General features: G+C 42.7%; 1 protein-coding gene and 1 long non-coding RNA gene across 2 annotated transcripts in view; one reads left to right on the top strand and one right to left on the bottom strand.

The window, feature by feature from the left end:
• Positions 1-12,982: 12,982 nt before the first annotated feature.
• Positions 12,983-50,534, bottom strand: LOC119794408. The gene is made up of 3 exons (XR_005282214.1): positions 50,248-50,534; positions 42,677-42,726; positions 12,983-13,474 (listed from the first exon to the last, which is right to left on the bottom strand). It is a non-coding gene; the product is annotated as an uncharacterized LOC119794408 (long non-coding RNA).
• A 6,457-nt stretch (positions 50,535-56,991) lies between these two features.
• plcl1 (phospholipase C like 1) overlaps positions 56,992-72,089 on the top strand; it is a 210,316-nt gene continuing 195,218 nt past the window's right edge. Inside the window, exon 1 of the mRNA XM_038301953.1 lies at positions 56,992-57,668. Within this exon, the coding sequence (XP_038157881.1) occupies positions 57,483-57,668 (186 nt within the window). The 5' untranslated portion in view covers positions 56,992-57,482. The remainder of the gene's footprint in view (positions 57,669-72,089) is intronic.

Here is a 72,089-nt window from a genome sequence, read left to right as displayed (position 1 = left end):
CTTGGAAAGGTCTGAGCCTCTAGTTTCCAATGATGGAGGCCATTAGTGGGCGGGGCTAAAAATGAATACCTGCTGTTGCATTACTCCCACAGAATCACTCATTTCAGATGGGATTTTAAATCTCATTTTATTTGTTTACACAGCTATAAAACAAAAAATTAGTTGTGAAAAAATTATTTTGAAACATGTTTTAGAAATTTTAAAGCCCCATTTGAAAGGCGTGTGGATGAAGCACCATGTGACTGTTTTTTGGCCATTTCTATAAATCTGCCTGGGCTTAAGGGTTTAAACTCTTACTGCTTTTTTTGTGTGTGTTGGGTTTTTGTGTTGCTTTTATGTACAGCTGATTGGAAAAAAAAGTTTGTTGTTAAATGTGCTATATAAATTTGGTAGATTTTATTTTGGTTACTAGGTCTTTATTGTCTTCCCTGGTTTCAGGTTGCCTTTATAATTGCTTACAGTGTCAGAGGCTTAACATAAGAGTCAGTAGCCTCATCCTAACCTCCAAAGGATGATAATATTGTGGGTAAAACAGGTCAGCATTTTGTGTTTCTTTGGATTGATGGAAAGTGGTTTAATGACTGCCATGACAGACTGCTGTCATTCTGGCCCAGCACTCAGGCACAATGAAATCCCAGTACAACCAGTTTCCAGAACCTGCTCCACTTTAACACTTCTCCCAAGTAAAACAGAAAGTACTGCACACAGTGGTGAGAGTTCATGCACAGTTCAGCCTCTGTCCATTCTCTGACTGTAAGTTAACATGTTCAGATCAGCTTCGCCTGGATTTGATCACAGCTGACACTGAGGAGAAGCAGAAGGAAACCCCAGGATCTACTCAGCGCAGCCAGAGCTGAACCATTCCTTTCTGTGTGTCACATAAATATATTAACAGCTGGAATCATATAAAGAATTACAGCTGTGACCTACCAATCTTTATTGGAGAGGATAACTAACAGCAGTAGAAACCTGATTACTTACATAGTAAAGATATACAATAAACCAACATTTATTGTTCTTTCATTTTTCATAGTTTTTGTTGCTAATTTGAAAACAGCCAAATCAGCTGCTGTGTGAAAGCTGCAGACAGGTCATACGATGGATGAAATGCTGGGAGCAGCAGTGCACATCTACATGTTGACAGCTTCTGAACGCCAGTTTACGATAACCAGTTAATCTAATATGACCCCTGGAGTGGAAGTTCAGTCAGTATGGAGCGTCTTCATTTGATTTTTTAGTGGTTTGTTAAGCCAGGATTACTGGCAGAGATTTCTGGGGAGTTTCTAGTGAAGGAAGCGTTTTGCACCTTTAGTTCTCTGCAAACAGACATTGATTTACAGAAGCTCTATAAATCTGATTGTAAACCAAGAGAAGGAACTAAGTCCTGTAGGTTCACCAAGAACATTTCAGTTTTGGTTAATTTTAATGAATGATGCATTTTAGGCATGTTCCATACTAACTACTCACTCATCTATCAGTTCTGTTACGCTTTATTAAAGCGGTTCTCTAAGTTCCCCTACCTTCACCTTCTCTGCTGTCATAACAAACAAAAACAAAAAAACAGACCATAATCCTTCCAGTATTTTCTGCTCAACTGATCATAATTAAGTTAAAACACATTACTTATAGCATCTGTTATGATCTCTGAAAATATCCTAATTTTGCTCTTCCTGATCATTTTTATTTTTTAAAAGCTATTTAATAGGATGTATGAACTCATAAAACTGTCATCTCAAGGCACTTTCCAGTTCACCAGATCATCCAGTCAGATTGATTCAAAGTTTCTTTAAAACCAGCTGATTGCATCGACTCATTGTCTCTTCAGCAATCCCTCACACTAAGCATGCTTGTAGCGACAGTGGAGAGGAAAAACTCCCTTTGAACAGGAAGAAACCTCCAGCAGAACCAGGCTTGGTGTGAGCGGCCATCTGCTGAGGCTTATATGAATCATATAGTTTATACATGAAACAAGATAAAAACATCACATGTGAAAGACTGAAAGGAGTGAATTTGGTTTTAAAAAGATACACCAAAGACAACATTTATCATGAAAGAGAGCAGGTCCCATGAGATAGTTGTAGGTAAAGTAGCATTACCCACACGCAATGTGCCAGTCAGGACCAGCCGATTCTAATCATTGGTATCCAAAGTATGAAATTTAAAATCAATCAATCAATCAATCAATCATTCAATTTCTTTATTGTCAACTACAATTTGCATTGTAATCAAGTTTTCCGTTTGAGGACAAACCGTTCATCACATACATCACATACAAAGCTTCAATTAAAAAAAAATATTGAAGCTTTGAGGTGACAATTTCTAACCATTTAACATACCTATAGTAATTGGCTGCAGAATTATTTAGTATTATTGAACTGAAGTAGCACAATATGTATGAAAATTTTATGTTTGATGCAAAGTCACCTAAACTTCTTGAGTTCACCAGAATGAGGCACAATTTTTAAGTTAAGCAGCCAAAAATTAGGAGCAATTTTAAGTATTTGCAGATCAGACACTGGATTAAGAGTCAAACATTAGAGATATTTCCTAATAAACCAGAGGAAACCCTGCTTGAATCCTGTTTCTTAAATCCAGCACGTACCACTTCAAAATGACTTATTTCTTGTGTTTACAAAATAGTTTTTGACTATTCACCAGCATATGACAAGTACTCGAAAAAATTGAAATGGGAATTGGACTTAAACTGCGACTATGATGACAAAAGCTAGAGCAGATTACTAAACTCATCTCAGACAGTATTAATATCAACAAAACACAGCAAAATTCAATTTAATATTTTCTACCGCGTATATTATACCCCATATAGGTTGAATAAGGTAAATACCAGTATCACTGACAAATGCCAGAGGACGTCTGTAGGGGATCTTCTTCATATGTTTTAGAATTGTGTTCACTTGCAAACCAAATGGAACAATGTAATTATGATAACCTCAGCAGTTTGTGGGCTTTCTTTAGGTCCTGAACCCAAGATATGGGTTCTTGGAGATGTTATGTCCTTGAAATTAAATCCTTGTCAGAAATACTTTGTTTTGTTAGCATCATCTGCAGCGAAAAATGTTATACTTAAAAACTGGAAACTATGGAGCCTCCGAACAAGAAACATTAGATTGATGAACTGTACTGTTGCACCCAATGTGACCCCGTGTCCTCTATTGAGATTCACAGCCAGCTAAACTCTTTCCTGCATCACTTCCTCCAAGGAACAGGCGTGTGTTGTATTTGAACAGGATTTAATGCAAAAAAGTGTGAAACTGAAACGATACAGAATACATAAAAATATTACTACACAAACAAAACATCAGAATGAACAAAATAAACGTTTTCTTTGTGTAAAACATGCATTTAAATGGTAACTTAAACTTAGCTGTAGCATAACATCCACTCTAATCTACCTCCAGCGTATTAAAGCAAACAACATATCAAATGTCTTAAATTTACAAAAATAATCAGATATATAGTATCTAGCAACCATAAACAATTATGTCTCTTACTCATATTGCCACTCAAAGGGATGGAAAGGAGCGGATGGATGCAGATGAAATCCAAACCATACTCATGCCTGACTCATGGCAGTAACTTCCTGTAACACACCTTCTACTCATCCACTGGCTCAACCTAGCGAACTGTGCAAACATGCGCCCCCTAAGGGCCTGGAGAAACAACAACATAAAAAAAAGAGCTCCAGCACACTCCCCGCCTGGCATTATTTTAAGAATGCCAATATAAACTAATCTCTTGAAGATAAAAGCAGAATACAGTCTGAAATAGGTCTAAGGAAAGTCTTAGCAGTCTTGCCACGGGCAACTTTCACTTCCATCTTCCTAACAACTCCGTCTTTGCTTGGAAGGGTCTTCGTGATGACTCCCATAAGCCATTCATTTCTTTTTAGTTGCTTGTCCTTCAGAAGGACAATGTCTCCTTCTTTTATATTTGGTTTGTTGCGCTGCCATTTTTGACGACTTTGGAGCTTGTGGAGGTATTCTTTCTGCCATCTGGTCCAGAATGTGTCAGCGAGGGCTTGAACTCTTTTCCATTGATTTTTGTACATGCCGGCTTTTTTGAAGTCCCCAGGTGGAGTTTGGATTGGGTTAAACTTCTGGGTAAGCAGAGCTGAGGGTGTTAGGATTAAAGGGGCTTCCGGGTCGGAGGAAACAGGTACCAAGGGCCTTGCATTGATAATAGCCATGACCTCAGCCATCAATGTCACCAGGACCTCATGAGTTAAGTAGGGTTTCCTGCTTGTAGGAGCATTGAGTCTAGGATGCGTCGGGAGATACCTATCATACGCTCCCAGGTGCCTCCCATATGAGATGAGTGGGGCGCATTGAACACCCAAGAACACCTTTGTTTGCGCAGGTAGTCGTCCAGAGTGGTTTCTTTGGGGTTTGGAGGATCTAGCCTCAACTCCTTTGAGGCACCAATGAAGTTTGTTCCGCAGTCTGATCTAAGCTGTTTAGCAGGGCCTCTGATTGCAAAAAATCTACGAAGGGCATTAATGAAACTGGACGAGCTCAGAGCTTCAATCACTTCAATATGGACGGCCCTTGTACACATGCAAGTAAACAGGACTGCCCATCTCTTACTGTTAGCTTGACCGCCTTTAGTGCGGCGTGTTGAAACCTCCCATGGTCCAAATACATCAAGGCCAACATAAGAAAAAGGAGGATCAATTTGTAAGCGTTCGGCAGGCAAATCTGCCATAATTTGCTGCTCTGTCCTACCTCGAAGCTTTCGGCAGGTGACACATTTGTGGATTACACTGCCTATGGATCTCTTAGCTCCAACTATCCATAGTCCACTTGCTCTCACAGCTCCCTCAGTGAAGTGTCTCCCTTGGTGCTGGACAGTTTCATGGTGATGTCGAATGAGAAGCGTACCAGTGTGATGCTTTCCTGGTATCAGAAGAGGGTTGGTTTCATAACTTGGCAAGTTGGACTCTGTTAGTCGCCCTCCTACTCGCAGTAAGTTTTTGTCATCGATGATTGGATTAAGTTTGTGAAGGGAACTGCTGTGTGGTATGGCTCGTTTTGCCATGATGCATTTTATCTCCTCTGTATAGACTTCTTGCTGGACACATCTGATGATTACGTGTTCTGCTTGAGTTAAAGCTTCATCTGTGAGGCTTGCTTTACACATGTGCCAGCCGCTGCAGCTGCTACCATCTTTGGACTTGTAGCTGTGTGCAATGTGTTTGAGGTAGGCCACTGCTTTTATGAGGGAAGTCCACTTTGAGAACCGCTCAAAGCGAAATGAACCTAAGCCACCTGGAGCAGTTGTGGTCTTAAGCACAGTTACATTGTGTCTGATTTCAGCATCTGATTCTGGATCAACAAGTTCAAATGGACCTTTTTCTGGAAAGAGGCTCTCGTGGTTGAGAAGAAATGTTGGGCCATACAACCATGAAGTACTAGCAAGTTTCTCTGCAGCTACAGACCGAGAGCCATGATCAGCAGGGTTATGCTCTGTTTGGACATATCTCCATTGATCTGGTAGTGAAGACTGCTTGATCCTCTGTACACGATTGTTCACGTATACATGAAACCTTCTGTTTTGATTGTTGATGTATCCTAAAACTACTTTACTGTCAGTGTAAAATGTTGTTCTGTCAATCTTGTTATTCAGTTCTTCTGTGAGGAGCTCCGACATCTCCACAGCTAGTACTGCAGCACAAAGCTCGAGTCGAGGAACTGTGAGCTCTGGAGTGGGAGCAAATTTGGCCTTACCCATGACGAATCCAACTTCAATGTGTCCATTTTCATGTGTGACCTTCAGTTAAGCTACCGCAGCAATGGCTTTCACTGAAGCATCTGAAAAAACACAAAGTTCGACGAAAATGGCTTGTGAGATGGAGAACATGACATAGGTACGAGGAATGTGTAAACTTGTGAGACTCTGTAATGAGTCGCGCCATCTTCTCCAGTTGTCATACATGTCTTGAGGTAAGGGACTGTCCCAATCAGGGTTGCTGCTAGAGAGCTCTCTGAGAAGAAGCCGGCCTTTGATTGTAATAGGCGCAAGCAAACCAAGAGGATCAAACAAGCTGTTTATTGTAGAAAGCACACCACGTCGAGTGTAGGGCTTCTGCTCTTGGGGAACATGGAATGTAAATGTGTCTGATGTAGGGTTCCAACTCACCCCTAAGCTGCGTTGGACCGGAATTTCATCAGTTGTCAAATCCAGATCTTTGATATCTTTGGCCCTATCCTCAGGGGGGAATGCATTTACCACTTGCACTCTGTTGGAAGCAATCTTATGAAGACGCAGATTAGAGAGGGCAAGCATTTTCTGAGCTCTTTGTAGGACATCAATGGCTTCAGCTTCAGTTGGGAAAGACTTTAAAGCATCATCGACGTAGAAATCTTGCTCTATGAAGTTCCGTGCATCGGTTCCATATTCGTTTTCTGCTTCCCTTGCTGCCATCCTAAGCCCATAGATTGCCACTGCTGGGGAGGGGCTGTTACCGAAGACATGCACCCTCATCCGGTAATCCACTACTGCTTTGGTAAGGTCATTATCTTCATACCACAGGAAGCGAAGGTAATCTCTGTGATCTTCCTGGACTACAAAGCAGTAGAACATTTGTTCGATGTCAGCTGTGATGGCGACCGGTTCTCTCCTGAAGCGAAGCAGCACACCTAAAAGTGTGTTGTTTAGGTCTGGGCCAGAAAGCAGTATGTCGTTGAGGGACACTCCATCGAACCGTGCACTTGAATCAAACACGACGCGTATCTTCCCTGGCTTTTGCGGATGGTATACACCAAATATTGGGAGATACCAGGTTTCTTTGTCTTTGTTGCGTCGTGGTGCAAGCTCTGCATGTTGGTTGACTAACATTTTCTGCATGAATTCAACAAAGTGTGCTTGCATTTCGGGTTTCTTGTCAAGCGTACGTCGTAGGGACATGAGGCGCTGGTGGGCGTATGACCGATTGTCAGGGAGTTTGCGTCTGGGAGTTCGAAATGGGAGTGGTGCCACCCAGCTGTTAGTTTCGTCTTTGAAGAATCCTTCCATCTTCTCCAGAAAGATCCTGTCTTCTGCAGAATGAGATAGCTGATTGTCTTTTTTGGTACGACAAAACACAGTCTCTCCTAAATTCTCAGCTGTGGGCCTTTAATGTAAATAACTGGATGGCAGTTGGTGGGGAATGGCTTTGGCTTGGCTCAGACTGAAGTCCTCCTTTACACTGAAGTGATTATCACAGGGAGTGAGATAGCTTGGACGACCATTGTCCAATATGTGTGTTTTCAGAGCATTCACTTCATCTGGCTTGTGAGCTTTGCCAAGACACATATCACCAATGATAACCCAGCCCAGGTCCAGCTTCTGTGCGAAGGGGTCATTGTGTTTGCCATTAATTTGATCCCTCACTTTGTGAACTCTCAGAAGATTTCGTCCAATCAGTAACAGTATATCTGCACTTGGATCAGGAGGTGGGATTTCAGCAGCTATTGCTTTCAGGTGGCGGTGGTGTGAAGCAGCTTCTGCAGTGGGTATCTCTTCCCTATTGTTGGGGATGGCATTGCACTCTATCAGTGTAGGGAGAGGAAAACGAATTTTTCCATCTAACGACTGGACCATGTAGTCACATGCCCTTCTACCAGTCACTTGTGTTACACCACTGCACGTTTTCAGTGTGTATGGTTCACTTTGGCTTTTTATACCAAATATATTGAAAAACTCAGTCTTAGCAAGCGATTGGTTACTTTGATCATCAATTATTGCATACATTCGTTTGATGTTGTCTCGCTGACCTTTGGGATAGACTTGTACCAACCAAATCTTTGAACAGGATTTTCCTGTAAATGCATTTCCACATACCTCTGTACATGTTGCAGTAACTTCTGAGTCTGTTGGATTTGCTTGCTCCCCGCCCTGCTTCTTAGGGGATAAGGGAGGCTTAAACATTTGTGGTGCTGGGCCAGGGTGAAGAGCTGCCAGATGTTTCTCACTGTTGCACTCTTCGCACATAATTGTAGTATTACAGTCTCTGGCTTGGTGGTTGGTAGAGGCAAGGCAGCGGTAGCAGATGTTATTATCTTTCAGCAGCTTTTTCCTGTCTTCAAGTAGCATCATTCGGAAACCCCTGCATCTTCTAAGTGAGTGTGGTTTGTGATGAATGGGACATTGTTTTTGAATGTCTTCACCTGTTTCTCTTGTCTTCGATCCTTCTGATGATATGTTTGTCTTGTGCACTGTGACTGATGGCTTTTGGCTGTAGTTACCAGTTAGTTTTCCTTTTCTGTAGCTGGAAGTGTTATTTGAATATGATAAAGTAGTTGTGTTGAATGTTGTAGTGAAGCTGGGGTCATTTCTTGCTTTGGCCTGGCCTTTCACAAAGTCAACGAAAACTGAGAAGGGTGGAAAGCTAACATTGTGGTCCTCTTTAAACTTTGATCCTACCATTGTCCATTTTTCTTGAAGATGAAATGGCAACTTCTCCACTATTGGGCCTACTCCTCTGCTAGTATCAAGGTAACTAAGCCCAGGTAAATAGCCATCTAGCTTTGCAGCTTGGAGTTCACACAATAGATCTGCCAGGTCACGTAGCTTGTGTGGTTCTTTGCTGGAGAGCTTTGGGAAGTTTTGTATTCTGACAAACAGAGAGTTTTCAATTGCTTCTGGTGAGCCGTAACACTCTTCCAGTCTCTGCCATATCATGTGCAAACCAGCAGGTGGATTTCCTTATGTTAACTGCTTTTAGTCTTTTAGCGTGTTCAGAAGACTCTGGGCCTAGCCATTTAATGAGTAGATTCATTTCTTCACTGGCTGTAAGACTGAGGTCCCTGATGGTATGCTCAAATGTGGCTTTCCAGCTGAGATAGTTTTCTGGCATGTCATCAAATTTAGATAGTCCTCCAGTTACTAGTTGACTTTTGGCTAAAAATCTGGCAAGATCACTTGTTGTGGTTTCAGCATTTTTATTTGGGCTTTGTTCCTGCTGTGGTTGTAATATGTTGTGGAGGGTTTTTGGAATTAGATCTGTTTTTGATGGTTGCCTGGCCCCATCCTGTGGCACTGACTGGTATTGCATTGGTTCTTGTTTGGGGACAAAAGGTGTATACACTATTGGCTGTTTACATCTTTCGTTCCGGTATGTCTCATAATCCCCTTGAAATGTCTCTTTATTGTCCCCAGCCAGGTCAGTGTAACTGTGTTTATTTATGTATTCACTCACCTTTTGTTCTGAAGTAGTTTGGAGAGGCAGAAATCTTAATTCTTCCTTTGAATCAGCTGTGTCAAACTGAGCTGCTGCTGACTCCATTACCTCAGCTTTAGCCGTGGCTGCGTCAGCTTCTTTTTGGAGATTGATTATGTCAAGAGTTGCTTCTAGACGGGCTTTTTCTACTTTGATCGTCATTTCCTGTTCAGCGTAGGCTAATCTGGCTTTCGCTGCTTGAGCTTCTGCTTGTGCTCGTGCTGCCGCCATGCTGGCTCGTGAGGATGCTGATGACCTACTGGAACGTGTTGCTTCTGATCTAACAGTAAATTTTCCTGAAGACTTTCCTGAGTGGGTTGACTTTGTTTCTTCATCATGTCGACCTTTAGCTTCTGATTTCTCCATGGTTGAGTAGTAAAGCGTCTGCTCGTAATCCCTTGCAGAGTGCTATGATTTCACTGTACTGTTGCACCCAATGTGACCCCGTGTCCTCTATTGAGATTCACAGCCAGCTAAACTCTTTCCTGCATCACTTCCTCCAAGGAACAGGCGTGTGTTGTATTTGAACAGGATTTAATGCAAAAAAGTGTGAAACTGAAACGATACAGAATACATAAAAATATTACTACACAAACAAAACATCAGAATGAACAAAATAAACGTTTTCTTTGTGTAAAACATGCATTTAAATGGTAACTTAAACTTAGCTGTAGCATAACATCCACTCTAATCTACCTCCAGCGTATTAAAGCAAACAACATATCAAATGTCTTAAATTTACAAAAATAATCAGATATATAGTATCTAGCAACCATAAACAATTATGTCTCTTACTCATATTGCCACTCAAAGGGATGGAAAGGAGCGGATGGATGCAGATGAAATCCAAACCATACTCATGCCTGACTCATGGCAGTAACTTCCTGTAACACACCTTCTACTCATCCACTGGCTCAACCTAGCGAACTGTGCAAACATGCGCCCCCTAAGGGCCTGGAGAAACAACAACATAAAAAAAAGAGCTCCAGCACATGAACTGTTGTCATACTGTACTCCTGATAAAATTCTCCATTCGGTACTTGGGACATTGGCTAAATTTGACCAGATACTTTATGTCAGGTCTAAGCACCTAAAACATCATACATATATATAAGGAAAGAAAGAAGGCACAGAGACAATTAATTTAGTTTTACTTGCGAAGAGAGTAGGAAGAGACTGCGGAGTTTAAAAATCTCCAACCCACTCTGCCGGTCTTCAGCTTTCTCCTCGCTATTTATTAAAGTAGGGGGGGGGTCCCTAGTTACACAAGCTGAGGTTGCACTAAAGGAATAGGAAACAAGAAATACAATTCAATTTGCAGCCTCAGTGAACAGGTCAATTTGCATTTAAATGTCTCGCGGTCAAATGGTCCGAGAACCTCCTGGTTTCGTTAAGCTTGAGCAATACTTCCTGATAGTTGACCTATACTGCTTGTGCAACACCTCTCTGGAACAGTGATATGTCACACATTATCAGAGGTGGAAAATATCTACTAAAATATCATACTCAAGTAAAAGTATCAATACTTGGATGAAATATTACTCAAGTACAAGTAAAATTACCAATCAGAAAAAATAGTCAATTAAAAGTATTAAGTAGCTAATTTAAAATGTATTTTAAGTAAAAGTTACTTAGTTACATTAAAAAAAAAACTGTTGAACGGGGCAGGGGATCTCTCCCATGTAGTGAAAATAGGACAAGGAGTCATAAATCCAAAACCGCGGGTTGCCGACCCCTGTGCTAGACAAAATTAGCAATGCCACGAAACAGGTTGTTTTGCTAATTGGCTATTAGTCATGAAAACTTTGTTTGAAGTACCAATGCACTAAATACTTACCAAAACATGCTTCCGCAGATCAGATGTGGAGTTATTGAATGCTGCCAGTTCACCTTTGGCAAACACATCTGGCATTGCATGATACTGTTGGCCCTCTTGAATTTAAATTGAAAAGCAGTCTTTCAAATGTGGCCCAGGATTTTCGTCGTTTTGGGCAGCAGAATTCGATGTTTCAGCGAGCATTTCTAGTGAAATGTTCTCTGAACCGTCGTCGCTCTCCTGATCCACCTCCATCTCGTTCCCAATTTCCTAAAGAAAGACTTGGCGCCTGGTAGCCTAGATCTACATGCTGATCACGTCACTCACTGTAGTGCTTCCGGGCCCGATTTTTTGTCTTCCTTTCGGTTTTCCAAAGTTTTTTTTTTACTCAGTAACGGATGGGATTTGTAATGTAACGAAATACAATACTTCACTCAAAACGTAATAGAGTAAAATTTAAATTACCGATTTTAAAAACTACTTGAAAAATACAAAATACACAAAAAACCTACTCAATACAGTAACTTGAGTAAATGTATTTCGTTACTTTCCACCTCTGCACATTATACATCATATGAACAAACAGTAAGCATCTTATACGTAATTATTCCAACACTTTACAAAAAAATAAAAATAAAAAAAGAAAGTTTTGAAAAATTCGGTATTCATTCAAGGACCAAGGACCCAGTCCAGGTAGACCGAGTCCTTGGAAGACGCAGCCCATAAATTCCAACGCAGCCACTATGTTGGCAGCTACTGCATATTTGCAACAATACAACTCAAATGGTTAATTAAATATCTGTGCTTCATTGCTTATACCTCCACTGAGCTACTCCTCTGATTTTGAGGACATTGCTGATGATTTTAGAGGCACTACACCACAGACAGGGTGGACACTTAGTAATCCCAAACATGTTGACTTCTGTCCTAACACTTTCTGAGCTGCTGTAAACATGCACAGATACAGGGGTTGATGTTGATTGGCCACCCAGGTGGTGGATCGCTTAAGCCTGTGCACCAGCTGAAAGTTTTCCTCCAGCTGTCTCTTTGTGTGATAGTGGAGTAAACAATGTAGTAACAAATATCTTTAACTTAATCAAACAAAACACCTAAGCAAAGTTTGAAGCTGCTGTTTGACCCGTCTGCTGACCAAAGCTCGGTGCCCCTGCCAATTTCCTGGGCTCAGACGTTCTCACAGAGCGGTGGCACTGTAGCACAGAGGCATGAGTTTCAGCACTGCTGAAATACTGTTTCTCTCTACTGATTTCCAGCATAGCAGCGACCCAACATCAGTTCTAAAGTAGACTGTCATTTACAGTTCTGTGAAAAAGTGTTGGTGCCCTTACAGATTCCTTATTGCTTTTTTGTCACGTTTAAGGTCTCAGAGGATCAAATTACTTTAACATTCGAAACAAAAAATCAACATATTAAAAGGGTGATTTTCATATTAATTATTTTCTTCTTTTATCTAATTCATTTTAATTAAACCACAATTTTGTTTTGTTTTTTATTAAGCTGAGATAAATACTACAGGCCAAACTGGCCCCTAATCATTACCTGACCTACAAATATTAAAGTCATAAATCGTAGAATGGCTGAAGCTCTCTTTAAGAAAACCCAACACACACAGGTGTTAAGATTAGACTATTACACAGAATAAACATAAACCTGTCCTTGGTGACAACTTTTCATCAAGGAGAGTTGCTTTCAGCTGTCCTAAAAGAGACTAGATGACTTCACCACCTAATTTAAATACCTATAGGAGAGAGGAATAACAATAAATTAGCCAGACACATTGTTACATGGTTCTGCCCTTTCTGGACTTCTTTGATTCTGTTTTTGTTTTCGTTTTGGGTTTTCAGCTTTGGGTTATATCCGTCTGTGTTTTCTAAGTCGTTGATTTAATTTCCATTTTGTGTCCTTCTAGCTATTTTCTTTTGTTTTTTAGTTCTTATGTATATCTTGGCTACTTATGTCATGTTCGGATTAATGTGTCTAACCCACATGCAGAACACTCGGAGGCAGATGAAAAAGTTCAAAGATTTATTAATAATAAATGTACAAAGTATGTTCAGATCCAAGAGGGGGCTTGACTGGTCATGAGTGGGTTCACTGCTGAGGAGGACAGAGGGATTAGTGGAGGTCCAGGTCCTTTTGCTGGTTGTGAGTGTTCAGGTCTGTACCTGTTCGGAAATGGAGCAGAGCTGCAGAGGGGGGGAACCTTGAGGGTCCAGAGGTTGTCGGCAGGCTGAGGGCAGAGGCGGAGGCAGAGCTTACTGAGTGCAGGCAGATCACTGATTGAGTTTTCCTTCCAGTAATCTTCTGAGAGCGGGCAGGCAGGTACTTGACTGAGGCTGCTCTCCAGAGTCCTACTGAGAACGATCAGACACATCACCGGCAGAGAAACTCTCCAGAGTTTGAGGTATTCAGGCAGGATCAACCTGGAAGGCAGAGAGGAGAAAAACGGGATCAGGTTTGGTTCACAGAAAGTCAGAGTTCACAGACAGGCAGGTTAGCTCAGGCTTGCTAACCATTACTGGTAAACACTCTGGCCCTGGAGTGAAGACCTCCGCCTCCTTAAGTACGGATCTCCTGATGAGCAGATGGGAGACAGGTGGGGCTGTAGGGAATTAATGTGCACCAATGATTAAAATATATACATGTCTTTCACATTGAATAAAGGTCTTGCTTTAAAAGTCTAAAAAAGTTTGGTATGCTGCAGAAAAGAGACAGAGGGTCTGGCATGCTGCTCAAAGTGCAACCTTAGATCAGAGCAAGTTGCTGCAGTAAGGGTTCTAAGTGCAACTTTAGATCAGAACAAGACAGTGAGTCTGGCAAGTCCCGCTAAAAGTGGCTTCTGCACTGAGGCTAAGTTAAGAGTGCACAGATGTCCAGCAAACAGACAGCCGAGCCCAAATAAGGCCTATGTATGTGACATATGCTTGAAGAATAGAAACACAGAAGGTTTAAGTACCAAGATTATGCCAACCATGTTTAATGTGAAATGCTATAATCATGAATCACTGAATGAAAACTTTGCTCTGCAATGATCACTGAATGAAAACTTTGCTCTGAAATAATAATGACTGGAATATGATGTGTTTTTGATTTAATGGCAACATATGTTATTATGACTTATAAGAGATATAATCATGACCTGTAATAAAGTGTTTTTTAATTAAATATATAAAAAATATGTTTTGGAAAGGACTTTCCTCCGGTAGGATAAAATTAATTAAACTTAACTGAAGAAAATGCATCTAAAATGATGAAAAGAAAGGAGGAGCTTGGGGGAGGATCCCCCAACAGCCTGAAATGTATAAAAGGGAAGCTGTTTAATTTTATGTTCAGTTGTTCTCCGGAGATCATCTCAGTGTGTATGCTCTGTGTTTTTCAATAAAACACTCTGGACCTGGAAGACCGCAACTTCTGCCTGTTTTCTTAGATTTCTGGTTGAAGACTTTTCTACCTTTTGAGAACTTTGAACTTTTATAAAACTTAGCTTCAATTTTTAAGTCGTTGGGAAGAGAACATCCACGACAATTGGCGAGCCAGCCAGGAGAAGAGCAAAAAAGGGGACGTCGGACGAGCTACAGGCACCAGCTGGAGGGCGTGGAACCCCAAAGGGCCCATACTTCACCATTAAAGGTGAGTCAATTCGTTATAATTTTCTAAATTAAGTGGGGAACCAACCTTCGGCGACTGCTTGTGGGGGTCAGACGTCACAAAGCTCTTCTAAAGAACCTAGTTTTCCAAATTTAATACAGTAATTTCCAAATTTGATAAGAATTTATGTGAGAACAAATAACGGCAGATAGAGCGGAGGAAAGGTCCAGGTATGTATGAGTATATGTGAATGCATGGTTTAAGTATTAATTGATGTTTATATTGATCTGTATTTGAACTGTTGAGTGTTGAAATAACTTTGTGAAAAAGTCAAGCTTAACAGATGTTGTTCTGAGTGGACAAGTGGTGAAGGGACAGAGTGGTCAAAGCGTTTTTGACAATAGTCGGTGGAAGCCACAGATCCGGAACATTATAGTACGTCTGTTACGTGAGGGTATTGGTGACCAATGTTGGGCAAGCTACTTGTCCAGTGTAGTGAGCTAAGCTATCAGCTACTCAACAATAAATTAAGCTTCACTACACAACAGCTACCACCTAAAGAATTATAGCAAGCTAAGTTACACTAATGTGTTAAAAGTAGCTTAACTACATCAGAAGCTACTTAACGTTGTACCAACCTAATGTCAATTCAAAATGAGTCTGACACACTAGTTAAAATATTTATTAAAGATCAGCCAATGACATATCACAGTGTAAACATTGCTTTATGATCAGCATATTAAAATAAAAACTAAACTAGTAAACAATCTGCTGTTATTAGAACCAAATTAAAGGTACTGTGTAGTGTTCTACACACCAAGACATGGCTATGAGTTTGCATTCAATGGACATCTCTAGGGAAAACAAAACCCTACAAAAGACCTCAATTAAACAGTTGATTCAAGTAACAAACAAAACTGTTTACAAAAGAAGGTGAAAAAATAAAGAAGCTATTTAAGAGATACATATATATATATATATGTCTCACCATTTAATTTAATTTCTACCTACATATTTATTCATTGTATTTTTGGAGGCAATTAATTGAATGCTTATTTATTTATTTATTGAGCATTTATTTATTTATGTATTTATTTTATATACGGTAGAGCTGTTCCTATATAAATAAAAACATCTTGTCTGTGCAAAGCCTAAAAACAGATTTACGTAAACATCCTGTCAGGTAAACTAGGCCATGAAAATACAATATCGAAGGTTCACTACTGCTCTCTAATTAGAGTATCTTAGTGGCACATAGATATGGGAGAATTATCCTGCCATAATGCAAGAGCACATCATTTCAATTTGAGAAAAGAATTTCATCTTCTTGCTCTCAAAACTTATAATGCTCACACTCAAAACATGCGCTCTCTCTCAAATATTTTCTCTTCTCTCTTTGTTTCTTCTCTCAGATTTAATCCTTCTTGCACAGATATTTTCTCCTCTCGCTTGCCTCCTTCTCTTCGCGCACAAACCGCGCTCTGTTACGCTCGCAAACCCGTAGGCTCTGCTTGCGGATTTGTTTTGCTCTCTCAGACTGCAGTTGGATCGTTGCCTAGCAACCTTTCCAGCCAATAGAACGACAGCCTCGGAAAGGGTGCGCTTGTTTAACTCTACTGAGTGTGCCTCTGCTACTACGCCACTTATAAGAGCGTCAGCTGAAACTGCTATTTACAGTAGCTTGTGGCTGATTGTTATTTCAAAATAGAAAACCTGGTTTCATTTCTAAGTTTTGCCCTGGATTTTGTAGCGTACTTGATCAAAACAATAACGTCGCTACAGGAAAGTTACTTGATAAATAAAGCAGCGACGCTACGGTCAAGCTATTGGAAAATGTAGTTAAACTAATAGCTTCGCTACATGTAGCGGCGCTACTGCCCATCACTGTTGGTGACTAGTGAGAGTTGGCATACTCCATGAAATAGCTTGTGTTGTGTATTAAGGTATTAAGAGTCTAAGCGATAGCCAGGCTAAGGGATAGCCAGAGTATTACCGATTAAGCAATAATCGGAGAATAGTACCGCTCGACCATCTGGAGGACGTCTATGCATTTCCAGTTATCTGGGTGCAGCCGGGGCAGCAGGGAAACAATTATATGCCACTGTGGGAAACAGTGAGGAAGAATAGAAGTGCACTGTAAAATATACAATCATTTGTTTTGTGTGTCTTTGTCTGTGTGAAGAGTGAAAGAGTTAAGTGACTAAGGGGAAGTAGGGGGTGGATGATATTAATAAATTATAACATTAATAAAGCTTAAATATATGATCATAATAAATAGAAATAATTATTGGAAAATATAGTTAAGAAGAATAACCTGAAAATTCATTAAGATTGGAAAATAGAATTGGCAACTGGAAAATACATGGTTAAAAGAATAAAAAGAAATTAACAAGGTCCCAACAAAAAAGTTATATAATAAATATTGGAATTATAAGTTATATCATATAAATTATAGAGTTACTATTAGGTACGAAAACACTATTATTTATAAAAAATAAAAAAAATTCTAAATTCAAATTGGAAAATTCTGAAAAGAAGAACAATTGGACAATAAGAAAATAATAAAAGACAAAACACAATCTGAATTGGAAAGAGCAGAGCAGGCTAAAGTAAAATTAAAATAAAATTATAAAGGTTGGTAAAAAAGCATATACCCTAAAGGTTGGGTGATCACTGATTGCCATGGGAGCCAATGGGAGCAAACAGTCTGCAGAATTGACGCCTGCCAAATTGGTTATAATGACACATCCTTCCAATAAACGCAAAATTCAAAAATGTATGACAGAATGGCACAAGATAACATCTGGAAAGAATCGCTGGCCTAAAGAGGGCAGCTTTGATCCTTCTTGCTGTGATGAAGTAGATGCCAAATTGCGGGAAAAGGATAAAAAGCGTGACCGATTGCATTTGCATAAAAAACAGAAGCATGCTGAACAGAGTGACATCTTGCGGTATTTTAAAATGGAACACCATAAGAATTCAACAGCCCCTGACTACATAGACCATAAGCCACCACCATATCACCCTAGTGCAGCAGGCAAGTACCCCGTAGTGATAGAGCCAGGCAGCAAGGGAAAGATTACAGGGCAACTTAAATTAGTGTTGGAAGAAGATGAGGAAGAAATAGAAAGAGAAATGAGCGACACACAGCAAGAAGAGCATGAAGACAGCAGTGAGAATGAGGAGATAAAAAGAACCCCAGAGTAAGGAAGATCATTGTCCGTACCCGATCCTCAGTACGGCGCAAACGCACACCACAGCGAAAAAGCCTCACAAGCCACTCAACACCCAGGACCAAGTTAGTCTTAGAAGAATCCGAACCACTAAAGAAACTAATAGACAAGGAGGTGATGGAACTAAGAGAGACACGATCACAACTCATCGAGAGAGAGTGGAAAGAAGCGCAAATGAGACAACAAAAAGAGTTAAAAGAGACAATAAAAAGACAAAAGGAGGAGAAGAAAAGGCAAGATGAAGAATCAGAAAAATTTAAAAGAATGGAAGAAGAGCAGCTTATAATAGCAGCCAAAAAGGATTGCCCAGACACACCATGTCCACAGACACAGTTCCTAATGGACAAAGCAAGTAAGGAGGAGGTGAGCACAATGGAGAGTGATGTAACAGATTGGGAAGACGTTGTGCCACAAGATGAAGGCCCAGATTTAATATCGCCAAAACATCCATTAAACAAGTGGTCCGAGGAAAGGAGCAGGCTGAAGGCAGGTGTAAAGGAGCCTCTCACAGCCGAGTGTGATGTGGATCTACAAATAGTACAAGGCAGCAAACACACCATGCAGACCAGGTCCAAAGCAAGAGAGCTAGAGCCAGAGCAAGAGCAAGATGAGGTCCACATGGCTCCCTTGCTGTCTAAAGGACCTCAGGAAGAAAGATATGTACCATGGTCATTTATGGACATGATAACACTGGCTGGAAGACTGACCCCATTGGCAGATGGTGCTGACAGGTGGATAGAAAAGCTGGAAGAAATCACTGGAGGCATCAACCTGGCTGCTGGAGACATCAAGGCACTGCTGATCAAAACAGCAGGACACTCAGCGGCCAGAGAGGTGTTTGACGAAGCTCAGCTTCCAGGGGTCATGATCTCACACCGGTATGACAAGATACCATTCAACAAAATAAGACCCAAGGTGTGGGCAGCCTTGAGAGACAAATACCCCACCTGCAGTGATCCAACTAAGCTGAGAGAAGAACGCCTGATGGAACGATGAGAGCCCAGCCCAGTTTCTGCACAGGTTCCAGCAGAAATGGAAAACAGAAACTGGAAGTGATGGGAAAGAACTGAAGACATCAGGCTCCCTGTTCAGAACCTACATCAGAGAGGCCATGCCCAAAGAAGTACAAGCCAAACTGAATGGTGTTGTGGGGCTCATGAAGATGGATTGGCCACTGTTCTCTGAGCATGTCATACATTATGTAAACATGTATAGGGGTGAAAAACGGGCCTTTGAGGAACAAAGTAAGGTGTTGGCCACCAGATTGACCCAGCTACAGATTGGGAATTGTCCAAAGCAAAAAGAAAAAGAAAAACCCTAAACCCCAAGCAGCGCTGACTGTGGAGCCCACCCAGCGGAGATGGAAACCAACTGAAAGGCAGTTGTGCAACCCCAGTGGGTCACCTGTCATCCCCCGCCCACACAGCAATCAATATCCAGCACCCCCAACCTTGGGAAAAGCCCTGCCACGCAGCCCCAAACCTTTAAACCACCCCCTCCTATTCTGTGATCTAACCAAGGAGGAGGTCCCCAACCACGGGTTCAGTAGAGGACGGGGGGGGGCCCCCCATGGGGGGGAAATGGAGGGGAACAAAGGAGCCCCAAAAGGGCCCCCTAAAGGGCCCAATCCCACAGATGCCCCGGGCAGGCCAGACATGGGACGCAGCGGGAAAATCCAATGCTGGGGATGGGACAAGTTGGACACATGCAAAAAAACTGCCCAAAAACCCCATGATGGGACCTCACCCCCACTGCTGGCCCAGCCACCTATGGAGCAGGACAAGAATTACTGAAATGGGGGCCCAGAAAAACCGGGGAGGGGCCTTCTACCGTTTTAAACCCCCAAAACGACCAAAAAACAGAACCCACCTTGTGTCATTTAATATACAGCCACATGCTTTATGTTGTACAGGACGGCCTACTCCTGAAGGGAAAAAAGGGGGAATTTTGGCCTGCCCCTTCAGCATCAAAGATTCAAACAGTGGGTTTCTTGGGAAAAACCCAAATTTATACCCATGACTGGCATTCCCTGTATGGGTGAAAAGATGTGTAGCCCCATATTTACTAGAAAATACCCAAATCTATTTAAATTTAAAACCAAAATAAATTTAAACCCTAATAAAAATTTTTTTTACTTTAACAACACAAAAATTAACCTAATATCCACAACCCAAAAACCCTCAACAACCAAAATCCAAAACCCTTTTTTCCAAAACCCAAAAAACATACAACTTCCTTCCTCCAACTAATAAACTAACCCCTCCATAAAACCTATAAAAATTAAAAAACCCTTTTCCCTTCTTAAACCATTTTTAACAAAACAACCCAAGACTATGAGGAAAGCCCCGGGGGTGAAAAATTAAACAAAAAGATGTATAAATTTTCCGGAATAAATGGAAAAATTTCACTTTCACTTTTTTCCTGTTTTCAACAAATTTTCCATACCCAAAACCCACATTTCCCATTTTTATCCGAAATTTTTTGGAAAACAGACTGGGCCCCCATGTTCGGCCAAGGGGTAGAGTGGATGTACACTGGGCTGATTATGAAAAAGTGGCCTTTTTAAAAAATTTCTATAAAAGTGGGGGTTTTGGCAAACCTTAAAAGTTTGGGGGAACAAATTTTATGGGGCAAAAAAAATATTTTTAAAAATTCCAGGCTATTCCAAAAAAACATTTTATTTTTTTAAAAAAAAATAAAACCCCCCCAAATTTCTATAAACCCCAAAAAAAATTTCCCTTTCAAGAATTTCCCCTTAACGGGGCAAAAAGGGGAAATTTAAAAAGGAAAAAACAGGGCGGGTTTGAAAAAAAAGACAACCCCGTAACACCCCAATTTTTATTTGGGGGAAGAAAGAATGAAAATTTTTGATCCCCATACCTTAAATTAATTAATCTATCGAGCAGAAAGAAGGGGTAGTACCAGACCCACCACACTCTGAGTAACTCCCCCCGGGTACAAAATGGTTTCCCGTTAGATCTGGTTCAGCTTCTTCAGTGAAAGGGCCCCCAAATTTCCCAATATTGTTTGCATTCAGTCAAAGGAAAACAATTACTTATTCTCGTTGCCACGGGGCTTCGAAACCACCATCAATTTTTCATCGGTTTTTTTCGGCAAATGTTAAATCATTTGACATACCATTTTCAATTTTAGGATTTGATACATTTTTATTTTTTGCTTCAAAAAGCGGTGAAGAGACCCCATCCATGTTGACTGCACGGGCGAGGGGGGACAAAAAGTGGTAAAAAAATTGCATTCTGCCAGCAAACAGTGGGTATCTCGGCGAAAATCAGGGGGGGACAAAAGGTGTATTGCGCCGCCCAACGGAACCCCAAACCAAATCCCCAAACCTAAAATGTTGGGAACATTTGTCTTTTCCTTATCGGTTACAGAACCGTGGGTGTATTATCCCATAAAAAAACTCCATGAAGCACAATTAAAGCTGGGGGGGGTCAAGGACCCGTTGTCAATTACAATGGACAGAGAAGCAGAAGGTTTCCACTGCTGAAACAAATCTCCAAACGCCCTGTTGGGCCAATCAGATTAGGCAAGCCATTCCATCTCTATGGGCTGAGCGAAAAGGGGTATGCGTTGCATTTATGAAACCCCCAAACTAAAACCCTTTTCTTATTACAAAAAATTTAGGGGTGTCGAAAAAGGGTTTCCTCCCTTTACCAGGGTTTGGAGCACAGCCTTGCAAAAAAAGGCCTCTTATTATAGGGGCCACCCTGTATTTTGATAACACATAATTTTTAATGCCGCAACCCCACGTTTGGTTACACAAGCTCGTCGAACGGGTTATGAAGTTCTGTTTTGGGCCCAGACTTAAAAAATACAACCTGTACCACGTTTAAAACCCCAGCCACAAAAGGGTATTGCCCAAAAGGGTGACCCCAAAGATTGTTAAAGGGAGGGACACCTCTGAAGGAAAGGGAAGCTTATAAACTCCAATCCCATCTACACGCTTTTTTGTAAGGGCTCCTTTTAAGAGGTTGACTGGGAACGGCTGGATATGGAATAGCCCCAACTCCCCCCGGGATGGGCCCTTTACCAAAGTACAATCAATGAGTTTAAATCAACCTTGCTCAGCCCGTTAGCAGAGTAAAAGCATTGACACAGAGAAATTTAGCTTCGGGGAAAAAGTAACAATCTATACTGCGTCCCTTGGTAGGGGGGGTTTGCCTTTCAATGTAGCATCGGGAAAAAAACGGGGTTTGTTAGAACAGATGGCCCCCCATAAAAATGGGCAAGCATTTTGGGGTTAATTTAAAGCTATAACGCCTTCATTACATTGTAAAATCACGTCATAAAAACAAAAAAGACCCCCTTGCCAAAAAACAATTTGGCAGATAAGCCCCAAAGGAACCCGGGCCCTGCAGTGCGGGGACCAATTTTTATATAGTATGTGAACCTGTTTTTAAACTTGCTTCGTTTTAAAGCCCAAAACAGGTCTCTGAAACGGGAAAAAAATCTTGGGTTGCAAAGGGGGCGTCACACATCAATCCCCATGATGGGGGGTGGCGGGGTTGTAGAGGGGGATTTTTTTTTTCCCTTTTTTCGTTACCCACCGCGATTAAAAAAATCATGGACCCGATCATTGTTCGCGAGCCCCAAATTTTCAAAGTTACAGGCGGGCTGGTGGTCACCCTTTTGACCCCTAGGTAGACAGAAGGGTGGCCCTTTTGCCCGCATTTTCCTAAGTTTTAATGGCGTAAAAAGTTCACTCACCCCCACCATATCCCCCTGCCCAAATCCCTTTTCCCCCATCTGATGGGTTTTGTTGACTGATAACTCTGTTCAGGGAAAAAGGAATGTTGGGGTTGTTGTCGGTTTGAGGGTGATAGAACATGCCCCATCTAAAAATACCAAAGCACGGAACGGTTTTTTTTGTAAAAATTTTTCCTAGATTTTTCATGTCTGCTTTATATCTGAAACGGGCCCCATTTTGTTTACAGGGATCCCCAAAAAGTTTAAACAGTTTGGGATAAAAAGAAGTTTGGTTTGTGTATCCCCCAGTCACCAAAGGGTCCGTTTGGGAAAGATAATGGGTACGAAAACAAAGATTGCTAAGATAATGCGACAGCAAAAAACCCTTTTACTTGGGGTTGACACTTGCCCTATTAATGGGAAAGGTTTCCCAAAAAAACCGCATAACCCATCTTACTCCCATGAAACTTACAGGTCGACCAAGCCCCTTTCCCCAAGGTTTGAACCCCCGCAGGGGGAGGGTTTCCCCCACAGCTGAGCGTGAACTGGGGGGGTTTCCCCCGATCCCTTTAAACATATTCACGACTTATATTTTCAACATGAAAGACCCCACCGTGACGAGACAACATCCCATACTCAAGACGTTAAGTTGGTACGTGTGTTCATACGATCTTTAGACGTCGTGGGAAAGCCCGTAGGGGAACCCCCTTTTAAATTTTGCTTTCCACACCCACTGCCCTGAAATTAAGGAAGCCCTTCTGGGTTTCCCCAAAACCCTTTTCAAGGGGATCGGCCTCCGACCCACCTGGACTTTATCAAACCGGGGCGGCTTGCGCTGCTGCAGGGGGCTTTTAAATTCCCTCCCAACACCCCCCCACAAGCTCAAAACTTGGATCAGATACTAATGCCCCCCCCGCCGTCCCCATCGCCCCCCAGAGGCGTTCAGAACCCTGGCGGGCCGGCGGTCTCCAAAGTCCAGGACCTGAGGATGATAGTGTTCTTTTTATGCCCCGATTCCCTCCTGACTCTGGTGGGAATGAGTGATCCTTTTTGCTCAAGCCTGATGGGGCTCCCCTGATCCATCCGTCGTTCAGGCCTTGGACGAACAGGTTTCTTCTGACCCACCAGATGCTGGTGGAGTCGTGTCCCCTTCACATCCCTCACCTGCACCTTCCCCTCTTATCCCCCTCCCTTTCTCCTTCCTCCTCCGAGGCAGATGGGCCGCCGATCCAATCGGTCCCGCCCACTCCATCGCCGTCTGGGCATTACCCGCATGCGTTTGACTTTGACTAATTGTCTTGTTTTGTTAACCCTTTGTGGGTTAACAAGGGGGGATCTAATTAAGGTTACTACTAACAACACACACCCACATTTAATGCGTCAAACACAAACATGCGCCTTAGCAATGGTAACACTAGCTACTAACCAAGGGGTAATCACTAATAATAATGGAGAGAGTATATCAATAATGTATGTGCAAAGTAAAGGATATAATTATGTAATTTCTGAAGAAATTTTAGGGAAGTCAATGGGAAAACATTGGCTTGGAATTCCACGGAGCGCGGACTGCCGTGGGGATGGGATGGTGATCATTGAGGTAAGATGCAAAATAGACATATGTCAGAACATATTAACAAAACAGGTAATGACAGTAGAAAGAGCGCATAGTGTGGTACAATTGGCAAAAAGAAGACAGGAGAGGGATCTAGATAAATTGAAAACGGCTTACTGGGAGAACAACATGTTCCAACAATGGATTCAGTACTCTGTCCAGACAATGTTCACAGCCAAAAAGCGCCCTAGAGATGATTGCATAGCCTGCTACAATGTTAAAAAATTACCAGCCCTTCAGATAATCCCCGCAAGTAGAATAGGGGATTGCCTAGATATAACAGAGTGCTTTGCTCACTGTGCCATGCAGATGGTCGGAGGTCTTGCAGCATTGTCAAAGGATCACACAATATGCCCTAGAGCGTTGACCACTTCAGTAAACGATGTAATGAGTACGTTCTCCCTTCCACCAGTTGTACAAAAACCGGCTAACCTGATTTTTCCGTTCTGTATAGCCCGTGGAAAAGAATTAGAAGAAGTGACTAAAAGGACCTCTGGCAAAATGTGGAGAGTAGATAGACTGGTGACATGTAGTAACAGAACATGGTTCCCACCAACTGAGGATGGAAATTCCACCCGTCACATTAAGTTTTGTAACACTAGTTTAAAAGCTACCATACGTTGTGAACAAGTAATACCAGATGGGGGTCATGTCATCTATGAGTTCCAACCTTCCAGCGTGTCGCAGTATCGAATACTGAGTATGGCAAAGGGATCTGCCCCTTTGGGTGACATTTTTTGGATGTGTCACAATGAGACGCAGATGTTCGCCACACTGTTCCCTCTGTGGGAAGGCATCTGTGCACCAGTAATGCTAACAGGACAACTAAAGTTAATAGTAGCGAACCCTGAAGGTGTTAAAGAAATATCTAACGAAATAACCAATCGTGCTAAGAGAAGTACTCCCGCTAAACACGAGTGGAAAGCATCAGATGAGGTATATCTTACCTGGGATCAGATCCCGTATGGGGTACCTGAAGATCAGATTGCTATAGGGAGTGATTGAATAGAAAGCGGAAGAGCGGCTGGTGCGGTACCAATTTGGGGAACTATTGTCAATGCACAGTACACAGCTCAGAATAGCAGATGGGTGAATCTCTTATGGTATAATCAACAAAGGTTTATCAATTTTACAATAAAGGGCATGGATCTGGTGAAGGAACAGTTGCATGCCACTTCGCTAATGGTCCTGCAAAACAGGTTCGTGCTAGAATCCCTTATGGCAGGGGATCAAGGGATATGTGATCATATAGGAGAAGATTGTTGTACTTTGATTCCAATGCATACAGATGTGAATGGCAGCCTTACAGGAGCCCTACAGGAAATGAAACGCATGAGGGATGAGCATATGCTACAATCTAATTGGAACACTCAATTGAAGGGATTTTGGGACTGGTTCAACAAGCTTGGATGGGGAAGGTATCTTAAGGCAATTGGGATGGCTCTAGGGATAATAATATTAATCATATTGATAGTTATTTGTTGCATCTTGCCCCTTATTCGAGGACTAGTCTCACGACTCATTGTAATTGTAACTGGACAGTTCCCAGTAGTGCAGATACAATTGGACCAAGGTATATAAAACATACTCATGATCTCCACCCACCCCATCAGGTACGTGCTCTTATTTACTAACAAAATTGTATATATGTATATTAACAGGCTTAACAACAACCTATATACTTATTCACGTAGATGTAGCAATTTGCATGTTGAATGATCTGTAGCTATAGGGGATAATATATCTTATGACGATGTCTAAATATGCCATACTATGTCCCCACAGGTAGATTATTGAACATGGCAGAGGCTTATTTCACTGTACATGACGAAAACCAAATGTCTTATTTCCCATCCGATGAGGCATGCCTAGCGTATAATGAAAGAAAAGACCAAGCTGCACTGGCGTCGTTAGGCCCATCACTAGGAGAAGCATGCCCATATGTCCCTCCCAGGCAGCCAGAAGGTCCTGTAGGGGAGCCAGGTGTCGCACCTCCAGGTTGGAACAGGCCTATGATGACGCCCAGAAGGCAGCCAGATGACCAACCGCCATCACCAACAGGGGAGCCACTGTCCAACCTGCCATCACCTGGGAACCTCAGGATCGATTTCGGCCCAAACAGCACCCCTGCCAGCCCAGAGAATCCGGAGGATCGACTACCTTCCCACCTCAGATGTCTTCAAGAGCGGCCGTCCACGTCAGGACTGCGGGCTGAGCAAATTGGAAAAGAGCATGCCTCTCTACCTCTTATTACAGGCTTCCTGGCTGAGCTGAACGAACCTGTTCCTGGGGCCCTGCAGATCGACACCAGCCCAAGCAACAACTTCACCGACCTCTCCAAACGGGTGGTGCATGAAGAAATCGTTGACTGGCCCCAGGAGATGCCAGGCACATCGGGCATGCAGCAGACACCCAACAAGACACAGCCTCCCCCTCCGTGCCCAAAAATCCCATGGAGGTACCAACAATTTGCAGGCATATCTTTCGGCACGGAGGAATATCAGCACCTCGCAGGGTTTTTTGCTCACCCAATGCATACCTATCGCTCTAGTTTCGATCTGACACCTGAGGTTGAATCCATGACCACAGCGGTATATTCAAAGATGATGAGAGGTCTGAAGTATGACACCTCACGCCGACTCATGGAAGCTATTCGCCGCAGATCATACAAAGCCAAGGCAAGAGGGAAGATGCAGCGTTTGACCCAAGCACATCAGGAGCTGAAAAATGAACTGGAGGAGGCACGAAAATCCATCATCGCCCTGCAAGGAAAGCTGCTGCAGTCGAGTGATCAGGGGCGCGTGGCTACTGCCACCACATTGCTGCAGCTGTCGGGGCCATGTAACTAATAATCTCAACGCCATATTGGATGTAAAGGACAATGCTGATTATTGGTGATTATGCATACCTATGTTAAAAAATATTGATATAATTGTATACTTTACGTGACAGTACAAGTACTGTGCAGGAGAGTGCCACAGGATTACTCTTAGGTTGGAGGTATTGAAGGTCCATTGACCATTAGAGGATGTGCTTTTCCTGGCCTGGCCCAGGAATGATGTAGGTTTTCTTGGTTTATTTAAGGGTGCTTGACTACACCCATGCGAAGGGGAATGCGGTGCCCTCGGAGCACAAGATGCTGCTTGAACATTGACATTTTCCTTTGCCGAAAAAACAAAGTTAGAAAATCTTTCTATAAAAAAAGTAAGCAACGAGGGAAAGATCCTCACAAGGGTGCCAAGAGGGAGATCCCTCTTTGACTAAGCTATCCTTATATACTCATGACCTCTATATTGGTCACTATAATCTTATGATGTAGGTTTGGTTTTACTTCTAGTTTGATGTGCATGATATATGAGCAGTAGTTACTTTTAACATTTTACACTTATGATATTTTGAGTAGACTCACGTAGTGTTGATCCTTTTAGGATCAAAGGGGGGAAAATGTAGGGAATTAATGTGCACCAATGATTAAAATATATACATGTCTTTCACAATGAATAAAGGTCTTGCTTTAAAAGTCTAAAAAAGTTTGGTATGCTGCAGAAAAGAGACAGAGGGTCTGGGATGCTGCTCAAAGTGCAACTTTAGATCAGAGCAAGATGCTGCTCTAAGGGTTCTAAGTGCAACTTTAGATCAGAACAAGACAGTGAGTCTGGCAAGTCCCGCTAAAAGTGGCTTCTGCACTGAGGCTAAGTTAAGAGTGCACAGATGTCCAGCAAACAGACAGCCGAGCCCAAATAAGGCCTATGTATGAGACATATGCTTGAAGAATAGAAACACAGAAGGTTTAAGTACCAAGATTATGCCAACCATGTTTAATGTGAAATGCTATAATCATGAATCACTGAATGAAAACTTTGCTCTGCAATGATCACTGAATGAAAACTTTGCTCTGAAATAATAATGACTGGAATATGATGTGTTTTTGATTTAATGGCAACATATGTTATTATGACTTATAAGAGATATAATCATGACCTGTAATAAAGTGTTTTTTAATTAAATATATAAAAAATATGTTTTGAAAAGGACTTTCCTCCGGTAGGATAAAATTAATTAAACTTAACTGAAGAAAATGCATCTAAAATGATGAAAAGAAAGGAGGAGCTTGGGGGAGGAGCCCCCACCAGCCTGAAATGTTTAAAAGGGAAGCTGTTTCATTGTATGTTCAGTTGTTCTCCGGAGATCATCTCAGTGTGTATGCTCTGTGTTTTTCAATAAAACACTCTGGACCTGGAAGACCGCAACTTCTGCCTGTTTTCTTAGATTGAAGATTAGCTTCAATTTTTAAGTCGTTGGGAAGAGAACATCCACGACAGTGCGGTCGGCTCATGCTCCAGGAGATCTCGTGCGCCCTCTGGTGGAGAAAGTGGACAAACCTCCAGATCCCAACAACTTACTGTTGCCCCCTTGTGCCAGTCTCCTTTCCCCTAACTCCCTTCTAGATCCTTCTGTCCTACCTGCTCTCAATTATTTGACTACTCCATTTATGAACAATAAATGGAAATGTTAATTCACTGTCTGGAAAGCTGTGCTAAACGAACAGACATCCACTTTCCTTTTCCTAGCTCCTTCCTTACTGCAAGCACTGGTTGAACAGCTCTTACCGTGGTGACCACTGATTCACTTCTTCTTTGGCTTAAGAGTCCTTCCTGATGTGAGGAAATTGGATGCAATGTCCATGAGTCAGACCCTTAGCAAAACCATAAACAGGATGCCTGCCCAGAGGACATTTAAAGGCTACATTTGGACTGCTTTAATGGACCAGAATTTATTCCTGCACTTGGACCATTTGTGCATGTGTGAATGCACTGTAGTGGACCCTGGTCTGGACCAAAGGGTACCAAAAAACCTCCCTGGTTGAAATATTTTCGTCGTCTCCTCTGGCCAAAGCACGCAGTGTTCAGGAAACCTTACAGATTCAAGCATATTTATTCTGGAAGTAAAAGGAAATTTTTACTTTTTTCAGGTTTTCTTGTTAGTTGTAACTCTGTTTATTTCAAACTGGTTTTAGAAATTCTGTGACCCTTTGATGCCACCCTTAAAGTACAGACTGCCTCCAACCTGTAAACATTAGGCTGTGACAGAGCAAATGTTTGTTTATGTACAGCACCAAAATTTAAGCATTGTGAAAAAGTAACAGATTTTTCCTGATTCCATAGATAAAAATAATGACATATTATATAAGTATTACACATAGAATGAAAGATTTCCAGCCATAGTTTCTTCTACCATTTATGATTCTGGCCTAACACGGGAACACATTGTTGGCACATCGTTAGGAAAAAAGACTGGTACGCATGATTATGTAACAGCCTTTCAATTCAAGGACTGGAAGACACTGCAGTAAATAAAATCATAACACTCAATCTCTTTTTAAAATGTTTTTTATTCAAAGTTTTTAAATTTTCAGAACAAGTTCTTTTGCAAAAATAATTAATGAAAATTCATTCCATCATTAAAAGCCCAAATAACCTTGCCTCTCTTGACAGTAAATTAATTAATTTATTTACTGTTCAAAGGAACTGGATCCAATTCTCAGGCTGCAGGTTTGACTAAATAATTACAGCAGACATTAACATGAAAAGTCTTGTGTGTTTGTGCTGGTTTTCAGTGGCCTGTAGCGTCTGCCATGTGGCAGAAACTGGAAAAATGAGCTGAGCGTCTTCATGGCTCCAGGTGTTTTTGCAGGATATTCCTGTCTATGATTCTGCTTCTTTTAAATGCATCTGTTCTGCAACACACCTGAGGCCACTGCAGACCTAATGACATGCTGAGGAAATTCAGACATCTGATTTCCATGTTAACACTCCATAGACTCACCTGAAGACAGGAGGGGATTATTTAAAGAACTTCTTGATTGACTCTTACCAATAAGATTGAAGCTAAAACTGACTGAAAATGGTTGTAATCACTGAATTGAAAGAAGTTACTTTTTGTGGTTATTTGAGGTCCCTTCCCTCCACGGCTGCTTCCATCTTTGCTTCCTAAAATCCAGCACAACTGAGACTTTCATTAGTTGAAACTACGACCTTCGCATTCGTGGGAAAAAATTTTCTGACCTCTACTCCCTCCATCCGCCCTCCACCTGAACCCTGCTTTATTGGATATCTGTTTGTTTACATTGCATCAGATTGCTGTTAGATTAAATTCTCTAAGCGTTCTTTAAAAAGAACACTTGAGTTGGACAGATGATTTGTGCTCAGAAAGACGTTGAGCACAGAATTTAGGCAAAAGGAAGAATTCAGAATACCCTGGTTGCCATTTTTAACTCATAATGACCGTGTTCCTCTGAAGGGGCTTTGGTGAAACATCAGACATAGGCTACTTCTATCAAAACATTTCAAAGCACTTAAAGCCATACAGAAACAAATTGGGTCTTGTCTCACAAGCAAATCCACAAGGCCAGTCCTTCCTTCAATACTGACAAACCTAAATAATCCTCAGGCTTCATAACAAGGTGGCTGCTCCCTATACTGTTCTCCTGAGTCCCTTCATTAAACTCAAACTCCAGCCATGTTTCCACGCATTTATGTTTTCCCTGGCTTCTACATTTCTCAGATATTGTTCAACAAATGAGAAGCTCCCTACTGCAGGAGCAACGGTTCATTTTTTCAGTAAATTGTTTTATCTCAAATCTTTTGTTTTTTTTTTTTTTTTTTACATTAAAGCTACAGTGTGTAATAATTACAGGGATATACAGTCAGAAATGTAATATATTATACATAACTATGTTATTTATCATCATCTACGAGCTCAGCCTCTTAACCTTAATATTTGCGTTGCCTTAGAATTCGTTATTTATAATTACATAGGAGCGGGTCTCGCAGCCATGGAGGCAGACATCTTTGCGCTACGGCAGCGCAGAGCCAACAAACTAGCGATTGTGAGATCGCCCATTACGCTCGAAAGTAACTACGGCAAGTTGAGAGAGATGAACTGAGACGGTACTGAACAATAGATGGCAGTATTAAAATTATCTATGTAAACAAACCTCATCACTTGAGAAGGTAGGTGATGCGGACGTCGTGGAAGACATTTTGTCCCGTAACGCTCGCCGTACTGTTGGGGGGGAGAAGCGGTGGGGGGAGATGTTCATGTTGCTGCAGTCTGCAGTCTGACCGCTAGATGTCGCTGAAAATTACACACTGTAGCTTTAATTAAAGGTATAGAGGAGGATTTTTTTTTTTTCGGGGAGGATCATCAAAATAAGTGGTCCTCTGTGATGGCCAAACCTACGGAAGAGAATTAGGGCCACTGGAAAAAAAAAAAAAAAAAGTTAACTGATTTAAAAATTTAATTTCAGTTTAACATGGGAAAAAAAGTCAGAATTCTGACTTTTTTTCTCAATTCTGACTTTTTTCTCAGAATTTTGGATCTTAATGTAAATGGGCACCATGAAGGAAGAGATGTGGAGCACTCAGCTTCACTGACAAAGATGTGAGTTGTTTGAGGTGGCCAGTGACACATTGGAGGAAAACGATGGATTTAGGCAACTTTTTACGTGCCCGAGGGGTCCCCTTATTAAAAGAGGAGCAGAAGGTCATTAAAACAAGAGAGCTAGTCTCTAAAACAGACATGGCTATGGCTTGATGCTAACATGTTTGTTATCTGTCAGAATTCTGAGAAAAAAGTCAGAATTCTTAGATTTAAGTCAGAATTCTGAGAAAAAGTCAGAATTCTGAGAAAAAGGTCAGCATTCTGAGAAAAAAGTCAAAATTCTGAGATTAAAGTCAGAACTCTGAGATTAAAGTCAGAATTCTGACTTTTTCCCACATTAAACTGAAATAAAATGTAAAAATCAGTTAATTTTTTTTTTTCCAGTGGCCCCAATCCTCATCCGTACAAACCCATGGCCACCTTAAAATTCACTGCTATACATGCACCTTTATTTATTAATTCATACACATACTTTGGTTTTCAATAAAACTTTATTCTTATTTCAAATACGTTTGATCTATTTGTAGGCGCGCACATTTAGTTCACTGTACTTGTATCTAGTGATGGGTTCATTAACAGTGACGCGTGGAACCCATAGAGGAAAACACTGTATCAGTGAGTGTGTCATTTCCAGAAAGTGATGTGACCGATACAGGAGTTGTTTCTAACTGACTGACTCACTAAACTGTGTTTAAAAGCGTATCCGTCAACATGATGAATCTGCTAAAAAAAAAAAAAAAGCCTAATCTTTTGCGCTTTATCATTAAAATGATCAAGAATTTTGGAGCCTAAAAAGAATAGGAACGATTCAGCCGCTGTGTTTTTATTTTAATTTTCTCGTTTTGTCATCCTTTTCCTCTCAGTTATCACTCAACTTATCTGAATTAAAATTAATTTCAAATTGACTCTTAGTTTATTTACTGTTTTTACTGTACTTTATTTTAAAAATATGGTTTAAAGTCCTCATCCACAAGCATCCTCATTCACTTTTTCCCTTAATTTTTCAAGTTATGATATAGGTTTACATTATTAATGGGCTGCATCTAAAATATTTTCAATTTAAAGATAGATATGAAATAATACAATAAAACCTACAATAACTTAAATTATATCATTGTGCTAGGTCATCAAATCAATTAGTTTAGTCTGTCCAATCAGATGCCTGTAGTGTCTTTAAATGTCCAGCAGGTGTCAGTATTCTGTGAGACAGAATCAACACAGTCTCATTAACCCATCACTAATTAATTCATACACATACTTCAAATACATGTGATCTGTAAGCACTTTGTGTGTTTTTGCCACAAATCTTTGTTTCCTAACTTCGAGGACTTTGGCCAGGCGAAAGATGGCAGCCAGGGATAAGATCTAAATGCAGGAGGGAAAATTTGGACTATTCAACTATCTGATGCTAAAATTTGAATTTTCCTTATTTTTCCTCATTTTTGCATTTTCACAAGATGTTTTTTTTTTGTGGTTGGTGTGTTTTCATTTTTCTAAGATGTAGATTAGATTATTGGAAAACCTAACTGTACTGCTGTGTTGGAGAATCTGTGACTGTTTGGTTAGTTTAAATTACTCCTATTGTGTTATTGGTTTGATCACCCAGTAAATATACTCTTTTGCTTTGTGAGGTCAGTTATGTTTGGTTATGCATTCAGTTAGTTTGGGCAGAGTTTGCTTGAGTTAAAGTTTGTCTTTTATGATTGACCTCTTTTATGACTTGAACCTAGTGATGGTGAGATGAAGCCTCACAATGCATTGAACCATTCTTCACCCATAGTTCATAAAGCTTCATGTGAACATGTTACCGCCTACTGGTGGTGAGCAGAACTAAGGGTAGTAATAAAATCTATGATTTTTTGCAACTTTTTTTCTTTGGAAGTCTTGTGTTAAACCAATCTTTTGGTCAAACCAAACAACCTAATATCGGTCACATGACTTTCTGGAAATGACACACTCACTGATACAGTGTTTTTACCCAATCTATTTTTGTATTCGGGTAAACCGATACAAATTAGTCACATTAGCCAAACTACTTAAGTATTATCGCAACTTTCAAAAATCTAAGGTGCGTCTCACACCATTAACCTCAGGAGTGACAGTCAGCTGACGCCACTAACAATGGTAACTGTTCAACAGAAAGCAATACTAATAACACTAATGTTACAACTGTTGTTATTTCTGAGAATTTGACCCTTAGTTACTGCTGCTCAGGGGTGAAAATAGTATTCAAAGAAAACATAAAAATGTTTTAATGATAATACAAGGAAACATTTACATCATATTTAAATAGATATAAATGAGAACAATGAGAGAGAAATATTCAAAGATCTATGAACCTTTTCATCTGGCTCTTTATCCAGAAATAAACAGAATGCAATAAAATATTTGCTTTGGATATAATTTAGGGATTCCTTTTGGTAGAAATTAAAGAATGTTTAGCATCACCTCTTGTGAGCTGAAAGAAATAAAATCTTGATAGTTACACAAAGGGATTCTTATACGCTTGTCAGTGGATGATCAGCCACATATAGTTTATTAAGTAGCGAGAGCAGGAGGAGCTGTACTGCTTAGAGCGAACCATCAGAGTGGAGCAAGAAGCGCAGACTCTGAGCTAAGCCGTGCAAAGACGCATTTCTATACAAGCAAAGCTGAAAGATCAGAGTTTATCCCGCAGTACCGGACCGTTCTGGATTATTTTCATCCCTGCTGCTGCTGCCATGGTCCAGCTGTGGTTACGCAAAATGTGCATGGCGGCATGACCAAACAGGATGCAACTGCACGGCTGATACTGCTTTGCTCGTCCAACAGATTACAGCAAAATGCATCTCAAACGTCTGACCAACCACCAGCTAACATTTTTATTTGGTCTCGTTATTTCAGAGAAAACTCACACCCATGACTCGTCATTTTTTGGTCATCAAAGATCCATGTTTAGGTTGTCAGTTCTTGTTATCGTCATGAAAAAAAAGTCAACTAAATAATTTGGTCAATAGCTACGTTTACATGGACACAAATAATCGGATTGAAGGCCTGATCAGATCAAAAATGTTTCATGTAAACATGTCAGACTGAAGATTCTAATCCGATTTGGTCCGATCGGAAATAAATTTAATTCCGAAAGAGAGAGGTGGTTTTTGCCGATCGCCATTCTGATTGGCGTCCATGTAAACACCCATTCGGATCTAAAGAGTAAAATAATCTTCACTGCGCATGTGTGCAACGTCAGCGTGACGTTTTTCCGCCTTGTCAACAACAGGAAACCACCGGTCGCTCTCGCTGTGAACAACATGGCGGGAGGAGTCTAGGAACGCCGACTTATACACTCAAGTTCATTTAAAGCTGCAGGAAGCAGGAATTTATCCTCCTCCTCTTCCTCTTTTCTCTCTCCACAGCCCGCTCGCTCTCCCACGCCGGTTCAATCGCTCATTCTCTACATTTTCTGCGCATGCTTAAAAGATTTAATCTGATCCAACGCTTGGTACATGTATACACACGTCATGATCGGATCATTTCATTTAGTGTCCATGTAAACGGAGATTTTGAATTTCCGATCAACCAAGGTTTGGATCGGATCGGGGAAATTTTGCGCATGTAAACGTAGCTAGTGTCATCATTGACGAAAACAACACTGGTGACCATAAAGTTTGTATTTCTTGGGAACAAATTAGTACTTAGTGGGATCAAATTAATCAATTGTGGGAACAAATTAGTATTCTGGTCACACGCTGTATCCCTTTTTTCTCCCATGTCATTTCTGGAGCTCCTTATAGAACAATCTCCTGAAACTCTTTTATTTGTTTGATTAACTTAATTAGATAATCTTCTATAAACTGCAAACATTCTTGATTTACAGACACACTTTGGTTCAGGAGGTTCTGGTTCTGGTACCAATCCTGTTTTTAGACCAGGAAGACTTAATGCAACTGAAAGGAGACGAGAATCAGAATCATTAAACTAAAGCTGCCCTGCAACACATCAGGTCACTTTAAGCAACTTGTGTTATTGTCACCTTCATCTAAAAGGTCAAAAGAATTGATTTTGTGCTTGAGTGAACATCAATACTGTTAATCATCTGTCTGTTTCTGCTGTTTCGGCTGCAGTGTTGTAGGCTTTAATGCTGTGTCCTTCTTTGATGAAGCAGGACGCATTTTTACCGTGCATGTACCGCCTGTTTTGCACTAGTGACAAAGAGCCGCACTGAACTGTCTAAAATTCTTGAAATTTACATTGTACTCTTTTTTAATGAGGGAAAAATTAAGTGCAGTGTTTGGATTTGACTGTTGTGGAAAATCTAAACATTAACTGTTTATGCTGATGGGTTCAAAGAGCTGATGACTCCTTCCTGTTCTGTATAAACTGTGGAATTGCTTGTAAATCTACAAATTATGCTGTAGTTGCCTTCAAAACGTCACACACACAGATGTAAAAAGCAATATTCTCAGTAAGATCAAATTATTATCATAATTAGTCCCTACTTTAAGCATAAAGAATAATGTCTTTATCCCTAAAATATTTGTGTTTCACTTGAATGTTTGAGATCATCTATAAAAATGTTAATTTACGACAAAGATAACTGGAGTTAATACTAAAACCAGATGTTCAAAGGTAATGAAGTTTAAATTTTTATTACAAATCATGCATCAAAAGTGATTAAAGATAATTTTTGGTTAGATTTCAGTAGCCACATTCGGGACTCAAATAGGACCTGTATGACAACAGGAAGTGGCCAGTTTAAAAGGAATTACTCCAAGTTAAGGGTAAGTTTTTGTATAAGTTATGAGCATGCTAAAGTACGCTGGCACACATCAACATACATCGAGAAATTTTGAGCATTTCTTGACTTATGCTGGCGTATGGCATCCGTGGGTCATCAGTTCCAGGTCAGTTATCTGATGGTTGACATCCGTTCAGTATCAGTTCCTCATCAGTCGTGGCGTCTAGCTTATCCTAAACCTCTGAGTAACTTGTGCATAACTTCTGCGTAACTTATCCAGAACTTCTCCTCAACGCATATCAAGGTATCTGCCGTGTTCCAGACGAGCACTAAACGTGTTTCTAACTTCCAGCTACTGTATAATGGCGTACTGGCAGCGTTTTGGTATAAAGGGGGTTCACAGGAGGAAACCGTCAGTTCTCCTCCAGACTTCATCCCCATCATAGGGTGAGCCAGAAGGTACTTGTAGACACAGCAGGCAAACCTGTGGCAAGCCGGGCAATGGGAAAGAAGGAGAAGACGATGAGAAAAAGAGAGCAGAGAAAGTGTGGACTGCTGGAAGAACTGCAGTGAACTGGTGAAAGAAAAGTGAAATGGCGTGCTCAAAGATGACCCTGCACATTTAGAGGATGTTTGGCTCAACCTGCTGCTGTGAAGCAGGATTCTCCACCATGAACAGAATCAACAATAAATCTGGATCCAGGCTCAAAATGAGCACCTTGATATGTGCTTGAGAATGGCTTAGTCTCCGGTTAAACCCAGGTTTAAAGCCTTGCAGGGCAGCCTAAAGCCCACTGCCAACATTAAGACAGAAAAAAGAAAGAAAATAACAAACCATCAGTTCAGGGGTTTGAGAAAATATGGGAATCAGGAAATTATCTATTAACCAAACTGAACGATTGTTGTTCTCTACTTCAAAAAAACACTTTTGATTTTAAAATGGAAAAAAATTATATGTTTTTATTTAAAAATTCAATGTTTAAAGTAACAGATTTTAATTTAAAATGTCTCCGGACCTTTACTGGTTGATGATTTTCTTTATTCGGACCCCGCTGATTTTTAATTAGTTACTCCTGTCCTACACTGTTTAAGTTTTGATCACTACTGCACTTTATAAATGGGAAAGTTCACGCTAAGCTGCTGCTCGTTTACTGTTAAAAAACTGTTGGTATCGAAGTTTCATTTCATTTCACTCTGTGTATACAAGATGACAGTAAACTTTGTCGAAGTCAAATGCTAAGCAGAGCCCCTCGGTCTCTGGCTGAGCCTAGAAATCTTGTCCATAAAGGTTCTAAACAGGAACAGGATTTTTTTTTTTTTTCCCAGGTTGGGGTCTCAACCGCACCCTCTCCCAAATACATCTCAAGTCTCCGCTAAGTGCGGAGCCCATTCCCCCCGTCCTGCTCTCCCTCCGCTGGCTGGCGTCGGGGCTCACCAGTGCACTGGTGGAGCTGGGGGTGGATGCCCGGGGGACTGCTGGCTCATTCCTGGCGGCCTCTCCGCTGGCCCCGGCCGGCCGGGGCTTTGCTGGGGCTCCTGTCTGGGGATCGGGTGCCCTTGGAGCCTCGGATCCCTGGGGCCTGGGACTGGATCCGCTTCGGGGTGGGGCTGGCTGTTGTTCGGGGATTTTCGGGGTCGGTGCTGGTGCCTTCGCTACGATGCCGGTTCCTGGGCGGTGTTTCTTTCCTATGCCGGTTCTGTGGTATCGGTTCGGGGGGGGGGAGCTGCACGGCATGGTGGGGTGCGGGTCTTGGGTCCTGTTTTGGGCTCCGGTTTTTCCGCTCGCACTTCTCCTCTTGCCTATATATTTTAATTGTAATTATTAATTTATTAATTAATTAATTTATTTACCTATTTATTTATTTATATATGTTTTTTTTTTTTTTTTTTTTTTCTCTTCCTCTGTGGGGGGGAGCGGTTGCGGGCGGGTCGGTGTCTGGTGTCCGCTGTCGCATTGTGGGGATTCCTCCTTTTTTTTTTTTTTTTTATTTATTTATTTATTTTTTTGGGGGGTTTGGCATGTCTGTTGTCTCGGGGGGCCGGCGGGCCTGCTGGGTGGGGGTCCTGCTGGCGGCGCGCCGCTGGTGTGTGGGGGTCCGGGCGGCTCCGGTGGGGGTGGTGTTGGGGGGCCGGTCTGGGCGGGCTGGCTGCGCTGGCTGGGTATTCGGGTGGGTTTTCCCTCCTGGAGGCATGGCGGGGCTGCTCTGTTCCCGCTGATCGCGGCGGGTGGGGCTGCGGGGCGGGTGGGGGCTTGGATTGGCTATGGCCGGCGCGTGTTGGGGAGCCGGGGCGGCGGAGCTGCTCTGGCCGCGTATCAGGGCCTGGTGCGGGCGGCGGGGGGGGGGGGCGGCGGACGTGGCTGAGCTGCTTTGGCTTCGTCCTGTGGGGGGGGCGGCGTGGTTCGCTCCGCTCTGGCTTTGTGCTGCCCCTCGGGCTGCTGGGGGGGGGGGTGGTTGCGCCGGCTGCGGTCTGCTCTTCTTGCGGTTTTGCGCCGGGCGGCTTTTCTGCTCTCGGGCTGATTCTGTGCGCGGTGTGTTTCGTTGCGCGCTGTTGGCATCGGTTTTGGTGGGGTGGGGCTGCGCTTTTGGCCGGGGGGGCTTTTGGGGGGGTCCCGCGGCGCTTGCGGCCGGTTCGCGGCGGATGCGCGTGGGCCCCGGCCGGGGGCGGGGCCGCCTGAGTGTTTTTTCTGGGTGGTGCGGTCGCGGTGAGTGTTGCGGCCGGTCGCCGGGGCTTGGTGCTGGGGGGCGGGGCGTGTTTCGGTGCTCTGTGGGGCTGGGGCGTTTCGGTCGGCGCCGTGGGGGGGCTAGTGTTCGGTGCCCGGCCCTACTTCGGGGCGGCTGGCTGCCGGCGGGGCCCGCGGACTCGTCACCGCGGCTCCCCGGGGCGCCGGCATGGCGGTGGCTGGGGGGCTTCTTCGTGGCTGTCTCTCCTCCTGCCTTGGTGGGGGTCTGATTTCCGGGACTGGCCCCGCCTTGGTGCCTCCGCTTCTGGGGTCCCTTTGGGCGCCTGGGGCTTTGGGTCTCCCGGCGCTGGACTCAGTGCTCTGGGGGGTGTGCCTCTCCGGCTCTCCACAACCACTATTGAGCATTTTTTCTATGGTTAAAACTTTACATGCACAAGTTCACCCTCACAAACAACTACAGGTGCTAGGCTTCAGGTACTTAGAGATTCACTTCCAAACAGAAACCCCCCATTCATATCTTCAGGTAACACAGAGTACATGTCAGACTTAATAATATTACTTTAGCGATAGTTTCAAGGTGTTTGCTTTATTGTATATCTCGTACCATGTCTTTTGGTTGTGCTGTTCTTTTTTTTTTTCTCATCTCATTGCAGGTGATGAAGCAGACTGAAAATGTTTTGTCATTGTCTCCCTCCTATCTCCTCTTTCTTTCATCTTTTGTCCTTTTTTTTCTTTTTCTTTTTCCTTCTTCTTCTTCTTCTTCTGTTTTTCTGTTCTATTTACATTGCAGTGTCCATATGAACTGTAAAACTCCCTGCATAATTATAATAAAGCAATTTATATACATGAAACAAGTGGAGCAGTATGGCAACTGCAATACCGCTACACTTGTGAAAGTAAAATCTGTTGGGTTCCTTTTGGCATCAAGACAATTATTCTTATTGCCCCCTTGCCAGACAGGACACTGTAAAAAAAAAAGATAAATAAAAAATTACAAAAATAAAAAAAAAACAGGATCTGTGACAGAGAGCGGTCCTGTCCGAGTCCCTCATCCACTGGGAGCAGGTCTGACTTAGTACCATCCATGTGAACCAAACTCCTGCTCCGCCTGTACAGAGACCTGATGGACGATATTTGGGGTTCTTTGTATTGGCATCAGAAAAAGATAAATCAGCTTCGAGAATCACCCCATGAATGATGGGGAATGAAAATGAGCATCAGCCATAAAAACCCTTTTTATTTAAAAATTCGGTGTATAACATTCATGCATAAACACCACATTTTATTTCAGTGTTAAATTCTGTTTAAAGTAACAGATCATTAAAAAATGTCTCCAGACCTTTACTGGTTGATGGTTTTCTTTATTCAAACCCCTCTGGTTTTTAATTGGTCACCCCTGGTTTAATGTTTCTAAATATTTATTTCCCGTCATGTCTCCATCCAATGCAGATCATTGGCTCCACCCACATCTAGTGAAAACTAGTGTGATTGGATGAGTCATAGAACGCAAACACTCATTGGTTAGCTAAAGGAAATCATCAGAAGCAAGCAGGTGTTCTTCAAACTGCTAACGTGAATTGTCTATGCCATGCTACAATGTGGGATTCAGAAAAAGATGTTGAAATGTCTGAAAGGTCGGACACAGGCGAGAGCGTATCGGTAGACGGAGACCAACAAGACCTCCCTTATCCTTGGTCCTATCTCTAAGAATTATTAGAAATAGTCGTAAAATTGAGCTTTTAATTCATATAGTGGCATTTGGATGTTTTTTTTAAAGGTTACTTTATACTTTTATACTTTAAAGTAGTTTTTGGAGCACATACTTTTTCACTTTTACTTGAGTAAAGAGGTCAAGTTGATACTTCAACTTTTACCAGAGTGTTTTTAACCTGCAGTATCTATACTTCTACTGAAGTAACAAATGTGTGAACTTTAGACACCACTGATATATTATTATTAGAGCTAATGTTTCAATAAACAAATACTTTATGTTTTACAAGGTTAAACTTTTTTGCACTGCTGAAATTTTCACATGAACAAACTCAATGATAAATTCTCATTTCTTGCATGCATTGTTTTTTTTCCCATCTTACGATTAAAGTGACTCTAATCTCAGGATTTAATCTGTTACCTAAGGACAATCCCAAAAAGAGCTGCGGTTTGATCCGCTAAGCTAATATCTGTCGTCTTGACAACCACACGTACACTATGCAACGCAACAATATTCCCAGTGCTTTGAGGATTTATTCCGCCATAAAGGCTGAAGCACAAACATGTTAAATTCCTTCCCTGTACGAATGCGGCCTGGTTTCACACATACTATCAGGGATGTGTGACTGGAGGGCCCCATGTGCTAATAGGCTTCACCAGCCGGCTACATTCCACAGCTGCGTGGCTCAAGGTCCAAAGGCACATTCACACACACACACAGTTTAATTCCTACTCAGCTGGGAACACCTTCAAACAACAACTGAGGGTCTAAAATGAACATCTACTGCTTTCAAAGTTTTAGGTTACCAGAGTTCAGTCGGGATTTAGAGCATTTTCATCTCGTATTTATAGAATAAAACTGTATTATTCTAAGTGGACATAGAAATTGTCCCCCCAATCCAGATTTGATCCTAAACTCCAGGATCTTTAGTGTGATGATTTATTCTGCATCCCTTCATTGGCTCAAAGCTCTGTGATGTCACTGTCAGCAGTGGTCAGTCAGAAGAGCTGATGCTGATGTGGTTTAATGTGGATCATATTCGACACCGTCTGTCAGAGAGAAATGAGTGTTATCAGGATTATGGCTCCAGCACAGCTGTGGGACTGATCAGAATAATCCTTAACAATTCCCAGCAGATGAATCGTATACTTTCAGAATTATCCACAGATATTTCCTCTGCCATTTATAATTCTCCAAAAGGAATCACACCCAAAGGCACCACTGAGTATTAGGGCCAGGCTAGAGATTTTTTACATTTTTTTATTTTGAGAATAAAGTCGTAACGTTATATTACGAGAAAGAAGTCATCATACAACAACCTGTTTTAGAAAGAAAGCTTGGAGCTCCGCCCAGCAGATGACGGCCGACCAGCTCCACCAATCAGCAACCAGAGTCCACTTTGACCTCCTGCCCAGTTTGATGCTGCTGCTAAAAGATTTCCTGATTTGTCAAACCGATGCTAAAGTATAACTTCACACGATGCTCCACATTCCTCATTTTATAGAAGAAGGTGCTTCTTGTAGGATTTGTCATAAAATACAACTTCTTTTAGCAATTTTAAGACTTTATTCTCTTAATATTACCACTTTATTCTTGTGATTTTATTGCTTTATTAACATGAGTTCTGGTAGTTATCAGTTGCGCTCCTCTCAGTGGTTACTTTTTAATGTACCCCGAGCTTCAACTGAGTTGGGAAAAACTGCATTCTCCAAGTCTGCACCTTGGGGATGGAATAACCTCCAGTAAGAGCTCAAATTAGAAACTCTCGTGTCCATTAATGAATTTAAAGCCACCATGAAGAATGTAGTGATGGAGATATGTGCTTGTTTTTCTTGAGATGCTCAATGTGTTTAAACATACTGCTCTGATTTTATGATGAAAAATGTAAAATGTTGTAAATATGTATGAACTTCCTGTGGTTTGGCTGCTACCTTGGCCAGGTCTCTCTTGAAAAAGAGATTCTGAATCCCAATGGGACTTCCTGGTTAAATAATAAAAAATAAAATAATAATAATGTTACAACTTTATTCTCGGAATATTATTACTATTCTCATTGTGACTTTATTCTTGTAATTTTAAAATTTTATTCTCGTATGTTTCGACTTTGTTCCGGAAATAGCATAAGAAAAAAATCTCTAGCCTGGCCCTAATACTCCGTCGTATGCAGGAGACAGATACGGTAAAAAGGGAAAATTCACGGTGGCTCCGAAATGCGAGCCACATCAACAAATCCTTCAACATAACAACACATTTGAAAAGGCAACAACATATCTAGAAACACAACACCATATTTAGGAGTGCAACAAAATGCTGGTGAAGATTCTCAGTCATCCAGGTCAAAATCATTCCAAAAAAGTAAAAAAAAAAACTATCCAAGTTTGAAGACATTTTGCTTCCCATCCAGGAAAACAGGTGGTTTGAGAGGGGCGGGATCTGACAAGAAAGAAAAACCAACCTTAAACAGAGGTGGGGGACTCAGATTTCAGCTTTCAAAAACCTACAAAGCAGCAATTTAGTGGATTCCTTCCCGCTATCATCGCAACCCCAACCCCTTTACAGGGGAACAGAAGACCTCACCTATTCAGCCAGACCAACAGTTCCCTTTAACTACCCCTCTTTCAGAGACATAGACAGGTATGGGGCCTTGCAGGCTAACAAAGAAGCCAAAGCAACCCAGTTCCTAAGGGTGGACCCATTTATCCGTTTCTATTTGCATGTTTTCTAAGCAAAATCAAGGCTTTGTTGGGCTACTGTATTAAACCTGGAACTCAACGCTATTTCTGACATTTTAAATTGAAAAAGCTTCATGGATGGAAGAGAAACGTCTTCAAACTTGGAAATGAACTCCAGTGGATTGATATTTTAAACTTTTTTTAAGCACAACAGCATTTTCAGAATCACAATGGCGACCTACCACATGAAGTAGATATTAGTGGGAAACCCCTGTCCTCCCTGATTGGCCTACGGCAACATTTGTCTTTTAAAAGTGAAGCCATTCTATGTTTTCTGTTCAGACATTGAATGAGCGAAGGTAAGCAGAATGACTTCTGGTGTAAAAGATAACTGTTGCCGCCGTCCAATCAGCAAGGACTCATATTTACCACTAAAACCTACTTCTGTGTTTTTCAATTTGTATTTGTTTAAAGTTGATTATCATAGCGTTTTTTGAAAAGGTTGGGCGTTTTTTTTAAATATGTGGTCGTGTCATAGGGATCATATTTAAATATCAACTCATTGTGGCTCATTCATACATTTGAACAGCTCTCCGCTGCCCTCACCAACAGTCAAGCTAACTTTCAACTAGTCTGTATTTAAATCAGTTATTTAAACGTAAAAGCCTCAGTGGGAACAGGACACACTGCTGAAGTGAAGGTTGCTTTAAATCCCACATTGTTTGTGTTATAACTGCAGGGGCAGACATGAATGCTCACACATGTATTAAAGTGACTCATTCTGCTCTAATCAGCAACGTCCAAGACTCACTGAAACACACCTAATCAACTGCTAAAACGCTCATAATCCAAATAAGATTAAAGTGCAGATTTTATTCCCCAACAGCATGAAAAACGCGCTGCTTTTTACATCCCATCCATGATGTTTTCATTTTAAAATGTTTCAAAAAGGGTCTAGATTTTTAACACTTTATCAAATCAAACCAATACTAGGAGTACTTAAATATCCTAACCCTCTAAGAGTTAAAGTCGTAGGAAAGTCATATTTAAATCCATCCATCCATCCATTTTCCGACACGCTTAATCCCAAGTGGGGTCACAAGGGTCATTTTTAAATGTCAAATCGTAAACTTAAACATGTATATAAATGTACTCTTTATCAGACTATATTGTCCCAAAATTTAGGAAATTTCTATTTGTAAAAAAATCCTGTTTTAATATCTGTGGGGGTTTTTTTGTTATCTTATTCAGGCCAGTTAATTATACATCAGCCTGAACACCTAAATTCGGCCTATCATATATCAACGGTCGTCTGTCAATCACATTTTTTAGGTCCTAGCATCTTGATTCATATGTCGCAGCTAATATACGCAACGGTTGTAATAATAAATCAGAATCCTTTCCTTTCCCATTGAGTTGCGTCCCAGTGTTCACGGGGATGGACGTCTGTGTCTTCGGCAGGCGCAGAGCTAAAAGAACTGGCAGCGTTGCGAGGAAGCCTTCTACACCAAACCAAGCTTCTGCTGCCCTGGCGTCCTCTTATGTCTCTGTTTTAATTTACATATTTTGCTCTTTACCAATTCCTATTTTTAAGGGGATAAAAAAGAAATGTTTTCAGTAAAATATTCCTACCATTGTAAATGACACTAACGGACACATTTCTAAACCCATTGGAAGTGATTGCACTGGTTCCTCAGAAGCTTTTTTCATATTTTCATGCGATTCAACAGACAACATTCCCACACAATGTCAAGGAGCTCCTGTAATTGAAGTCTGCAGGCTGTAAAGGCCAGCAGGCTTTGTACGTGTGCATCAGTCCACCCTGCTGAGTGTCTCCATGAGCAAAACACTGAATCCCTGCTGGCTCTCAGGTGCTGCTTCCTCCCTCACCCTGATCTATGACCTCTCAACAGGAGGAAAAAAGGTGATTCCACCACCATGCAGATGAATAATGTATCAGTCCGTTATTGCAGCTCTGCGCTGATTGTTACCTCCCTGTTGCCATGAACCCGGACAATATGGAGAGGTCAGGGGTTCTGGGTGTGCTCACACGTCTCTTTTCTCAGACAGAAGAAGACTAAACAATGTCGGAGGGGGGGGTCTGGGATTCACAGACTGGACCTTCTCCGAAACATCTGGAGCCTTAATATTCTGAGAAACAGTGTTAGAAACAGCAGAATGGAGCACTGCAAAAATGATCTAGAAATAAGTAAAAATATCTTAAATTAACTGTATTTACCCTTAATTTGAATGAAATAGTTTGCCAATGGAATGAGTATTTTACTCTTAAAATAAGATTATTAGAGAATATTCTCTTGAAATAAGGCAATGCAATTGTGTTTTCTTATTTTAGGTGTAAATTGTCTTGTTCCATTGGCATAATTTCCGTTTTATCTCCTCAATCCAAGAATAAATGCACTTATTTTAAGAAGAGAGACACTTTGCTAATGAAACGAGACAATTTGCATTTAAGATAAGAAAAAACTATTGGATTGACTTATTTTAAGTGCATATTATCTGACTTTAAGTGTAAAAATACTAATTCCATTGGCAGATCATCTTATCAACCAGCTCAAATTAAGTGTAAAAACAATTAATTTAAGGAATTTTTGCTAATTTCTAGATCATTTTTGCAGTGTGTAGATCTCATAAAATTAATTCAGTCTGGTTTTAATCTATTTTTATGTACGCTTCTATTATTCCTTCAACAGCCAAAGAATTGTCAAATAATGATTCTCTAAATATATATATATATATATATTTATATATATATATATATTTGGTACCTCAAAAAAACAAACAAACAAAAAAAAAAAAAAAACACCCACTCTCCATGTAGCATCACATGTACATTGTATTAGTGTTATTTTAAGCATTAATCATATTTTTGAAAGGTCAAAATTAAGAGAAAAGGACACAACAGAAATATTGAAATAATTAAAACAAGCCAGTAAAGATCAATACTGATCAGTGTCTAATCTGGTTAGAATACCCAGGAAGGGATTCCATATCCGGTCAAATTTAGCTGATGTTGTACAGAATGGATAATTTTTTCAGGAGTACAGTATGACAACAGTTCATTGATCCAATGTTTCTTGTTTGGAGGCTCCATAGATTTCCAGTTTTTAAGTATATTTTTTTCTCTGCAGATGATGCTAATAAAACAAAGTATTTCTGACAAGGATTTAATTTCAAGGACATAAAATCTCCAAGTATTCATATCCTGGTCAGAATCTAAAGAAAGCCCACAAACTGCTGAGGTTATCAGAATTACATTGTTCTATTAGGTTTGCAAGTGAACACAATTCTAAAACATATGAAGAAGATCCCCTACAGACGTCCTCTGGCATTTGTCAGTGATACTGGTATTCAGCTTATTAAAACTATAGGGGGTATAAATTGAATTTGCTGTGTTTTGTTGATATTAATACTGTTTGAGATGAGTTTAGTTATCTGCTACAACTTTTGTCATAGCTGCAGTCTCTAAATTATATTCTAATCTTTTTCCACCTTTCATGTGATCATCATATAATATAGTTAAAAAAAGCAAGAAAAAAACCCCCAAACCTACAAGGAAGGAAATAGAAAATAAAGCTGCAGTGACCTGCCTCCATACAAGTGGAAATTATATAAGAATTATTGAATCACCTTTCATTCATTTACTGCTGCCATCAGTTAAGCTGGAATACACTTCAGCTCTATGTACGAGTTTTACAGCATTTTCTTATTTACATAATTTAGCTAATGCAACAGTTTGCAGAGATTTTTAGAAATATGTTTAAACATAAAACTCTGAAAAGAAAAGCCAAAGTGTGCCCTAATATTTGTATGTCCAGGTCAGACTTTTGCCATTTTTCGTTGCATTTGTTACGTCTTTCTGTTAGATCTTTCCAGTAGTTTTACTCTAGTTATCTTCCTCCATTCCATCACAAATAGAAGCTTTTTTAGTCAGTTTGGTAAATCGTGTTGACTGTTGCACTGCAGCATGACGCACAGCTCCCCTCTGTCATCCAACAGATATACTGATCAAGTCTATTTGAGACAAATGATGCATCCATATCCAAAATGCAGAATGCATTAATATCCATCAAAGAGATGAGCCACATAGGAAGTCAGATGTGAAAATAGTAAAGTAGAACCAGTAAATGTGCAAAATAAGAAGCAATGATGATGGATTTGTTTGCAATCAGTCCCGTATCCCCCAGTCCCCTTCTCATTCAGCTCATCATCCCTATGCTGTTTCCCACTACAGTAGTAGCCATTCAGAATTTCCCCATTTTCAAGCCAAGGGACCATCCTTTCAGTAAAGGGGGTGGAGTCAGAGGAAAGAAATACTGAATTACAGCGTCTGTCCAAGAGATGATGCTTCTCTTTAGATCTTAATGTCAATAAATCATGACAGAAATAATATTTTAGAAGCCAAGGACCAGCCAATGATCAGCCAAAGACCAGGCAATGATCAGTCAATGATCAGCCAAGGGCCCATCAAGGAAAGTGTGGAAATTTTGAATGGCTACTACTATATATATAAAACTCACCTATCGCGGGTGGTCTTTCCCCCCTTTTTCCTCCAAGCTGGGGACCCAATGACCACGGGTACCACTTATGCCGATAGCTTCCAGGTTTTCTCCAGCTCTTCTCTGAGCCTCTGGTATTTCTCTAGTTTTTCATGTTCCTTTTTTCCTGATGTTGCAGTCACTTGGTAGTGCTATGTCAGCCACATGTCAGCGGCTTTCCTCTGCTTTTGTCCACCACCACAATGTCCGGTTGGTTTGCCATTACTCTTCGGTCCGTCTGTATCTGGAAATCCCATAGGATCTTGGCTTGATCATTCTCTACCACGTCTTGAGGTGTTTTCAACTTTGACCTTGGGTTTTCCAGCCCATACTCTGCACAGATGTTCCTGTACACTATTCCAGCCAATTGGTTATGGCGCTCCATGTTAGCTTTCACTGCCACCATCTTGCACCCGGCAGTTATGTGCTGGATTGTCTCATAGGCCTCTATTTCACAGTCTGCACCTGGGGTCTTGTCTGGTGTGGTAGATCTGGGCCTCTATTGCTCTGGTGCTTAGGGCCTGCTCGTGTGCAGCCATGTTGAGTGCCTCTGTGCTGTCCTTCAGTCCAGCTTTGTCTAGCCATTGGTAGGATTTCCTGATATCTGCCACTTTGATTATGGTCTTGAGAAGTGGAGGCACTGGCTAGAAGAAATTGAACTCCCACTAATGATTTGGTCAGACCATAAGAATCTGGCATATCTTCAGTCTTCCAAGCGCCTAAACCCACGACAGTATCGTTGGTCCCTTTTCTTCTCCCGTTTCAATCTTAATATCACCTATGGTCCAGATTCCAGGAATACAAAGCCAGATGCTTTCTCCAGACTTCACTCTCCTGATGAACCCCCAGAGTCTTTTGAACCCATTCTTCTCACCACATGTACCATTGGTTCCCTCACCTGGGATCTGGAAGGGGCTATCCAGGAGGCACAGATCTCTGAACAAGACCCAGGCGGAGGTCTACCTAACCATTGGTATGTTCCCACCTCCATTTGTGCTCGCACCATCCATTGGGGACACTCATCATGATTCATCATCATTTCCTGTCATCCTGGAGTAAGTCGCACTATTGGTCTACTCCGTCAATATTTCTGGTGGCCATCCTTGAATAAGGATGCTATTCAATATGTCTGTGCTTGTTCTACCTATGCTAGAAACAAGACGTCCCATCATCCCCCCTCTGGTCTCCTGCAACCGTAGTCCATCCCTAGTCGGCCCTGGTCCCACATCTCCCTCAACTTTATTACTGGTCTTCCCACATCCAAACATAAAAAGGTTATTCTCAGCATCACTGATCGTTTTTCTAAGGCTTGTCATCTAGTTGCTCTCTCCAAACTCCCCTCAGCATTAGAAACAGCTAGACTTCTCTTCTATCACGTCTTCCCTCATAGAATCCCAACGGAAATTGTCTCTGACAAAGGACCCCAATTAGTCTCCCAGGTCTGGAGAAACTTCTGTTCAGCTCTTGGTGCCTGGCCTTGCCTGTCTTCTGATTTTCCTCCCCAATCTAATGGACAGTGTGAACGCCTCAATCAAGAACTCAATCAATATCCTTCGGTGTGTTTGTGCTTCCAACCCCACCTAATGGAGTGCACACTTACCCTGGAATTTGCCCATAACACTCATATATCATCATCCTCAGGTCTGTCTACCTTTCAGGCATCTCAAGGTTTCCAGCCTTAATTTCTATCAAACACTTTCCCAGATAAGATCATCCCTTCTGTCAAACACCTTAAACAGAACTGCCAAAGAATCTGGAATAAGACTAAGGCTGGTCTTCAAAGGACATCTGCCCAAAATAAGTGTCTTGCTGATCGCAAGAGAGTTCCGGCTCCTATCTACATACCTGGTCAAAAGGTTTGGTTGTCTTCAAAACACTTTCTATTTAAGTCATACACCCACAAATTATCCCATAGATTCCTCGGTCCGTTCATCATTGAGTCAGTTCTTAGTCCATCTGCTGTTCGCCTCAAGTTGCCTTCCCACCTCCGAGTGTATCCTGTGTTCCTTGTTTCCCTGATCAAGCCCTACCTCTCAAGTGCCCTGTGTCCTCTTCCCGAGCTCCCTCCCACTGCCCGTATCAGGGTAGGCAATACTCTGTGGACTGGGAGGGATATGGTCCTGAGGAGTGGTCCTGGGTTCCAGGCTCCTTCATTTTGGATCCCTCCCTCATCAATGACTTTGAGTGTTCGGCGGTCTCTGTTTCAGGTCGTCCGCCAGGCGGCGTCCGTTGAAGGGGGGGGTACTGTTAAATCTTTGTGTTTTGTTTACTTACAGGGTGGCAGGCTTGATGGGTTCCAGCTGTTACTCCTTGATGACAATCAGTGGGGGCCTTTATATTGGAGCAGTTTCCTGGAACAAGCTGCCAGTTGGTTCCACTCTCTCCGTGGTAAAACAGGTCAAGCTCTGTTAGCGAACTAAGCTCCCAGATTCTTCTCTAACCTCTCCTTGCTCTCTTCCTCCACAGAACCAGATCACCAGGATCAGGTCCGTTTCCATCATCTCCTCGCTGCTCTGGAACTGTCTCCTCTCCAGTGACTCCTTACAGGACCAATCAGGCTGCGTGTCCACCCTCAATACAACACAAGACCATCCGCTGGAAAAGGATCCAAACTCAGACTCTCTCTCCCCCTGTTGCTGTTTAAGTTGACTGAGCTCTGCTCCATTAAACCAGGAAATAAACCGTTAAATCTGCCTCTGTGTCCGCAGTTGTCCCCTGTTTAAGAGTCTGGTCAAGCATCATGTCAGTTAGATTTTCTCCCGACCTCACGATTCCTTATCGGGAGGTGGTCGTGAGAGGCTGATCACCCCTCGTTACCCCCTATACACTACACGATGCACAACATAGAATCAGGCTGAAAGTCGGCCCGATCGAAAAAGTGGAAGATGACAACAATTAATATTTGAAAATATTGCAATAAGATAGACAAATATCAAGTTATTTTCAAATTCTGGTATTTAAAAGGCTAAAATAATAAATATATATATTTATATAATTACAAAACAAGTAATTTGGGGAAACCATAACCTTTTCTGTTTTATTTTTCAACATAAGATAAAACCAATACTTATGGTAGGAAATGTATATCTTTGTTCACTTACTTTCTTTTTTTTTAGCAATGTTTATGTCAATCCTGCTGCCTTCATTCACATGGCAAATTTTGTCCTGAAAGTATTTTAAATATGGAATTATTACATACCTTTCAATTAATAATGTTTTTCTAATTCAGAGTAATTTTCATGTGAATGTGCTTTACTGGAGGCATCCATGTTTGTCAAAGAACACTACTCGTCACGGTGCGGTATCGGCTGTTGATCAAGTCCCAGTGCTGTATCTGGTGTTTGTCACAATGCGCTATTATCCAAGTCATCTTGAAAACATTCTTCTTCCAAATGTTGGCTACATATTACGGGTTTTTTCTCTGGCCAGAAGTTCGATGGCAAATCCTCCCTCTTCAAGTTGGCGATCCAACGACCAACCCGTCCGTGGAGGATCAGGAATCAGAAAGGTGGAATAACTCTTTTTTTCACTTTTACCCGATGTATTCCAGCATCCAGCTGCCATGCACGTGGGCATTGTCAGTTTCACTATATCCATCCATCCATCCATCCATCCATCCATCTTCCTCCGCTTATCCGGGGTCGGGTCGCGGGGGCAGCAGCTTAAGAAGGGAGGCCCAGACTTCCCTCTCCCCAGCCACTTCTTCCAGCTCTTCGGGAGGAACCCCAAGGCTTTCCCAGGCCAGCGGAGAAACATAGTCTCTCCAGCGTGTCCTGGGTCTTCCCCGGGGCCTCCCCCCGGTGGGACGTGCCCGGAACACCTCACCAGGGAGGCGTCCAGGAGGCATCCTAAACAGATGCCCAAGCCACCTCAACTGGCTCCTCTCGACGTGGAGGAGCAGCGGCTCTACTCCGAGTCCCTCCCGGATGACCAAGCTTCTCACCCTATCTCTAAGGGAGAGCCCAGCCACCCTACGGAGGAAACCCATTTCAGCCGCTTGTATCCGCGATCTCGTTCTTTCGGTCATGACCCAGAGTTCATGACCATAGATGAGGGTAGGAACGTAGATCGACCGGTAAATCGAGAGCTTCGCTTTTTGAATCAGCTCTCTCTTCACCACGACGGACCGGTACAGCACCCGCTTCACGGCAGACGCTGCACCAATCCGCCTGTCGACCTCCCGCTCCCTTCTTGCCTCATTCGTGAACAAGATCCCAAGATACTTAAACTCCTCCACTTGGGGCAGGACACCCCCCCTGACCCGGAGAAGGCACTCTACCCTTTTCCGGCTCAAGACCATGGCCTCGGATTTGGAGGCACTGATCCCCATCCCGGCCGCTTCACACTCGGCTGCGAACGATCCAGCGAGAGCTGCAGATCACGACCTGATGAAGCCAATAGGACCACATCATCTGCAAAAAGCAGAGACGCAATCCTAAGGCCACCAAAACGGATCCCCTCAACACCTTGGCTGCGCCTAGAAATTCTGTCCATGAAGGTAATGAACAGAATCGGTGACAAAGGGCAGCCCTGGCGGAGTCCAACTCTCACTAGAAACGAGCCCGACTTACTGCCGGCAATGTGGACCAGACTCTGACACCGGTCATACAGGGACCTGACAGCCCGTATCAAAGGGCCCGGCACCCCGTACTCCCGGAGAACCCCCCACAGGGCCCCCGAGGGACACGGTCGAACGCCTTCTCCAAGTCCACAAAGCACATGTCAAACCACAAAGTCAACTTCCATTGCTATGCTGACGACACACAACTTTACATTAAAATGACTCCTCCCAGCTCCCCCGCCAACTCTGTCACCCGCCTCAGCTCCTGCCTGGAGGATATAAAGGCGTGGATGAGTCAAAACTTCCTGCAGCTTAATGCCTCAAAAACAGAGGCCATCCAAACTGGTACTCCTCATCAACTCCGTTCCTCTCCTCTCACCTCTGTTTCATTCTGTGGTCATACCATTCCCCTCTCTCCCTCTGTTACAAGCCTTGGGGTCAAGCTTGACCCCCACCTCTCCTTTGACAATCATGTCACCTCCATCTGCAAAACGTCCTTCTTTCACCTCCGTAAGGCTCGTCCACGCCTTCGTCTCCTCCAGGCTGGATTACTGCAACGCTCTCCTCGTCGGGATCTCTGGCAGGAGCCTTCAGAAGCTCCAGTATGTACAGAACAGCGCTGCCAGGGTCCTGATGAGGGTGAGGAAACACCAGCACATCACTCCCATCCTTCACACTTTACACTGGCTGCCCATTCACGCCCGTATAGAGTACAAGATTCTTCTGCACACCCATCACTGTGTGCACGGTGCGGCCCCCATGTATCTCACTGAACTGCTCACACCACACACCTCTTCCCGGACCCGGTCAGGCCAACAGCACCGTCTGGCCCCACCCAGGACACGGCTAAAAACAATGGGCGACAGGGCCTTCGAAGCCGCAGCTCCCCGTCTGTGGAATGCCCTCCCAGACCACCTTAGGGCCCCACAGACGGTGGATTGTTTTAAGAAAGGACTAAAAACTTTCCTTTTTAGAAATTCCTACAATTGTTGATTTTAGATTTTTTTTTTAATAGGCTACGTATGCCTTTTAATGTATTGATTTTAATGACTGTCTTTTTACTCTGTTTTTAATGTTATGGTCTTTTAAACTTGTTTTGTAGCACTTTGAGATTTGAAATCAAATGTAAAGTGTATGATAAATAAAATTCATTATTATTATTATTATGTAGACTGGTTGGGCGAACTCCCATGCACCCTCCAGGACCCTGCTGAGGGTGTAGAGCTGTTCCAGCGTTCCACGACCAGGACGGAAACCACACTGCTCTTCCTGAATCCGAGGTTCGACTATCCGACGGACCCTCCTCTCCAGCACCCCCGAATAGACCTTGCCGGGGAGGCTTAAGAGTGTGACTCCCCTGTAATTGGAGCACACCCTCCGGTCCCCCTTTTTGAATAGGGGGACCACCACCCCAGTCTGCCAATCCAGGGGGACTGCCCCCGATGTCCAAGCAATGTTGAAGAGTCGTGTCAGCCAACACAACCCTACAATATCCAGGACCTTCAGGAACTCCGGGCGGATCTCATCCACCCCCGGGGCCCTGCCACCGAGGAGCTTTTTAACCACCTCGGCGACCTCGCCCACAGAGATTGGAGAGCCCAGTCCAGAGTCCCCAGGCCCAGCTTCCTCAATGGAAGACATGTTGGTGGGATTGAGGAGGTCTTCGAAGTATTCCGCCCACCGACCCACAACGTCCCGAGTCGAGGTCAGCAGCACACCATCCCCACTATAAACAGTGTTGGTGCTGCACCGCTTCCCCCTCCTGAGACGCCGGATGGCGGACCAGAATCGCTTCGGAGCCGTGCGGAAGTCTTTCTCCATGGCCTCTCCAAACTCCTCCCACACCCGAGTTTTTGCCTCAGCAACCATCCGAGCCGCATGCCGCTTCGCCCGCCGGTACCCATCAGCTGATTCCGGAGTCCCACAGGCCAAAAAGGCCCGATAGGCCTCCTTCTTCAACCTGACAGCATCCCTCACCGGAGGTGTCCACCAACGGGTTCGAGGGTTGCCGCCATGACAGGCACCAACAACCTTGCGGCCGCAGCTCAGATAAGCCGCCTCGACAAGGGAGGAACGGAACATTGTCCACTCGGACTCAATATCCCCCACCTCCCCCGGGATGTGTTCGAAGTTCTGCCGGAGATGGGAGTTAAAGCTCCGCCTAACAGGGGACTCCGCCAGACGTTCCCAGCAGACCCTCACAACACGTTTGGGCCTGCCAGGTCTGACCGGCATCCTCCCCCACCACCGGAGCCAACTCACCACCAGGTAGTGGTCAGTGGAAAGCTCAGCACCTCTCTTCACCCGAGTGTCCAAGACATACGGCCGCAAGTCCGATGAAACGATGACAAAGTCGATCATCGAACTGCGGCCTAGGGTGTCCTGGTGCCATGTGCACATATGGACACCCTTATGCTTGAACATGGTGTTCGTTATGGACAATCCATGACGAGCACATAAGTCCAACAACAGAACACCACTCGAGTTCAGATCAGGGCAGCCATTCCTCCCAACCACGCCCCTCCAGGTCTCACTGTCATTGCCCACGTGAGCGTTGAAGTCTCCCAGCAGAACAAGGGAGTCCCCAGGAGGGGCACCCTCCAGTACCCCCTCTAAGGACTCCAAGAAGGGTGGGTAATCTGAACTGTTGTTCGGCCCGTAAGCACAGACAACAGTCAGAACCCGTCCCCCCACCCGTAGGCGGAGGGAGGCTACCCTCTCGTTCACCGGGGTAAACCCCAACGTACAGGCGCCGAGATGGGGGGCAACAAGTATGCCCACTCCTGCCCGGCGCCTCTCACCGTGGGCAACTCCAGAGTGGAAGTATTTCCAGCCCCTCTCAAGGAGACTGGTTCCAGAACCAGAACCATGCGTTGAGGTGAGACCGACTATTTCTAGCCGGAACCTCTCAGCCTCACACACTAGCTCCGGTTCCTTCCCCACCAGCGAGGTGACATTCCACGTCCCAAGAGCCAGCTTCTGCAGCCGAGGATCAGACCGCCAGGGTCCCCTCCCCCGGCCGCCACCCAACACACATTGCACCCGACCCCTATGGCCCCTCTCACGGGTGGTGGGCCCATGTAAGGGGGGACCCATGTTTCCTCTTCGGGCTGAGCCCGGCCGGGCCCCATGGGTAAAAGCCCGGCCACCAGGCGCTCGCCATCGTGCCCCCCCTCCAGGCCTGGCTCCAGAGTGGGGCCCCGGTGACCCGCGTCCGGGCGAGGGAACGCTGGATCCAAATATTGTACTCATCATAAGGGTCTTTGGTTTCACTATAGCTCTGGTGAAATTCAATGGTGAAGTCCTCTGGAAATCTTCAATAATTGTTGTTGATTGCAGATGTGTCTAGTAGTTCCCATTGATTTAGCTTGTAAAGCGGGGAGAATGGCGCTAGGCTTACTGCACAGTGACGTCACTGCTGGAAGATGGCAGGAGGGAGGGGCTACTATATTTGGGCAAAAATGGCCGCTCCCAGACTAGCTGAAAAGTATTGTTTTTATTTTTTTACTGATTAACACTAAATTGATCAGCAAATATCACCGTGAATGTATTAGTTTTAGGTATTGATAATGAGCCATTGATTATTTTGATCCTTGCTGACCGGACTTTTCCATTAAATTGGATCAGCCAGCCCAGGTATCGGTTTCAGATTGCATCTGGAAAAAACGGGATTGGTGCATCTCTAGTGCAAAGTATATCCGATGACAAGATTAACTGTTTACCGTTTGTTGACTTGTCTGTTGAAATGGGAAGAATGAGCTCAGCAGATGCAACCTAACAACTTTAAAACAACAAAGCTTGTGTACAAACAAGAACACACACTTTAATATCAATGGTAAGCATTTTTGATCAAAATAAAAAAATGTTTTTATTAAATTAAGTTATGAAGGGCACACTAACCTAAAACTTTTTTTGTAAAACATTGATGCGTCTCACTAAAGAGGAAAGGAAAAGTGCCTTGCAGTAGAACTTTAGATTATTATAATCCAGATTGTCTCTAATTCAAAATAATCTCCAATAAACCAAAGTCAAGGTATTCATCATCATCATCATCATCATCATCATCATCATCATCATCATCATCATCATCATCATCATCATCATCATCATCATCATCATCATCACACCTCTGTGTTGTAACCCAGCACCAGAGACTTCTCCCTCGGTCCCAGGGAACACGGAGCCTCCACCTATCGGAGGCTGCGGCCTCCTCTCTGATCTCTCGGTGGCCGCGCGCATTGGACGCCCTGCGCGTCAGTCGCGTGGAGTGGGAGGAGCTGGGCGGAGGGGGTTGGAGGGAGGAGTGGCGCCTGAAAGGCGGCGCGTCTGTCTGTCAGTTGTGTTGCCGTCCTCGTCAAAAGTCGGCTGTTGTTTCTGAGGCTGAGATCAGGCTGACCCTGGGGCTGCAAACAGTCCGCAGAGACGCACCGCCGGCTCGGTCCTACCGGCTCCCGCGGCACCGGTCCTCTCCACACCCTGACACCGCCGCGTTCCGGGCACAGAGCGGCGCGGCTCCGGGTAGCCCAGTTAACCCGGTAGAAGACGCTGGATTCGAAGATTTGCTTTTCCTGTCACAGATGCTCGCCTGGAGCGCGCAAAGGAGGCTTTACGCGTCTGAATGAGCTGTTCCAGGGAGCCAGGCTGGGCTGCAGACTGCGCGACTTGTTGCGCTTCTTCCGGGCTGCGCTTCCATCCCAGGGCCGAACCTGCATGTGATGCTCGGGTTGGAGGGGAGTAGGATGTGCCGTGGAGCGCGCGCACAAACAGCCTAAAGTCACGTTTCTCCGGAACTATGAAGTCCGCCACATAAATACGCGAGTTTGGAGAGCAGTTTGCGCCCCGCTTTATAATGGCACCACTCCACCACAATAGCAAACTTTCTTCAGGTCCATTCCCGTAAAGTGCTGAAATTCTTCCGAACTGAGCCTCTTTCCTTCTGGCTGCCGACATGTCTGAGCGCGATGGATGCGGAGACGGGCTGTGCGGAGACTCCGCGCCGGATTTCATCCCGCCGAGAGCGTCCCGCGGCCGGCGCAGCGGGGTCATCCTCCCTGGAGGTGGAGGCGGTCAGGACTCAGACACCATCCTGCTGGAGTCGGTGAAGGCAGCTCCGCGCCGCAGCAGCATCATTAAGGTACCCAAACAGTCTCCTTCTCTCACAGCTGCTTTGGAAAACGATGAGCTTCATTTTTAATAAGGAGAACAGGAGTGGAGAAAGCGGAGACACTTCATCCATGCAGGGACGCGCTTCCTTTCAGGAGATGCTTAGCTTGAGGTGAACTTTATAGGTCAGGGATGCCCAAAATCGTTCCTGGATGGCCGCTGTCCTGCAGGTTTTAGAGGTTTCCCTGCTTTAGCACAGCTGAGGCTTTTCCTGAAATGCAAACATCACAATCAGCTGTGCTGGAGCAGGGAAACCTCTAAAGTCTGCAGGACAGCGGCCCTTGAGGACCCGCCTGCCTGTTATAGGTCAAATGGCCAGTTCAGGCGCATAATTTTAACCTCCATCATCACTTTGATTTTCTTGTCTAATTAGTGTCAAAGCAGTCAGACCAGATTCTTGGTTAATTGCTGAGCCAAGAAAGATGTAGGCATAACTTAAGGTTTGTCTGAGGCAGGCATCCCCAAAGTCAGCTGTCCTGCAGGTTTTGGGTGTCAAACAGGGTCCAGAAAGGGCTGCAGGTTTTCTTTCCAACCAAGCAATAGCACACCAGACTCCTCATCTCATCAAGTCATCATGTTCAGACTGGAATCCCTCAATGATCAAGGTTGGTTGGAAAGAAAACCTGCAGCCAGACAGCCCTTTCTGGGACCACTTTGACACCCATGTTTTTAAGGTTGCCCTGCTTCAGCACAGCTGATTCTGATGTTTGCATTTCAGGAAAAGCCTGTTAATCAACTATCAATGTAAAGCTGTGCTGGAGCAGGGAAACCTCTAAAACCTGCAGGACCCTCGAGGACCCACTTTGGGGATGCCTGGTATGAAGTGTTTTCTGTCTTTATTTAGGGCTGGAACTCATTCCGAAAGTTTAAAAACATCAGCTCAGATCTGACATTAAAAGTCACCTGTCCTTTGCTTTGCCTGGAGGAGACCCTGAGCTGCTCTCTGACTGTCTGACATCAGTGTCATCACCTGTGCTCAGGTTGCATGTCACCGGGGCCCCGTGCACAGGAGCGGATCATGTTTAGCAGTTCTTTACCTTTCATGTCTGACATGTGCGCTCCATAGAAGTCTCTCCACCTCAGGCGACGTGTCTCATGTGTCACTGAAGCGCTGGAATGTTACATGTATGCATGTAACTGATATCTGCTGCTTTGTACCTGAGCTGGATCAGAGGTGCCGTCTGTAGAGAGCTGGACTCTGGAAATGAGACGTATTTGCTTTACTTTCAATCCTTCAGGTACGGAAGGACTGTTAGACTGACATGATCAAGATTCACTTTTAAAAATGTCTTTTCCTGTCAATAAACAGGAAAAATGTGTGGCATGCATTAACACTTAGAAGAACTAGCTTTTATTCCTATAGTTACTAGAGATCGAGTAATAAAGGGTTTTTATGGCTGATGCTCATTTTTTGACATCATTATGGGGTGATTCTCGAAGCTGATTTATCTTTTTCTGATGCCAATACAAAGAAACCCAAATATCGTCCATCAGGTCTCTGTACAAGCGGAGCAGGAGTTTGGTTCACATGGATGGTACTAAGTCAGACCTGCTCCCAGTGGATGAGGGACTCGGACAGGACCGCTCTCTGTCACAGATCCTGTTTAGAGCCTTTATGGACAAGATTTCTAGGCTCAGCCAGGGGCCGAGGGGCTCTGCTTAGACTTTGACTTGGACAAAGTTTACTGTCATCTTGTATACACAGAGTGAAATGAAATGAAACTTTGATACCAACAGTTTTTTAACAGTGAACGAGCAGCAGCTTAGCATGAACTTTCCCATTTATAAAGTGCAGTAGTGATCAAAACTTAAACAGTGTAGGACAGGAGTAACTAATTAAAAATCAGCGGGGTCCGAATAAAGAAAATCATCAACCAGTAAAGGTCCAGAGACATTTTAAATTAAAATATGTTACTTTCAACATTGAATTTTTAAATAAAAAATAATAGAAAATGTTTCCATTTTAAAATCTAAAGTATTTTTGAAGTAGAGAACAACAATCGTTCAGTTTGGTTTATAGATAATTTCCTGATTCCTATATTTTCTCAAACCCCTGAACTGATCGTTTGTTATTTTCTTTCTTTTTTCTGTCTTAATGTTGGCAGTGGGCTTTAGGCTGCCCTGCAAGGCTTTAAACCTGGGTTTAACCGGAGACTAAGCCATTCTCAAGCACATATCAAGGAGCTCATTTTGAGCCTGGATCCAGATTTATTGTTGATTCTGTTCATGGTGGAGAATCCTGCTTCACAGCAGCAGGTTGAGCCAAACATCCTCTAAATGTTCAGGGTCATCTTTGAGCACGCCATTTCACTTTTCTTTCACCAGTTCACCACAGTTCTTCCAGCAGTCCACACTTTCTCTGCTCTCTTTTTCTCATGGTCTTCTCCTTCTTTCCAATCGCCCTGCTTGCCACAGGTTTGCCTGCTGTGTCTAAAAGTAGCAGCAGCAGCAACTCAGACTGACAGCTCATTGGCTCATTTGGATCACGCGCAGCCTGGAGCCGGACGCTCCCCAGGGCTTTACCGTATTAACAGGAGAAGAGGCGCAAGTGAAATTAGAAACTGCCGTCGGACAACATGCGGTAATTTATAAATGTTTTAAATCAGGTTGGGTCCAGATTAGCCAGCAGTAGGGCCGTGATGTTGGAGATACATGATGCCGAGGCATTGATGTGGAAGGTTCACAGCAGTGAAAAATAAATAAATAGACATACTGCAAAATACAAAAGAGACATGAAGTTGAATTCTATTTTGAAGATGCCAGTAAGATGTTTACAGTGTGAACCAGCTTGTTTTGTGACTTGCTCAGAGTTTTAAACAGTTCATCAGTGTGATGGCGGTGGGGAAGAAGCTGCTGCAGAACCTGCTGGTCCTGCATTGAATGCTGCACAGCGCTGATGAAGGTTCTCAGTCATCCAGGTCATAGTCATTCTGTAAAAATTCAAAATATCCACTGGACTTGGTTTTCAAGATTTGAAGACGTTTCGCCACCTCTCCAGGAAGCTTTCTCAATTCAAAAGTCATTGACATGTCATGACATTTGAATTGAGAAAGCTTCCTGGAGAGGTGGCGAAACGTCTTCAAATCTTGAAAACCAAGTCCAGTGGATATTTTTTAATTTTTACGAAATGCTGCACAGCCTCTTCCCAGAAGGCAGCAGGGAGAACAGTCCATGGTGGGGGGGTGAGGGGTCATTGATGATGTTATGGGCTAAGGACACGGCTCTGCATTTTCACCAGACTCGCATTAAAAACATTTATTTTCTTCTCAGAACAATAAAGTCTGCTTCTTTTTCCTGTCAGAACATTTTAAACTTCTGGAAAAACAACACATGATTGTAAAGCAGTAAAAAGCTAATTCTGCTCAGCATTAACACTTAGCAGAATTAGCTGTTTTTTAAATTTTTTATAGTTACTAGAGATCGAGTGATACAGGGTTTTTTTTTATGGCTAATGCTAATTTTTCAATTCTTGAACCTGATTTAGCTTTTCTGATAATTTGCAGATGCTGATACAAAAAACCCTAAATGTTGGCCAACAAATATCAGTCTACCTCTAGTTAGGCCTGTAAATGTTCAGGGAATTTCTCTACTAGCTTTTCATGCCTTTTATTCTGAGCATGAAGCTCAAGCTCAGCCAGATTGGACAGACGATGTTTTTTTTAGCATTAACTGTCAGCTGATTCTATGTCATTACTTTGACTAGGCCTTTCTAACACATCACCCTTTGATGTAAACCATCCTCTGGTTGGCTGAAGCATTCTCACAACATGATGCTGCCACTACCGTGCTACAATGTGGAAAGGATGTGTTGAAGTTCGTCATATGGAACAAAAATAATGTAGCTATATTTTAAAATTGAATGGTTATACATGAAATTTTACCTCGGTATCTTTTTCTTTCCATAATGTAATTATAGGAAGACAGCAGTGAATTGAAGCTTTGTCCCTCTTGTCCTTAAGGGACGGCCATGTTAATATAATCAATATAGTCTCACCTATATCTTTTGAAAAACTTTCCTTATTTAAAGGAATCTCCACATTTACCACATCCCTAATTGCATTGGCTAATTTTTCAGCTTCTTTTTTCTACATTTGGAGCTATTAAAGCAAGGATTGGAAAATGCACGCCGCACTTTTCAGGTTTTATGTTTTGTAAGCTTATCTACCCTACTTTGTGCAGGTTTGTCACAGAGGAGTCTAATAATATGCTGCAGATACTGATGTTTGTGGTTATATTTTGGCTTAAAGTAAAAGATTTTAAGGGTTTAGCTTTTTAGCAGTATGATTATGTCTAATTAATATGATATTTACCTGGTCAGTTGTTCATCTTGTCTGCCATGAGCTGTTTTCCTCAAGCTTCTACTGTCTGAAGTAACATTTCTGGAAATGTGGGTAAAATAAATGATGTTTTTTCTATTAAACTCATTGGATATTACTAGATGAGGTTTTTGTTGCTTTAAAAGCTGCTAACAGGGGAGCATATGGCGTGGCGACCGAGGTTTACGACCTTCCGGCCTGTTTCCCACCTGACGCCATCAGGTCAGTCTGGGTGCTCCCTGAGCAGTGAACCTGCAGACGTAGGTGAGCGGGCCTGTGTCCACGCCGTGCTCTTGGGGGTTGACATTCGGTCCCGTCTGCAGGAGCCAGCTGATCACAGCTCAGATACGGAGGGATGGAGGCGACAGTCGTTATGAAACGCATCACAGCCGAAGCTCTAAGATCAACGGAAACCCGTCGGGGTGCAAAGGGATGACGATTGATGCCAGTGAGCTGAAATTAGGCCGCTGGATTAATCTGAGTTTGAAGGAAAACTCTAAAACGTCTCCTGCTCAAGATTTAAAACCTGATATCGCTCAGTTATTTCTGAATAATATTTCTCTATTATAAAGTGAAAATAATGTAAGACTCAATAGAAAAAAAGAGAAATTAAAGATATTAAATGAAAAAATATCATTTGAAAAAAATTGAAAAGGGTAAAAAAATAAATGTTTGAAAGAATAAATCTGAATAATTCAAAAGACGACTCTGTCAGGTAAATTCACCAAAGGCTGCATTCTTCGCCTGACTCTCCACTAACAATGAAATATCACAATTATAACCAAACTTCCTAATTGTTACGGGCACCAAAATGTTGATTTGCCTGTTTCCACGAATCTCTAGTTATTCACTGGATTGCTGTTTGCCTGAAAAAAGTGAAGCCATCGGTCGCCATATTGGTACTCCCCAAAATACCTACATGTGTAGCATTTGACTGCAAAAACAAGCAGTTTGCCGGCTGTGGGAAAAAGTTCTGAGGTAATTTCCCAGTCAGTGGAGGATCTAACCAGTAAATCCATCTATACGCCGATGGATCCTATAGTATAGTCTGTAGCTTAACATTAGTCTGGCTATCTTAGACCAAAAAGTAGAGTAAATAGAAACTAATTCACTGTTAAATTTCAATTAAGTAATTCTTTATTAAGTGGAGGACAGCATCAGTATATGGCATCATGCATGCACAATTTGCAAATAGGAAAAATAATAAAGCATTAAAAGACATGTACTTGTAATTCAGTCTTAAAGTAAAAGTTTGTAATTATATGTAATATGTTATGACAATAATGCCATCAATACATGTATATTTATCACGTTTAGCACATCTGTGTTATTATGCTCCATTAACACATTAATTATGTTGTGATGGATTTGTATAATATCTTATATTTCATGATTTAAAGACTTCATTGTGACTATGTGATGGGCCGATTTTTTTAAAATTCTAAGTTAAAGTGAATCTACTGATGCTCTGAAACAGCCAGTCTGTGTCAAACTGATGAATTTATCTTTATTTTAAAAGTCTTAATTCCCCCTGAAAATGAGAACATCATCGTTGTTCGATGCTGTAGCTCACAGATTGTTTACATTGCGACTGGTCTAACTAGGGAGTACCAATATGGCGGCCGGTGGCTTCACTTCAACCCCGTACCAACGGGAAATCAGCAATCCAGTGAATAAACAGACTCCAGTTCTTGTTTTCCTTTAGAGAGCAGTAGTACCGTAGATCGCCAGTAGGAGTGGAGGAACCGTGCTAGCGTAGTGTGTAAATGGTTGGTTGCAACCCGGCACGGATCGGTTTTCAGAGGGTCGTGTGACTGGGGTAAATGTTTAAGTAACAGAAAACAGAAAGTACAGCGAAATACGTTCGTCTTTGCTTGTTTTATCATCCTCTTCCACCAACAACAATTGTTTATTAATGGGTGAAATGCATAAGGCTAAACAAGTTTGTCCTCTTTCTGCTTCCGTACTCAAAGATTGCAACATGGCATCTTCCATTTTGTGTCCCTCCACCTTTGTATTTATAAGCTACTCTTTCTAAGTGATGGGAATGCTTTCATTTCTAATGGGACAGAATTTGTATTTATGACAGAAATTCTTCATTTTTGCCAACAAAAGCAGGATTAGCAACACTGTCCCTTTAAGAATCATTCTTTCTACTTAAAAGCCAATACATTTTTGTCAAGATTTACAGGGGATCTGGTTTGTTGCATGTGTGAGACAATTAGTTGTAGTTTGAACTGCCAAAGTTTAACATAATGTATGATTAATCTGTGCTTTTTGGACAATAAAAGACTATTAAAGCACTAGTACACCAGTTAATTACAGTTAGGAAATTGGCGTTTTTGAAGATTTTTTATTTTTTGGAGCAGTCTGACCACCAGGGGTCCAATTAGTTTACCCTTACCTCATGCTGAATGTGCTTTGCAAGTCTGAAGTGAGTGTAAAGATGTCGTGTTTTATATGAGAGACAAACGCAAAGCGACACAAGTGGACAAAAGAGAGACTCTGAAGAGCCAGAGATGAAGAGGCCGCTTCTCTCTGTCCGACCAGATGGCTCTGATGTGAGGTGGGGCTCCAGGGGGCCGTTTGTTAATTGCCATTGGCAGTGGTGTGATTGGTCTGTTATTGATGCCTCAGATACTTGGTGGTGGTGGGGGGGGGGCTGCTGGTTTCTAAAGCAGGATTTATGATGCTTGAGTTTATCTGATGATTAACCTATTTTTACCCTTCCAGCTTAAATCCTGTTGGTTTGAACCTTTTAATTCAGTCCCACACAATAAGGACGGCAGACGTCTGCTTTAGTAATAAAAGGACTTGTCTTTAAATGTACATGTAGGTATTTTGTTTACAACTTTGTTTTTTCTTTCAGGGCTTTTTGTTGCTCCCAATAGTTCCTTTGTTGATAATTATCCACATTAAAAACATGAAAAAAAGAACCGAAGCAACATAAAGATGTCATGGAGAACTGATGTAAATAATAAACACTATTATTGCCTCAAATGTTACAGCATTTCTTCAGCTTTGTCTAGTGAGGATGAGGAAGAAGGAGCCGTCTGCAGGCAGTAACAAAGGCTACGTTCACACAGAAGGCCTTGATGCTCGATTACGATTTTTTTGTGAAATCCAATTTTTTGCGTTGCCGTTCACATTTCCAAATATATGCGACTTGTATGTGATCTCCTGTGTGAACTGCGTTCATACAACCTAAGTGTCCCGCATGCGCAGTAGAAGACGCAATGATGTCACAAGCCAGCATGCTTCGTGTTTACGGGAGTAAACATGGATGTTAGTGCCGCAGCGCATCTTTCCTAACCTTAAGAACACAACCTTTTCAAGATGGTTAAACCGAAATACAGCTCTCCGCATTATCGTCCGCCATTGTTGTTGTTTTTCTTCCCGCTTCTGCGAAGCAAGACGCAGAATGGTGACCTTTGTTGAGTGTTATATAATGACGTTCAGGTCGGATGAATGCGATCTGCCCGTTCAGACATAGGTCACATTTAAAAAGATCGGATTTGTATCGGATTCAGGACCACAGAGCGAAGTGGCCTGGATCGCATTGGAAAAAATCGGATTTGTGTTGTTTAGACATGAAAAGATCAGATCCAGGTCGCATTTGGGCAAAAAAATCAGATTTGGGTCACTTCAGGCTGCAGTGTGAACGTAGCCTTGGAGACCTAACAGACCGGCACCAAACTCAGAGATTTAAAAGCACTCTGTGGCCATGATGGGTTGCCTGTAATGATATTTTGTGGGAAAATGCCATTAAGAAGCTTAAACTGTGGCTTCTTTGAGAGCGATGTTATCTCTAGCTTGGTCCTGATCGCTGTAGGTACCAGATCTGCTCGGGCCCTGTGCATGCCAGTCACATGATTGGCTGAACACTGCCAAATGACCTAGAACATTGTGGTTGCCTAGACTATGATAATAACATCATGCAGCGTCAGTGTAGTGTTATGCTACGTTCAGACTGCAAGCAGCAGAGGCAGCAAAAATGCGAAAAATGCTGCTTCATTTTTTATGCTTGTACAAAATTTAGTTCTGACGCGCGGCTGAAGCATCTTTGCTGCTCTAGCTGCGCGGTGGTAAAGTGGGTCTGATGCGCGGTGGGCGGAGCTACTCTATCCTTTCTCTGCCTGGAACAATGGCAGCTATATTAGCTGTGATCAGCGGGTAAAAAGTAGTTAGAATCTCTGTTGAAGTGAGAAAGTCCTCCTGAAAACATGGTCTGTGCAGTCAGTTCATCCAGATTACCATCCTGCCTTCAAAGATTATTTCTCTGTGGGAGCCGCTCAGACCCCCACATACCGGCGCTGCGCTGTCACTGGGAATCCCCAGCAGCAGCTGCCTCAGGCCCGCTCGCCTCTCCAGGGTTTTCCCCTCCTGTTGGTGGCGGCTGGAAGTAGATGTTAGCGTTTTTCAGGTCTGTGCTACAAACTGCAGGCAGCAGGATAATAAAAGCCAACATATTCTGCCGGTGTAGGTACCAGATTGACTCGGGCTGCCAGATTGACTCGGGGGCCTGCGCCTTTTGATGACGTCACAATACATAATTGTTTTAACGTTTGCACAATTGCGCAAAACATTTTGATTGGTCTGGACAGCTTACTAAAGTAATTATAGCGGGGTGTAGGTTTTATTTGAAAGCGGGATTGCGGTTTGTAAACTGACAATTTTACGAAGAAATTCTCCATGGTCCCTGCGCCTTCCGATGACGTCACCGAATTCGACATGGGCCTCGCGCCTCCCGATGACGTCACATTATGGCAACGCCACTCAAACAAACTACATTGAGCCCGCGGTCTGCATTTGTAACGAGAATAAATTCAGGAGAATGAAGCTAAAGGGATACAAAAAATAAACTTGTAATATTACAAAAACAAAAATACTACGAATACAAAGTATATTCAGAGATTAAAGTCCCTCTGATACTGTTTAATTGACTGAGAAACTGCAGATTTGCCACATTTAAGATGGCGGACGCTCTGACGCATCTCAGCAAATAAAATAGATTTGTGACAAATAGAGACCGCGGGCGCAATGTAGTTTGTTTGAGTGGAGTTGCCATATCGTTACGAGTGGCGTTGCCATATAGTGACGGGCGGAGTTGCCATATTATGACGTCATCAAAAGGCGCAGGCCCCCGAGTAAATCTGGTACCTACACCGGCAGGTTTCTACATTTTTAGTTAATTTAGGCGTTAATAAACTGTTTCAGAGGAGTGATCATAGCGCTCTGCATCAGCAGTGCTGTGTCTGACTCCCTGCCAGAACGCAGTACTTTCCTTCAAGACTGACGATCGTTTTCTACTTTCGGCTACTTTAGATCGCCGATGAAATGTGAAATAATAGCAAATATAGGTAATAATATGTTGAAACTCCAAAAGAGTTTTGATCCTTAAGAAATGGGTGCAATACAGTTTGTTTGAGTGGAGTTACCATATGATGACGTCATAAAAAAGGCGAGCAGATCTGGTACCTACACAGGCGTCGTTGACGTCCGTCGATGCTCGTGTTTCTCTTAACATCTGTGTCTCTGGGAGGCTGTACAGGAGCTGTATGTTAAATCTAAGATTATCTGCATTTACTTTTTGTCATGATGGGTTTCTAAGAGAGTAAGCCCAAGATGCAGAACACACACGGAGACTCGGGTAAAAGTCCAAAGAGTTTAATAAAGGCACAAGCACATGGGTAATAAGTGGAAAACAGTTCAGGCAGGTGGCTGGTTCACAGGGGTCTGAGCAGGGAAAGGGGGATGGCTGGTAGCTGAGCTTCCAGCTCACTGCAGGGAGACAACAGGGGAAATCCACATGGGAACCTCTTGGGAAAACTCCACAGGGAAGTCAACAGTTAGCATCCATGAAGGATTCTTGGGTTGGCTCACCAGGGCAGATTAGCAGGTTAGCTTTCCTAGAGCGTCAGGCTTGAGACTGGCTTCCTAAGATGCAACTCTCCCAGAGCTGCAGGCCAGAGACAGGTTGCCAGAGAGACAGTTCTTCCTGAGCTTAACAGGGAAACAGGAGGTTAAGCTCATCCAGAGCTTCACGAGGAGACAGGAGGTTAAGCTCATCCAGAGCTTTCACAAGGAGACAGGAGGTTAAGCTCATCCAGAGCTTTCACGAAGAGACAGGAGGTTAAGCTCATCCAGAGCTTTCAAGAAGAGACAGGATTCCTGTGAGGCAGAGACAAGGAAGAATTAGAATCTGATCTCACAATAGAGATAACAAAGATTCATCTGTAACAGAGGCTCGGGAAGCTAACCAACTAAGATCAACACTGCGGCGTGGGATCAAGGTCTGAAGGCAGCTTAAATACTGAGGTCTTCTGATAAGAGGATTAGGAACAGGTGTGCAGGAAGGTTCCAGCTCCAGAAGACCCACAGCGCATCCTGCTGGAGAAAGAGGGTAATCTCCAGATCCCCACAGTAACTCCAAACCTAAGGGAAAAACAAAGAGAGCAGAAGAGGATCCTCGGCGCCCTCTGGTGGGCAAGCCTGAGGATCCCAACACTTTTCAAAGTGATTTTCAGGCCTTTAAAAGTTAATTGAAGTCAACATGACGGTTTGATGCAGTTTGGACTTTTTTTCTGTTTGTGGATGAGCCACATAGAGATTTCCTGGCTTAAAATGCCAGAGTTCATGTTTTGATCAGAATGTCAGCAAACTTTATGCTCTGTGGTTTCCTTCATGCTTTGGCTGCTGTCTCTTCTGTCTCAGCCATGGAATGGACGGTGGTTCATCTTTATAAAGCACCTTTAAGATATTCCTGAAATGAAGGTTAAGATGCGGCTGTTTTATCAGGCTGGGATTTCGTTCGGCCGAGGCGATACAAGCCTCACCTGTTTACCGTCATACATCCCGGCCACTTGAGGCACGTGGCTGGATCTTCATCTTAGGTTCAGACAGGAAGTCCGTATTTAATTAAAAGTTGTATATAATTTGATACTTTTCCACTTATGTAATTAATGTGAAGTTATTTTAAGTTAGTTGTAGATTTGAAAAGTGGTTTTCATTTAATTGTGAATTGGATTGGATCTTTTTTGTGACCTCAAACTGCTGGAAGGTGTTTAATAATGTGTTTAATACTGTCATAAATCTGCACAAAGAATAACTCTTTACCTGTCAGCTTGATTTGGGATAAATGCATCATGTTTGTAGGACAAAAAATAAATTAAAAAAGCAAAAAAAAAACTTAACACATATCCACGTAGATGTAAAATTCCCATTTGCTCAGATGCTCCACCTATAAGATGCTCTGAGAAGACCGGAGCAGGTTGCTGTTGTGAGGTGGAAGGTAATTCTTGTTTCTGTTGACACTTTCACACGGTGGATTGAAAACTACCCCCACTAAATCTTTTAATAATGGAGAAACATTAGAGTGAAGCTGAGAGACTGTAGATTAAACAATCCAGAGAGAAGCAGGAAGGATGTTTTTACTTTTTGGGAGAATAAAATCCCAGACGAAGACATTATATGATTTTGATTTAAGTCTGTTCAATATGATCACATTAGTTCAGGACATGCAACAGGCAGATAATATTAGGATGTAATAAACTCACACATCATTAATGATAATTAACCCAACAGTTCCTTCCTGTGTTCTTGTTACTGTTTTGCCAATAAACACAAATTTGACATATTGTGTAATGATCTCAGACTGTTGGACCCAGAGTTCGAGGTGAGACAGGCAGTGGGAAAGTTCAAAGCGTTTATTATAAACAAACAGGGCTGCTCGTCTGCTGCGGGCGGATCTCTGCAGGGATGGGAAAATACAGGTCAGTGAGTGGATGAGGAGCTGATCACGACTTGGAGCAAAGTCACTGACCTGATTCAAAGTTCAGTCCGTTCGCGGAGAACGACAGAATCCAGGAGGGAGGTTTGACCGCAGATGCGGCGGGCGACGCCCCCAGAGTTCCTAGAGAGCGAGCAGCAGACGCTGAGCAGCAACAGAGTCCAGAAGGGAAATCCAAGGCCGAAGTCAGGAGACAGTTCCAGGTTCAGAAGCCGGTAGAATCCAGGACCAGATGCGACAAACAGAGCAGACAGGGACAAGGCAAAAACTCGAGATCCACAGGGCAGAAACTGGTCAAAATCAGGAAAACAGACTAAAGATTGTTAGGAAACGTCTCACCAAAACACACGAATAACCTGGCGCTGATGGGAGGCGAACACACAACTTAAATAGCAGAGGAACCAGGTGGAAATGATCGGCGTTAATCAGCCGCAGAACCAATTAGACAGGGGAGCAATGAGCAAAGGAAAAAACCAAAGATCATGACATATTGTCAGGAAAGGAATCGTTTCTTTGTCTAAAAACAGCAGTTTATCGTCTCTGTGGTTCCAGATAACCTCCCCTTTAAACATCAATGGCATCCTTGTCCATTTTAGAAGGCATTAGTGGCGCCGATGCCATTGTTTGGCCCCGATACCCGATACCGATACCTGGCTATGCAGTATCGGCTGATACCGATACCATACCGATCATCTGTTTGAAATTAGGGCTGGGCGATAATTCAATAACGATATATATCGATCGATAGACGTGTGGCGCAATAGAAAAAAAGAGGGTCGATAAAAGTTTGATAAAAAAGAAACGCAGTTTTCCTTCCTTCTCATTGTAGCCTAGCATGTATGGTTTATGCTAGTCACTGCTTCCTCCCAACCAATCACAATCGCGGACCCAGGCACGCCGTCACCAAGCGCCGTCCTCTCAAACCACAACACAGAGCACATGAAGATGTCGCAGCAAGGAGAGGCGGAGGAAATTGTTCCAAAGAAGGGTTTTTGTAGTTCGGCAGTCTGGCAGTATTTCGGTCATGGCAAGTCGGACAAAAAACAAACCACAGTCATCTGGAAAATGTGTCGGGAACCAGTGAAAACCAAGTCTGATAACGAAACCAACTTTTTTTTTTTTATCATCTCAGCCGCTCACACCCGCAGGAGTACGAGCTGTGTAGGCCCCGGCGCGGCTCTCCTCCGAGGAATCTTCGGGAATTTCTGGAAAATATATATATATTTTCAGTTCTGGGCAGTTTCCCATGTAGTTCTAACAATTGAGAGAAAAATGCTGAGGGGCCAGAAACTTCAAAGTAATAACTCAGGTTAAAGCAGAAAACGGGGGCGGCGGCGGGGGGGCATTTATTTATTTGTTATATTTATTTTGGTCACTTTAGTTTATTCTTTGTCAGTATTTAATAACATAACTCAGGACTCTTAAGTTATTTTTCTTTAAAACAATTCTGTTATGGTTGAAAAAGTTGGTTAAATAAAGATTTAATTCGAAGTCTGTGTTTGTGTTTTTTATTAAAATTAAATCATTTAGCAATATTATAAAAAGTCCAGGCAGAGCTGCACATAAAATATGGTTTCAAATCTTTTCAATAATTATCGATATCGATCAATATGCATTTTTTTTATCGATAAACTTTTTTTCTTTATCGCCCAGCCCTATTTGAAATTAATGTGTGTCTATATGAAGAACTGCATTCTACTTGGATGTAAAATAATAATCACCATCATGGTTTGTCCAGCTGCTGCCTTCCTTTGTGAAGCAGGAAAAAGACTAAAACAAAGTGAATCCAGTAGAACTTTTTATTGCCTACCTGAAATGGGTGACAATAGTTAAAGAAACTTTTGGGTCTAAAAATGGTATCGGTGCCCTATTGGTTGGTACTAGCTGCTACCGATACACCATTTTAGTGCTGGATCGGGGCCCCGCCCCATACTGGTATCGGTATCGGTGCAACATTAGAAGGCATGGCATCAAAGACTCTCCTTATGTCTGAATACTGCATTTAAATATTAATTATCTGATTTTAAAGATTCTGTAAATGCCTGTTAAAGATTTACATTTTAAAATTTTTGAAATATACAACTAATAAAACCTGCTTTATGGAGTATGCTGGTGAAGATTCTCAGTCATCCATGTCGGAGTCATTCCGAAAAAGTTAAATAAGTTAGAAAACGAACCACTGGTTCCCATCCAGGAGGCTTTTTCTATTCAGAAAATCTGGATTAACGGTGAGTTCCAGGCTTTATAGAGCAGCCAAAACAAAAGCCTTGTTATGGCTTAGAAAACA

The sequence above is a fragment of the Cyprinodon tularosa genome, unplaced genomic scaffold (assembly GCF_016077235.1).
Source record: "Cyprinodon tularosa strain WSP-4 unplaced genomic scaffold, ASM1607723v1 ctg479, whole genome shotgun sequence".
In the NCBI taxonomy this organism is placed as follows: domain Eukaryota; kingdom Metazoa; phylum Chordata; class Actinopteri; order Cyprinodontiformes; family Cyprinodontidae; genus Cyprinodon; species Cyprinodon tularosa.
Note: the sequence above shows the minus strand (reverse complement) of the source record. Positions and strands in the feature narration are given on the sequence as shown.